Source organism: Dreissena polymorpha, chromosome 6 (assembly GCF_020536995.1).
Source record: "Dreissena polymorpha isolate Duluth1 chromosome 6, UMN_Dpol_1.0, whole genome shotgun sequence".
NCBI classification, from domain to species: domain Eukaryota; kingdom Metazoa; phylum Mollusca; class Bivalvia; order Myida; family Dreissenidae; genus Dreissena; species Dreissena polymorpha.
This window is the reverse complement of record NC_068360.1, coordinates 98,426,523-98,487,470: the sequence shown is the minus strand read 5'-3', so window position 1 is coordinate 98,487,470 and position 60,948 is coordinate 98,426,523. Positions and strand designations below refer to the sequence as shown.

General features: G+C 35.2%; 4 protein-coding genes, 1 long non-coding RNA gene and 1 other non-coding gene across 6 annotated transcripts; 1 reads left to right on the top strand and 5 right to left on the bottom strand.

Annotated features, from left to right (window-relative positions):
* Window positions 1-1,943: 1,943 nt before the first annotated feature.
* Window positions 1,944-2,805, top strand: LOC127835936 (uncharacterized). The gene is made up of 2 exons (XM_052362357.1): window positions 1,944-2,384; window positions 2,580-2,805. Exons 1-2 carry the CDS (start codon window positions 2,227-2,229, stop codon window positions 2,803-2,805), a joined length of 384 nt encoding a protein of 127 aa, XP_052218317.1. The 5' UTR covers window positions 1,944-2,226.
* Window positions 2,806-2,891: 86 nt separating this feature from the next.
* Window positions 2,892-8,771, bottom strand: LOC127834625 (uncharacterized). The gene is made up of 4 exons (XM_052360627.1): window positions 8,423-8,771; window positions 5,785-5,909; window positions 5,157-5,282; window positions 2,892-4,679 (listed from the first exon to the last, which is right to left on the bottom strand). Exons 1-4 carry the CDS (start codon window positions 8,466-8,468, stop codon window positions 4,662-4,664), a joined length of 315 nt encoding a protein of 104 aa, XP_052216587.1. The 5' UTR covers window positions 8,469-8,771; the 3' UTR covers window positions 2,892-4,661.
* Window positions 8,772-14,833: 6,062 nt separating this feature from the next.
* On the bottom strand, window positions 14,834-14,915 carry Trnas-aga (transfer RNA serine (anticodon AGA)). The gene has a single exon. It is a non-coding gene; the product is annotated as a tRNA-Ser (tRNA).
* Window positions 14,916-17,504: 2,589 nt separating this feature from the next.
* On the bottom strand, window positions 17,505-19,248 carry LOC127835935 (neuronal acetylcholine receptor subunit alpha-6-like). The gene has a single exon (XM_052362356.1). The coding sequence runs from the start codon at window positions 19,193-19,195 to the stop codon at window positions 17,849-17,851; it is 1,347 nt and encodes a 448-aa protein (XP_052218316.1). The 5' UTR covers window positions 19,196-19,248; the 3' UTR covers window positions 17,505-17,848.
* A 3,634-nt stretch (window positions 19,249-22,882) lies between these two features.
* On the bottom strand, window positions 22,883-29,581 carry LOC127834624 (TLC domain-containing protein 4-A-like). Its single transcript, XM_052360626.1, has 5 exons — window positions 29,387-29,581; window positions 27,477-27,664; window positions 26,767-27,016; window positions 26,362-26,435; window positions 22,883-23,560 (listed from the first exon to the last, which is right to left on the bottom strand). The coding sequence occupies exons 1-5, from the start codon at window positions 29,387-29,389 to the stop codon at window positions 23,248-23,250; spliced, it is 828 nt and encodes a 275-aa protein (XP_052216586.1). The 5' UTR covers window positions 29,390-29,581; the 3' UTR covers window positions 22,883-23,247.
* Window positions 29,582-41,822: 12,241 nt separating this feature from the next.
* LOC127834662 (uncharacterized) lies at window positions 41,823-45,697 on the bottom strand. Its single transcript, XR_008028041.1, has 6 exons — window positions 45,368-45,697; window positions 45,161-45,210; window positions 44,429-44,494; window positions 43,472-44,150; window positions 43,082-43,126; window positions 41,823-42,866 (listed from the first exon to the last, which is right to left on the bottom strand). It is a non-coding gene; the product is annotated as an uncharacterized LOC127834662 (long non-coding RNA).
* Between the last annotated feature and the right edge of the window lie 15,251 nt (window positions 45,698-60,948).

The following is a 60,948-nucleotide window of genomic DNA, read 5'->3' as shown; positions in this document are numbered from 1 at the left end:
TAGAAAATGGAGGTATCCAATTAACGGACATCGACTCATTCTTGAATGCAATCAAATGCAGCTGGGTTAAAAGATATCTAGATAAAACCAATACAAGTAAATGGAAATCATTCTACCAGAAAATCCTAAAAAAATATGGGGACTCCTTACTTTTTGAATGTAACATCAACAATACCATTTTGCATGAAATTGCAAACGAAAACATATTTCTATCGAGTGTTTTATCAGCATGGACTAATGTTACTCATAATCTAGAAACCCAAATCACCAGTAAAACTATTTTATGGAACAATAAAGACATAACTTCAAACAATAAGACTTTTTTCTATAAACATTGGTTTGAACAAAACATTAAATATGTCGACCAATTGTACGATTACAGAATAAATGACTTTTATTCTTTTGAGAACATATGTTATATATACGGAATACCTTCAAGCAATTTCCTAATGTATTACACATTAATTAAAAGCATACCCATACATATTAAATCTACAATTAATTCAAATAACACACCATGTACCCAAACATCATTCACGGAAAACATACTTGCAAAACAAAACAAAACAAACAAAATATTTTACAAACTACAAATTAAACACCCTGCAGAAAACTCCAAGATTCAAAATAAATGGCAAAACCTGCTTCGAGAACATGAATTTAATTGGAAACAAATATTTATCATGCCATATAAAACAACTATAGATAGCACACTGAGAAATTTTCAATATAAATATGTGCATAGAATCATAGCAACAAATAAATACCTTTTTAAGTGCAAACTATCCAACACAAATTTATGTGATATATGCAGCGAACACATTGAAACAATAGAACACCTGTTCTGGGAGTGCAAACATATTCAAATTCTATGGAACCAGTTAACAACATTTCTAGAGAAACAACAATTAAAATTTAAACTGTCTCTCTTAAATATCAGTTTCGGTGTGAATACTTTTAAAATACCAGAAATTAATAACACTGTGAACCACATTATCATACTCATGAAATATTTTATATTTAGCTTCAAATACAAAAAACAAATACCTACCTTCAACTGTTTTATAAACTATTTAAAATTAAAGATCCAAATTGAAAAAGAAATAGCCCTCAACAACGATAAACTTCATATTTTTGAACAAAAATGGAAACGCATAAACTTTCATAACCCAGTCCAGTTGTCTTCTACCTAACTCTCCGCAAATCATCTCTATGATTGATTATTACATTTAAAAATAACAGCATACACCACAGGCAACCAAAGAAAAAAAAAAACAGTATATCCTAGCATATCATGTATAATATGTGTTTGACATTATAACTGTTGTATTATACCACTTTTGCTCTTGCTTATGCACATATTTACATTGTATGTTTTATATTGAATAAAAAAAAAAAAAAAAAATTTCAATGCAAATTATAGTTAAATTAGGTGATAATGGACAGCCTTGTCGAACTCCTCTTTTAATTTGGAACAGTTCTGAGAAATAGCCAGTATTAGTAATGCGTGATTTTGCATTATTATAGAATAGTTTGACCCAATTAATAATGTAGTCACTGAAGCCAAAGTGACAAAGGCATTTAAATATAATGGCGTGGTCTAAGTTGTCGAAAGCTTTATTGAAATCCCAGAAGAAAATTAAACCAAGGTCATTTTTTTCATTTACTGTTTGCATCACCTTTTCTAGTAATCTAACGTTTTTACCGATATATCGATCTTTCAGGAAGCCAGTTTGCGCATTGCTAATACTGTTGTTTAAAAGGCTTTTAATTCGATTTGCTACGCTTTTTGATGCGATTTTGTTGTCAACATTAAGGAGTGTCACAGGTCTCCATTTATTTAAGGATAATGTATCGTTCCCTATTTTGGTAAAAGTGTAATAATGCTTTGTTGCTGTAGATCTGTTAGGCAATTATTATCAAGAGAGAAGTTTAGAGAATTAAAGTTCACCTGCCGCGGTTTTAAAAACCCGTAAAACACCTTTATTTATCGAATTTAGTGCATATCTAAACTATTTCGCTCCTCACTTCATTTCAAATACGGTGTTATTAGCGAGAACGAATAGAACAAAGTCGCGATTTTTCACACATTCCGATGTTCTCGCCATTTTCATTCAAACCGGAAGTGACGTAACAGGCACTCAATAACGACTCAATTACGAGCCGGCATAATAAATGGCTTCGGATGTATTATATCTTGCAACTTTAGATAAAAAATGTTGAAAAATGGAAGATGATAGCGATTACGATGAGTTTTCCGTTCAACCGTATATGTTTGAGCCAGAATTTAGTGACAGTCAATCAGATTTTTCTGATTCTGACTCGGACAGCGAGGAAAATTTTGCCGATGCCCAAGACGACCATCGTGTTGGGAATACGGATTGGTAAATATATAATTTTGTTACATGCAGGTGTCGGCAAAAATAAAAAAATTCTTTGATTGTTATTCTACAGTACAAGCTTGTTGAATATGACTAGGTTGTATGGTCTAATTATTATAATTAGAACGGATACTTGAACCTGTTCTGATTAGGAAGGAATGTCTGTATTGCAATTCGACGTATTTCTTTTATTTTCAGGTGTGCATGTTCATGTTGCACACCATATCGTGTGCAGATTGAGTGCAAATGCTGCACAGAATACCCAGAGCTGATGGAAAGGATGGACGAGGCAGGGGTAAAGTGCATAACTGAGCACACTGGCTTCAAAGCTAACTGTCTACATCAAGATGTCATTGATGTTTCGTTTTATGAGTTCCTTGATGTAAATGGTCCCATCGGTGATGAAGAACCAATACATGAGTAAGTTGTCATTAATTATTAAAAATGTTTATGAAACCAGGACAGATTGTTTGTAAAGAAAATACACTGTAGACATTAAATAACACAGTGTTTTGTGTGAACTTGTCATTTGTATTTCATACTGTAAATATGTTTTGATACAAATAATAAAACAAGCAAATTCGTTGAATTGATATCCCCCGCCTATATACTTCTGGACACAAAAGTGCTTTATTTGACACTAAAAAAGCATTTTTTTGAAGATACAAAGGGCCATAACTCTGTTATTATCAGATGGTGTACAATGCCATTTGGCGTGCATTAACCTATTATCAATATATGTACTCATACCAAGTTTCAATGAAATCCGCAAAAGCACTTCCAAGATATGGCTCCGGACACAAAAGTGACGGACAGACGGGCAGCCGGACGGACAGCCGGACAACGCCAAACAATATACCTCCGCCTCTGGCGGGGGATATATACTCGTACCAAGTTTCAAGGAAATCTGCCAAAGCACTTCCAAGATATGGCTCCGGACACAAAAGTGCATACAGTAAAAAGCATTTTTTCAAGATACAAAGAGCCATAACTCTGTTTTTAACAGATGGTATACAATGCCATTTGGCGTGCATCATCCTCTAATGCATATATATACTCATACCAAGTTTCAATGAAATCCACCAAAGCACTTCCAAGATATGGCTCCGGAAACAAAAGTGCCTAAAGTAAAAAGCATTTTTTCAAGATACAAAGGGCCATAACTCTGTTTTTAACAGATGGTGTACAATGCCATTTGGCGTGCATCATCCTCTTATGCATATATATACTCATACCAAGTTTCAATGAAATCCGCCAAAGCACTTCCAAGATATGGCTCCGGACACAAAAGTGCCGGCCGGACGGACAACGCCAAAACAATATCCCTCCGCCTCTGGCGGTGGATAAATAACATAAAAAAGACAACAATTTTAATCAACATTAAAATACGCGGGTATACAAGATGACTGGGTTATCTAATTGTAAAATGAAGTATCAATTTTCTATACAATGATTTTTGGTTACTTACAAATGCCAGTTCATTATTATTTTTCAACATTTGAAATAAAAATATAAATACAAGCTGTTTAATTTTTTAAAAAGTACACTATAATAACAACCTGCTACAACATGATGTGAAGTTGCTTACAAAATCTGATTTCTGACATATTTTCAGTAAAATATTATTATATAATATTATATTCAAGCTGAATAAGTTTGTTAAACTGTAAACTTAAGTAAGAATCTGCCACAGCATGGCTTGTGTAATTGTCAAGTTGAAAAGTACCTTTGTTTTACTAAACATACTAATATTTATCATAATGGTATCCTTATACATTTATAACTTCAGAGTATACAGATTCATTGCATATAGAAGACTGGCTCGTTGGATTTGGCACCGTCTGAGCAAGAAGGACCGACGACCTCTTCCGTCATGCACTGTGGCAGCCAGAGATTTCCGTCCGACTCATACATTGGATTTTGCTTCGCCAGGGATGGAAACTAACGTTTTACAGTTAGTTGCCCACATGGACAACCATCTATAGTTTTTTGGTTTCCCATCGTAAGCCTCAACGCGCCCAGTACTATGTACATGTAGTGTCATGTGTAACCAATACTTTCTTTAAAAGTAATAGATAACTATACAACAAAACGGGCAACCACTAATTTCCATCCCTGTTCGCTAATTAAATCGCGAACGATGGTTCTGCACAGCCTCTGACTTCAGGATTCTGTTTGCAGATGAAGACAGGGGTGGCGGTGAAAACAGAATGTTGCCAGAGGCAGCACTTGCATTGGCATCGCTCTTGTACTCCTCTTTCATCCTAAGCAGCTCTGCCATTAGTTCATCAACATAGTCTGAAAGTTATATTAAAATAAATTATAATTATTGATAAATTGTTCCTTCTTATAAGAGAATAATAAACAATGAATGTTTTTTGTATTGTTGTCTTCAACCATGTATTACAGAAATCTATTGCTTTAAGAAACCAAACATTTTGATAAAAGATTGCATGTAAACTCATGTATTTATTTTGATATTTTAGATAATTTCACTATCTGTTCAGAAAAAGAGACTTGTATCAAGATTATTCTAAAAACTCAACAAGTTCAACATGCAAATACATTTAATGTTGTTTTACATTGAGAATAATCACCAGATTTTAGAATTATAATTTCTAAATTTTGTTTCAACATATTGGACAAGTTCAGGTGATTTCTGTAAGCTGTAATGTATTTTTTTTATGTGCAAAAACAAAATTCTTCAACAAGATAATTCAATATTGCTATCTGTGGTTATTATTTATACAATAAAATTCATTATGAATACATTACCATAAGTGCAATTCTCTTTAACTGCTTTAACCACATGGTGTCCAGCCTTGTACTTAGGATAGGAGAGTCCTTTCCCTGTGGTTTGACAGTGAATCCCTTATGTTCTGTTCGCCGAAATACAACCATCTGAAATGATTAACATTTTGCATTTTTCAGAAAAACACAATGCTCCCTGCTGCGCCACTTTGAAGCATATATTTGACATTTGACCTTGAAGGATAGCCTTGACCTTGACCTTTCACCACTCAAATTGTGCAGCTCCGTAAGATACACATGCATGCCAATTATCAAGTTGCTATCTTCAATATTGCTAAAGTTATGACCAATTTTAAAGTTTTCGGACGGACTAACAGACTGACAGACGGACGAACTGATGGACAGTTCAAAAACTATATGCAACCCTTTGGGAGCATAAAAAAATAGAAAGTTTAGCCATGTATAGAAACAGAAAATAAAGAATAAAAACTATATCACAAGAATAGAGGATTTTTTTTCAAGCCAATGTAAATATGTAACTCCTATCACATAAAAAACAGGCTGTTTGGAAATAATTAAACAGACTTATTAATAATTGCCATTGTTTGGAGATTGTTAAACAAACTAATTATTAATTGACATTATTACGAACCTCAGATGTCTGTGATGACTGCGAATACACATTATCAAAATGTGATTCAGGATAACTGATCCGAACAGGCGACTGTTCACAAGACATTTCTTCACAGACTCTTCCACACATGATGAATATGGGTCCTACAAAAAAATTTCATGTTACTTTTTATAAATTCAAACAGAATAATGACAGAATGACACAAATGTTTATATCACTTAATATAAGCCAAACTATGCTATTGAACTTTGAAATAATATGAGTCGCACTCTGAGAAACTGGGCATAATGCAGGTGCGTAAAGTGTTGTCCCAGATTAGCCTGTGCAGTCCGCACAGACTAATCAGGGATGACACTTTCCGCTGGAATGGTATTTTTTGTTTAAAGGAAGTCCCTTCTTTCTGAAAATCTTGTTAAGACGGAAAGTGTTGTCCCTAATTAGCCTGTGCGGACTGCTAATATGGGACGACAGTCACACTTTACACACAGGCATTATGCCTAGTTTTCTCAGAACGCGACAGATATATTGCAATCATTAGCCTTTGAGTGGTAGTGGGGATAGTCTGATCAGTTTCCTTTTTGGATTTTGAAATTGAAGGGTGCTAATTCTTAAAAGAGCTCTTCAGTGCACAAAGCCATATTATCTCATTTGCATATTTTTAATATAAAAGCATGTGTTTCATTATAATTACTAAGTAAATATTTCTAATAACATGATTGTTAATTGAAAACACAATTTCTATTATAAATAAAACTAGTTTCAGTTTGAACATTTATATTAATTTATTGATAAAAACAACTTCCTTTATAATCATATGATAAAATCCAAACAAGAGCATGGTGTAGGGCATAGTGAGACCTTGGGTGGACTTGGAACTGCACCCCTTGGTTAGCTAAGCTAGGGCACTGGTCTGATAGTAATACATTTTATGATTGTTTGTTGATTTAATTGGGCTAGGAATAATCTTTTATCTTGAAACCATACTGTGTTCTACCATAATCTTGTGATATATCCAAAGATAAGGCGCTATTCAACAACCAAATAGCCATAAACTCCATGACACAGTTCTGTATGGATTAATATACAACACTGGTAACTGGTGTCAATTTGACTGGTAACCATGGACATTCGTGAAACTTAAGAAACTAAGAAAGCAATCATGTGCTTTGTTATATTTAATTGAATCTAGAGAATATTATTTCAGAGAAATGCCAAGCTGTTCATTGTTTAAGAAATAATAAATTGTACAAATAATTACAGTCCATGCACAAAACCCTTCTCAATTTACATTTTTATCTGAATAATTCAATACAGCATGCTGAATGGTGTTAGTAAATACTATTAATATTTTTATTAATACTATTCAAATTTACTTTTACAATGTCTTTTAATCATCTGTGTAATAGACAGTACTTTTTTTATTTTGTTCAATAAATCAGTATAAGAAAGTTTACATAATTATTGTTTTACCAGCACTTGGATTCTCTCATAATTTGTTTATCTTATGGAAATGTAATTGAAATAAGCCCAATATTATTTTTATACTTTGAATATTTTTGGTGAGTTAGCTAGTCTTATTTATTTATCAAATGGAATGTTTTTGTCAGTTTTAAAGCTGTTCCACTGATTAACCTATTTTTCCTTATTAATAAGAGAAGTGTTTTAATTAATTGTTTGTCACTAAGCCATTAATTCATACATGCATACAAATATAAGAAAATTTTGAAAAATATATATTAAAAGGTAAAATAATTAGGCATATCCATACTGGGCATAAGGCTGTACATGATCGAACCCATGTGTGCCCCAGCATTCCTTATAAACTGACTAGACTTTTAACTCTTTCAGTGCGGGAACCGAATTTTGAAGGCCTGCGCAAACAGTTTGGATCCAGATGAGACGCCACAGAACGTGGCGTCTCATCAGGATCCAAACTGTTTGCTGTTTTGATAGTATTCTTTGAAAAAAATCGAAGAAAATGCTAATTTTAGAAATTTAGCAGACAACATTTTAGCAGACGACAAATTTCCCAGCATGCAAAGGGTTAAAGTGTGGATGAAATTGGAATTATCATATAAGCAGCATTTTCCAGCTACTTGGTACAGAAAGATTTCCATTTTTTGCGGATGTGTTCTGAGTGGAAGGCTCATTATCCAGAAAAACCTAATCCATCCTGTATGTTGACCATCAACAGCTCTGACATTACTCAACAATATACAGGAAATGGCCTTGAGCTCAGGTCACCTAGCTGAGAAGGACACATATCAACCACTGCGCTTATAAGACCACCTTTATGTTATTGATTTAATATAATTTATTTAAATATAATGCATGGTTAATATTGTGAAGAAATACTTATAAGTTGTTTGCGGATTCAAATGTTTGACAAAACAATGTGTGAGAATACTATAGTCTAGAGGTCAAACAATATTTCTACAGTACAGCTTCCTCTCCTTTGTATTAGCCTGACCAGTATTTGAAATAAACATCAGAGACTATTGTGCATTATTTTCTAAACAGATGTCAACGCATTTTTTAATACAAATGTCTTGAAATCATTTGTAATAGATATATGCTGACTAATCGGACTAACATTATTTAGCACTGTGAATATCAAAATAAACAAGCATAGATTAGTCATTAGAAACATAATTACCGGTTCCTTTTAGAATAGGCTCCTGGAATTTACTGCCTTTATCCATTTCTTACAAGTAACATCATCCTTCGCAAAACGGAAAAAAACCTTCTTTCCCTTTTCCTCACGTTCTTTGCACCCGAAAGCAACACACTGAACCATATCGAATAACGATTGTCATGCAAAAAATACAGAGAAAGCACACGATTTCAATAAAACTTGTGTTAAAGAATTGTATTATGCTAACATGATAGATCTATTGAGTGTCAAATTTGACATTAAGCGCGATTTGTTCACGCTTCGATTCGTAATAACAATGGACGTGTATCCGAGTCATGCGCGTTGAGTGCCTGTGACGTCACAACCAAAGTAGGTGGCGGAAATACCCGGGCGGTTTACGGAAAACAAAAACATCGTTTTTTAGTATCGCAATATTGTTTGCCATAGCTATTGATGATTCCACTCGTTTTAGAATATACATATTTATAAAAATGCATTTTTCGTTATAAAATCGACAGTTCACCTTTAAGTAAAAAAGGTTTTATATCGTTCCAGAATATCTTATAAAATTCTACTGACAAACCATCAGACCCAGCACTTTTGTTATTATTCATTTCCTTTAATGCAATTGCACATTCGTATTCTGATATGTGTACGTTTAAGTTGTTTGGGTTATCATTATCAATTTTATTGCATTTATTGTTGAAAAAGAAAGGATGTCTGAAATATCGATTTTGTGATCTGCTTTCTACAAATTTTCGTAATAACCTGCAATATGTTTTAGAACTTCGTTTTGGTTGTTTAAAATTTTCCCTTGTTCGTTTTTTATTTGGTAAATAGTTTTTTCCTCAGCCCTCTTTTTCTCTAAATTAGCAAAATATTTTGTATTCTTTTCGGCCCCTCCAATCCATTCTGACTTTGACCTAAATAAGATTACTTTTATTTTATCTTCCATTAAGTAATCATACTGTTTTTTCGTTTAATGCATTGATTTTATCTTCGTTGAATGGATTTTTGGAAATATATTTTTCAAGTTCAGTGATTTTAGATTTTAGATTTGTTTCATCGTGTAATTTGTTTCTTTTTATTTTGCTTGCATATTTGATTGTGTCATCGCGTATTCGACCTTTAATCACTTCCCACAGTGTGTTAGGGTTAGCTTCTTCATTAATATTTGCTATTTCTTTAATAGACCCTTTGATTGTGTTTTGATATTCTCTCTGTTTTGAAACGTTTTGTAATTATGCAAGCAGTTTTGTTGACTCTTTGCCGGTTTTTAAAAATCGTATCCTGGACAGTCACACAAACAGGTAGATCTAGTGAACGTGTTCTCCAGGTAACCTGCAACGCCCGCAGTGCTCCTGATGATGTTGAAGCACTGGGATCTTTGCTTAAAACATGTAAAATTACTGACAACATGCCCCACATCTTTACTGTTACTGCAATCCATAATTCAGTTTGTTTAAGTCATGAAAAGCCTTAAAGGCAAAGAACATTAGATTGTTTGACGTGCTGTTGCATAGAGGAACTATAAAGCGACCAACAGCTGAAAACATTGCGGGATATGGACTGGCCTTGTGTCATTTGAAAGCCATATTTTCTAGTTCCGGAGAGGATGACTTTAGGGATACTTTCATTGCTAAAAACAATGAGGGACTACCAAAAGTCACAAACGCAAACAAATATATTATCTGAAGTGGTCCCTAAAATCGGTCAGTTTTTCAGTGACGAAAAATGACGGAACGAGATAATATGGCTTTCAAATGACATGCGACCAGTCAAAAACACGCAATGGCTTTATACTGATACTAAATTATGTACATCTAGTTGTCATTAATCTGGCTGTTTTTATTAAAATATAAGTTGCATATTATTGTGCTACATGTTTAAAGAAACATGATAACTTATACATCTTTATGCTACGTGATATTGGGACAACTTTGACATTTTGTGGTGAACTGCGCCTGTATTCATATGTTGCCTTTTGACTTTAGGTGACCTTAAGATTGTATTATTAGCTCGGCTAACTCCGAGGTATTGTCATAGCCTCTTCGTCGTCCGACGTCCGCCGTCGTGCTAAAACCTTTACATTTGCTCTAAAATTAAAGTGCTTTCACCTACAACTTTGAAACTTCATATGTACATGCATCTTGATGAGTTCTACACGACACACCCATTTTTTGGTCACTAGGTCAAAGGTCAAGGTCACTGTGACCTCTAATATAAAACTTTAACTTTGCCTCTAACATCATAGTGCTTCCACCTACAACTTTGAAACTTCATCACAGTACTTCCACCTACAACTTTGAAACTTCATATGTAGATGCACCTTGATGAGTTCTACACGCCACACCCATTTTGGGTCACAAGGTCAAAAGTCAAGGTCACTGTGACCTCTAAAAAAATTCTGACAAGCTTTTGCAGCCGAGCGTGGAACCCGTTATGTGGTGCTCTTGTTAATGTATTATTGTATCAATATTAATTCAAAGTTAGCTAAATTTCTTCACATGTCATGGTTTATAACTGTAGCTTTTAATAAGCAACCAGAAAACCCCCCAAAAGAAGTGATATACAATTTATACTTTAATTCATTGCGTGAACATGAATTGGGTTAGGCATACTCAAAGTAAAATTTCTTGAGATAGGAACGGTAAAACTTCCTGAAATTCATTAAGTGTGTAGAAAATATGTTGTGTTAAATAAATATATACAATATATGCATTTCATCACACTACAAGTGACATAAAACGTAATTAAAGTGTCTTGTCACTGAACCATTTGTTGTCGTTTTTTGCCATTTTATCCAGATAAGTGCATATATTATTGGACATCAAAGGCACAATTCTCTTTCAATGACATTTTTTTATTCTGTATGTACTAACAAAATCCAGTCGAGTACGTTTATTAAGTTAATTGCCAAAATATATGTATATCCCATTACAAAAAACTATATATTTTGGATATATGGTAAATCCATAGAAAACGACAAACCGAGTCAAGGGGTAGTTGTATTCAACCAAGTTTAAAAAGTTGACCGGCTGGTAAAAAGTTTTAAAATTTTGCAATTAGTTGTGATATACAATTTACTATGTGGAAACAATAACAAAGAGTGTTTCTGGAAAAGTACCCATTAGGCTCCGACTACCTTAATATCTTAGTAAGAAGGTGATTTTTCAAGCGGTTCCGTAGTTTAGTGGTTACACGCTCACTTCTAATGTGAGAGGTCCAAGGTTCGAGCCTAAGTAGAATCAAATTATTTTATTTGTGTTCTCTGTTAACTTTTTGTTTTGATGTAGACATTTTAGTCTAAATAAATATGCTGTTTTATTGTAACCATTTTTTTTGTTTTTATTATGCCTATGAAATATATGTATGAGAGGGTGTGGGGGGGGGTTCGTAAACACATTAAAACCTTCTTAGTTCCACTATCCTAGCAACCACCTAGTTACTAATAAAGGCGCTATAGAGCGCGAAGCGCGAGACGTATTATTAATTGTAATAATGAGTCTTGATAAAGGAAGCAGCCGCTTATCAATGAGGAGCACCATCACAGTACCCCAGTCTCATTACTATCAAGTCCTCCTACAGGGTGTTTTTTTAAGAACCACATATAGAAGGCCGCAGGTCTGACCCGTATCTTTCCAGTGGTATGGACCCTTTGGTATGGACCTTTAACCCCGCTCACTATCCAGCGTTTAAACTTCCGGGTTTACATTTAAACCGACTTTCAATAGCTTATTAATATATTAGTTAGATGGTGATTTTTCAAGCGGTTCTGTAGTGTAGTTGTTACACTCTCGCTTCACATGTGAGAGGCCCAAGGTTCGAGCCCCAAATTTTATTTGTGTTCTATGTTAACTTTTTGTTTTGATGTAGACAATTTAGTTTAAGGTTCATGGGAGGGATAAAATTCATTAAAATGTTTGATTTGGTTTGTCTTCATTCAATGTGGTACAATATGGTCAAACTATATATCATTTTAAAGGTAAAGACGAATAGAATAACAAAAACACATTTTTGCTTTATTTATATTTTTGTTTAAAACCAATACATTTTTACACTTATTTACAAAATCTCAATCCAAAGTTAGGAAGGATATGCACTACCGTAAGTTGAATAAATACAAAGCTATATACATATACCAGATCAAGTTAGCAACATTTCACAGAAAATTAATGTCAAAAAACAACAAATTAGTTATTATTCAACTTCATTTTTTTTTGATAATTTTCCTAAACAAAGTTCTGAAAATAACTAAACTGAACTACTTTTTAAAAATCTAAGTATGATGGATAATACGAATCGCCATTCTACTTCAAGGGCTTAATATTTTTGCTATAACCAAATGGAAAATTTTAAACCATCTCAAATTGAAAGAAATTGCAGACGACATATAAAATTGTAAATAAATATTGTATATAGTTTCGTATCGATCTTTTTGTCAGTCTGTAAGCGTACCATTTTGTGCGCAATATTACAAGTTCATGTGATTCGACAAAAATTGTAAACATTGGTGAAATGCTTCTTACAAAGTTATTTTTTGGAGTATTTATGAGGTCTGATCATGCAGTTTGCACACATCAATGGAAAGATTACAATCCAATGCATGTGTCATCGTCAACCGTTTGGAATGTCAATTAAGCGATGAGTGAGTTTTTAGCATGTTTCAATTTATTAATTTCAAAATGGCTGCCCCATCGTCATAAAATGACATGTGTTCGAGTTTTGATATTTCTAGATATGTATTTTTTTTTAAATATTAAAGCGTAACTTACCCTCAGCAATGTCGATATTATTAACTAGTTATATAATTTTCCGCCGAAATACGTTAAATAAACATCATTCAGATTTTTGAAAATAATGTCTATTTTGTGTTAAAATCGCTTTGTATTTTGATTGATTTTGTCGACGGTATGAGGCTTTGCTGCACAACATTGGTAGCAGTTTGAAGGAAAACTATCCTTTTAAGCAAATATGTAAACATGTTCAATATGGCACTCTTCGTTTTGTTAAATTTGATTTCAATGCTAGGGGTCCCACATTTTCAAACTGAAGCCTCTACATGAACCTTAAATAAATATGCTGTTTTATTGTTACCATTTTTTTGTTTGTATTATGCCCATGAAATATATGTGTGAGAGGGTGGGGGTGGGTGTTCGTAAACACATTAAAATTTTTACAGTGTTTTCATATCAATGAGTATTCAACCCCTATCGTAAATGAGCAACGTAAGAATAAGTTCAGAATCCTCTTCCATTAAAGTTGAGAAAAATTTGAAATTACGCTTTCAAGATAAAGCAGATTTTTTAAAACCTACAAAGTTCTGTTTTATTAATGAAAACTGCACATGGATGCCAGTAAAATAAGGAAACCAATGTAAATAAAATGAACTATGAAATATTTGGGGGTTACAACACAAAATCATAGATAATGGTTATTTGGGAGTTATAACACAACATCATACGACAGATAATGTATATTTGAGAGTTATAACACACAATCTTAGATAATGGTTATACCAGTATCTTTTTCCATTTTGTTTAAAATAATCGGCCAATATATTAATATTTACAGTAGAAAAACAATCGTTCCATGTAATTTCATTGAGTGCCTTTTACATTGAAATTCCCGACGCCCTTTGATGCTTTGCATCAATACTTATCTTGTTACATATTTTTCATCAACATATTGCAATTTAACACATATAACAATAGTATAATCTCCCTTTAAGACTATTAAATCGGCTTCGTTGATAAAGGAATAAAAAGAAAACGTAGATAGTTCAATTATCATGCGGAAACTCGAATCCTGTCGACTACGATAAATGTTTTGAAAAATCATCTACCCTACTCGCTTTAAAATGACATTATATGTATATGTGATTAATGCGGTCGAGATAATAAAGATGCACATTTTTTTTTACAATATATGTTTGAATTTTGCATTTAGAAATAATTTATAGATTTTTTTCATTGTATGCGATATCTCGCATGTCAATAAACAATTCAACAATAACTGTTTAATACACATAATGCATTAAAATGTTACATTTTACAATGTTATATGGCAATTTATAATATATTACTCTTTCACTTAATCATATTTAAATATCTAACGGTACAATAATGCCGCCTTTTACGGTCGATTTCGTACTTGCGCGGAAAGATGCCAACGGATTTCTCGTTCCTCGTCTTATCCACTCAGCCTCTAATACTTCTAACGACTGACTGCACACTATAAACAGTATTGCAAATCAAACTTTTGAATTAAAGATAATGATTAAATATAATATGTGCACTTTACCTAATAGTCGCTGATTTTGAAAAAAACTTTGATTTTTTATAATTCCCTACGTGACAGTTTGAATGTTCACTATTTATACTTGATTTACAATTAACTTCTGGTTATTATACTTCGTGTCAAAATAAGTCTCGTTGTCGGCAGGATTCGAACCTGCGCGGGAAGATCCCAATGGATTTCTAGTCTATCGCCTTAACCACTCGGCCACGACAACTATTATTCAATGACATTCGCTCAATATACATGTAAAGATACATCATAAATGCGGAAGAAAAGGACGTAATTCTGTTCAATCGATCTAATTTCACATTCAAAAACTTTGAAGTTAACATGCCCATATAAGTTAATTAATCAGTTGTCGTGTCCGAGGGGTCAATGCGATCGACTAGAAATCCACTGGGATCTTCCCGCGCAGGTGCGAATCCTGCTGACAACGATAAACGTTTTGACAGATCATGCATAGGCAACTAATTATAAAATTAACACACAGTTTTCTATTTATTCAAAAAAGGCGTGTGAAGAATGAACTTTCTCGCTTCGAAAAATACGGTTTTATGTTGTAATCTTGCATGTTGTTAAGCAGAGATAGCGCGTTAAAGGTTTAGCTTGGAAAATGCGAGAGTTTTTCGTGTTGGCATTTATGAACGTTGTAAATCTATCGATACGCCATTCGAGGTGTATATTAGACGGTGATAAAATATGGAGACAGAGAAAGAAATGATCGTTAACCCGCCCTACCGTGCCTAAATATGTTTGTTTTTTAAATAATCAGCCACCTGTACTTTAGCGTATTTTCATTTCAAGTTCTATTTCATGTCAGATGGGACCTTACAACGATCCGTTAAAATACTGATATAAAGGATGTCGCGACGTAAACGGACGCCTTGAATATTCTTTAACTGAGTGGGGGAATAAAGTTGATTACCGTTGCACATTAAAGACATAAGAGCGACAGAAGAAGTTTGTTTGTAATAATGTGTACAAAGTCCGGTCAAATACGAATGCCTTACTGCAAACGGCATTATCTTCTCCTCAGAACTACGATTTTGATGCTTAAAAACTGCAATTAATAGACGTCAGAATTGCAATAATAACTGATCAGAACTTCAATTTCGAAGCAATGAAAACTGTGATTCCTACACATCAAAACTGCAATTTCCATACTTGATACTGCTTTTTAAACTCATTAGAACTGAATAAACTCTTAAAAACTGCTATTGCAACTCATTAGAACTACAATTCCGTAAGACAGACATATCCGGATTAGTACCGTGGAGGTAAATAGGAAGTAACACTTTTGGAGCTCATGTCCGAGGTCCCTAGAAGGCCTAGTGCTTACTTGAACGCCAGTGCCAAGTCGACACATTTTATTTTTCGAAATTGAACAAAAAGTACATGTACAATATGAATGTTAACAATAATGATTTCCAATCGTAAACAAAAAACACATGTAGCGCAACCAACTGATATCTAAAGCTAAATATAGTAGTATTCAACAACAGACAAAGCAAAGTTCTGTGTTGACAAAGCACACAAATATGTACAAAGTACATAAAAAGGAAACAAACATCATCCAGTCTAAAAAGACAACACACAATGTGTACAATGTAATAACTGATGAAAAAGGCATAGAGAAGCAATAATAGGTGCTTATAGTTATAGTATATACTAAATAGGTCCTACAGAAACTTTTCACTTTGAATAGTATTTGAAAAAAGTGCTTAAAACTACAACAATCATCAAATTTGAATTCTAAGTTTGTGAGACAATAGCATTTAACGGTTCCCATTCTCTGTCAAAAGAATCTAACTTATTTTTTGAACTTGATATTTTGCTCAAGTTATCATATTCATACTTTATGAAAATCTTTGCATCTGTTATGCTTGAAATGCATTTTTTTCATTTTACACTTGTACAAGTATAATTTAATGAACAAAATAACATTAATTATGGCTCTTGCAGAGTTAATTGAATATCCAAGTAGAAAGATTGTCATGTTAATGAAAGGAAAAAATGTTCAGGTTACATGTCATCAATAATTGCTTTAGATATCTGACATTCCCATAATAAATGTTCTAAAATTTCCTCACTTTGATTGCAAAATGAACATAATGGGTCATCAGTATTTTAATTTTATTCAAAAGACTATTTGTTTACAATATCCTGTGAACTAACCTATATTGGAACCACTGAACCTTGACATCACTGTTTATTAAAAAGGATTGATCAAATAAGCAATGTTATTCTTTTTCATTAAGTATGGTATTAAATTGTGAACACTATTTAGCTGTTACTGATGGTTGTTCTTAATGTTTATTGAGAATGGGGTATAATCTTTTTGCACCGGATTCTTTTTTCAGGACAAGTTGAAATAATGATGGCAAAAGGGTTTTGACAATTTGCTGTGTAGGGCAAGATATACAATAACACCATAGTCGTGGACGTATTTAAATACGAAAGATATCACTTTATTGTTATAAATGTCGCTAAGCACGTATAATTTAGGATTCTGCGAACCCAGCAATGACAATGACTTAGTATTTTGCTGAGCCAATCATAATGACTTAGGATTTCAACAATCAATCAAATGCATTTATGAATCCCAATAGAACAATAGTTGTTCTCTAAATATTCAATAATAACATTATATTTTACCTAACAATAACATTGTAAGAGCATATGCAGATCAACAATCATTATGCATTTAACAATAAACTTTCATCTAACGTAAGTACATTTTAAGTTATGACAGAGGAATTAGTTCAGGAACAAAATATCCTAAATGATGCCACGAAGTTATTGTAAGAATGGCAACATTAACGCAATTTACAGCACATTTGAACATTGAATTTAACTGTTAGGTGCATTTGTATTTATTTGCAATGTTTAATAACTATTACCGTGATAATCAATGCAACATTACGTTGGTGATAGCATCCTTGCAGTTCAGACATGGACAGTCAGTATTCGAACCCACGTTCTTTTCATCATCACTAAACATTTCAATGATTATTTTCAGTTTATATAACACTGTAAACTTAAATTTTCAGTTTGTTTTCTTCGTGGCCTTACGGTACTACCTTACCATAACTAAGAAAGTTTTGAAACTCAATCAGGACGGAAATTCTTGGAATATTCAGCTGTTCTTTACTTGCTGCGTCCTGTAACAATAATCATAAAAACAGCGAAACTGCCAATTGCTGCAAGACTGAAAAGGCACAAAGCAACTCCGTCGATCATGTAGCTTATGTTCTTCCACGTGATTCGCTCTTCAACAGTTAAATCGGATGGTTGTTTCTCAAAATTATTGTCATTTTCAGCCGTAGAGATAGCCTTTACAGTTTGTATCCTGATCGCTTTTGAAGTTTTCCTAAGTAACTTTCTCATCTCCAAAGGTTCTATTTTTCGCTTGCGACAAAGGGTGCAGGTCAATATCCGGTATATTCCAATCAGCCATTTCAGAACGGGACTTTCCGGGTCCTTGTTGTAGATACGAAGGTTAAGAATGGCCACAACGGTAATAGCAGAACTTATAGCAATATCTATCATAAGTTTGAAGGAGATGATCGGAACAGGTTTCGAGGTTCTTGGTAGCATAGCGCTGACTATTGTCATGAAGACCGCGATGGAAAGGAGAACGGTAATACAGTACGCAATCCGCTCACCTGACTCCGGCACTAAAAGAAACACTACCAGATTCAGGATGCTAAGGAAAAGAATTGGTAGTAACACATTCACGATAACATATTCCGGCTTTCTCTTGAGTTTGAAACCAAAACTCACTTGCCAACTTGACCCGAATCGTTCGGAGGAGGCTGTGTTGTCAACAACGTCCCACATTGGGTGTTCTGTAAATAACGCCATATTAGCTTGGTCCGTCTCTGGCATGATGAAAACTTCATTAAACTCATACCCCATTGCGCTAAATGATAACGTGCACGTCTGTGTATCAAACGGGAAAATTTTGACGTCTACTGCGCACGTGGACTTAACCAACTTGACCGGAATCCAAACAGCGGTTCCATCCGGATAATACCGGATGCGATTCCAAGTCGCCCCTAGGCTCTCGACGTCATCTGACGGCGACGTAAGAATAAGTTCTGGAACCCACACGTCATCATAGGATGTCAGGATTTGATAAGCACCACCATAACCCGCAGGGTCCCTCATCATACTTATGTCCTTCCAGATTATCGAAAAACCAGCCACAACCGAGAACTTTTCGCTGACTTCATCGAACTCCTGAATCGACTTGACGTACATTTGAACGGTGACGTTTACAGTGTCATCCTGTTTGCGTACAGGTCGCACATTTTTGTTGTACTCGCTAAGCAGGTCTCGTAACAAAGTCTTTGTGTCATCCATCATCGCTCCAGAAACACAGCTAATGCATGTTACACAGAGAAACAAGGCGATACCTGAAACACTTAACATAGTTATATTGGGTATGCGTGTTTGTTTTGATGCTATATTGTCAGTGTACAAACACGTCATATAAGTAAGTTTCGTGTTCGATAGTTTCCAGGCTTTATGATCATAGCGGTAACAAGGACCTTTACCTTTAGTAGCGTTCTTGAATGTGTCAGTTTCTTTAATATCCAGTTATAACAATCGCATGCCAAGTTTGTTCTCGGCGCATGACACTAGCATTAGTATTTTGAAAAAAAAATACTCCAATAAAAATCACAAACGTCAACGACAGTGTCTGGACGTCAAATAATACTGATTTTAGTATCTCAGTGCAAAGCCTTTGTGATCTTTTAAAAAGATATTTACGCTTATTGACGTTTATCGCGAAAAACGATCTAGATTAATTATTTGAATAGTTTAGTATTTCATGATCCCTTTAATCATTGTCTATTCGATCCCTTTGCAAATTATTTAAGACCGGCTATTTACTCACGCCAATTAAAAAAACTCAATCAATAACACTTCACGTTGAACGGTTGATATACCCAGAGGTCGGACAGAGCGCTGGGGGGGGGGGGGGCAAAATAATGTGATTTGCCGACTTGTATTGAAACAGCAACTTCATCTATCAAGATTGTAGATTTATAACACCGACGTTATGCTTTGTGAGTTGAATCAAATCTCCGTTGTTCAATGCTACATTACTCTGCTATGCCGTGTGGTGAATGTGAAAACGTGTCTAAAACATTCCCTATAATGTATTACATAAATACTCTTAAATTTTCTATATCGGTGCTTGACTTTTGGGAGCATATCTGCCTGATACAATCTGCACTGTCCTGCTTATATGATACTTTAGACGGCGGAAATGAATTGAACATGCGATGCATCAATTATTCATGATATATGATATCATTAAATATTTACCTGTATTGTGCAAACTATTGACGTTGGAATTTCGACATAGATTTTTTCACTGTGCCTTCAGCTATATTTATATGGCTTCTAGATGACCGCCAGATATTACCGCAACTCAGTCAAAGGCAAACGTCAAATGCATTCTTGCGAGCTATATGCGCAAATCTAACAAATATTGTATATCCAGATGTCTGTGCCAATTGAGATCAATACATAGTCGAAAAAAAAGTTGATATAAATAATTATGTTATTGGTATCACATCAATAAACGAATGAACAATGGTCATATGAAATATCTTCCCGTGCAAGTTGGAATCTCAGGACGTTAAAGGACCCTCTGAAGATTCTTCAAGATATTAAAGACATAAGAGCGACAGAAGAATGTTGTTTTCATTTTTGTGTAGTAAGTCCGGTCAGATACAATCAAGAATGCCTATTTGCAAAATTTATTTCCTTCTTGTCAGAACTGCGTTTTTATGTATAAAAACGGCAATTCATATATTTCAGAATTGCAGTACCGACTGATCAAAATTTTAATTCCAAAGCAATCAAAACTGTGATTCCTACACGTTGAAATTCAACCTCACAAGAACTGCAATTCACACTAATCACAACTGCACTTCCTCAACTTTTAAACTGCCATTAAAACTCATCAGAATTGAAATAAAAACTCTTAAAACATGCGATCATAATTCATTAGAACTGAAATTGTAACACATTAGAACGAACTACATATTAGAGCTGCGATTCCGAATAGTAAGATCTGCAATTCCTACTCATCATAACTGCAATCCATACGTATATGTATATGTCTAATTAAAAGGAAGCGCAGTGCTAGAACCATAACTTATGCCGTCATATTTTGGAGATGTTACCCCTATTTGATTGTTATATCTAAAGTTTGGGCATATTTGTATACTAGAGAGTAACCTGCGAATTTCTCGTGACGCATCTTTGTCAGCACAAATTACTGTTATGTGGCTTGTCAAATGTCGACCGATATTAGGGTTGGTAACTAATAGCCTCATCTCTGCACGTGCATGTGTTGAATTTCAAAGTAAATTTAAAAGTCCTGCTGAAGATTTCGCAGCCAAATCAGATCTCCCTTCCACCCCAAGCTGTACTACCAGAAAAAGTCAAGCGCTATCAGCTTGGTTACGCAAGAGACGCATGATTGTGTATTGCAATCTCGACAGAAGTAGTTTTATTTTCCCAGATCTATTAATATCTCCTGATTTGGAATGGACTGGGCTGCGCAAAAAATACCACTTGAATGACGTAGCACCCTGTGGACTACTTTAATAATTCATACACAAACTCTTCCACGACACGCATAACTAAAAAAATGATTTTTGACTTATATACTTATTTTGATTCTTATAAACAGTGTGTAGAATCAATGGGTTTTCTCGGGTTTTACACACGGGAAGGACAGAATGTAAACACACCGTTAAGAACCTTATTTTTGCAAATATCTCAAGTTATTGAAAAGCATTTGCAAATTTCGTTTGTGCATTCAAAATAGTTTTTCTTGCGGTTTGTGCCGATATCTCAAGGCATAAGAATAAATCATTGAATACGTCTGAAATTGTTGACAACATTTCACGTTGCGTGAAGCATATCCGTGTACAATGAATGCAGTAGATACCGAATTTGTGAACAAGGGCAAAGGCTTTTTAAAGTTATTCCGATGTATTTCACATTGCCATAAGCAGCAAAAACATCTTTTATGCACTAGTTGAAATTCTTAAGAAACATAATTAAAAAAAAAGTTATTTGAAATAAAGCACCACTTACTGTCGTTTATACATCCATTAAAGTTAAAAGGGGAACCCCATAAAGTCACGTGATCCTGAACCATGTGAACGATCCTTTCAAAATTATTTAATTTAACACGATATGCTTATTATGTTTCATTTTATAACTTATTGTAGTTCAAGAACTGAAACAACACCGCAAATTATTTCTCGGCGCGTATGCAGGCAGTAATCGGGTTTCAGGTCATGATCAAATCTGTCATGCAAAACTTGCTCTTAACCTTAGTAAATGTTTAACAAGGTCAAGTTAAGGTTAAACATGCGATAAACGGAAGTCCTGCGAGCAGGATTACATGCACTCAGTTGTTTAATAAAAACCCATTATGAATACTGCAAAAAGTGTGCATTTACTTCGATTTGGAGGTGGATGTGTAAGCAGGTACAAAACAACGATGTTCTTTGCATTTCACACAAACAACATTATTTAAGATTCTGTTCCTGTTATTTTACTGAATATATCTAAATGCGTTTATTCTAAGTTATTGCTTAACGAAAACTTATTGAAAATTGCATAAATGCTAGAGATCTGTGAACAAGATCCTTAACAGATTAATCCCAATCACTTTTAATGGAAAAATTGAAAGATTCAATTGTTGATGATATTTAAATAACTTTATCAAAACGTTGTCTTTAAAAAAATCAGTTTAAATACATCATATATAATTTCTTGGTATACTCTACTATTGTGGAAAGACGTTCCCGAATATTCGGCGTAGTATGATGTAAACGTATGGCGAGCTTTTGAATATTGTCGTTTAGTACTTTATTTTTGAACGAAAAATTATATGTAGTTAACATTTGGCGCGTGTTGCACAGGTTTACATACATGATTTAATGATTAAATACATCGCATGTGATATATATATATATATATATATATATATATATATATATATATATATCTATATATATATATATATATATATATATATATATATATATATATATATATATATATATATATATATATATATATATATATATATAGTATATATATATATATATATATAGTACATAGAGTATATAAAAGTCAAGCTTATTTAAATTTATGACTATAATTAAACTGTATAATATTATATTTCATTATGTACCAATTGTAAACGTATATACAGAGTATTTTATCACAGCTGCAAATAACAGTATTATGCCCTGAACATAACAGAAATTATACATTGCAGTTAGGAATATGACGCAATGATGTTTTGCTAGTAGCTTAACTAGAACAACGGAAATATGTATCATATATATGTCTATGCAACCAAACACATACATGTGTAATGTTACCCGATACATAGAGTTTGAATGCACCAATGTAACACAGTATATTTGTAAATAATTTCATGCGTCATGTGAGAAATTATTAAATTATTGCTAATACTCTTTAATTTACTTCAAACGCAGCTACACTGTTTTGAATTTCGCGCTATTGTTTGCAACAGGCTTTTTCAAGCCTTTTATCGCTTTGATGAATCCTCGACACATCTTGTAAAACCAGTACAGATTCAGCGCGTCCAGAACGAAGCATGGTATGTACATGATCAGCTGGATGTGTCCAAGCTTTAAGACAGCATCTGTGCCGGTAACAAGCCAGATCTGGTACCAGTATATCGGCATGGTGACCATCCGGAAGAAGAAAAAGGTCGCCACCATCAGCATTCCGTTGAGCAGTACGCAGCAGTTAGAACGCGGGACGTCTAGAATGTCGAAGAACCACCTGGAGCGTTAGCGAACAAGCGTTGTAAAATGACGATTTTTTATTTATAGTGGCCTGCACGATTTTTATATGTTTTAAATTGTAATATAATGATAAAAAATTTGTTACAGTGACACAACATAGGCAAGAAAAATTATACATTGAAGACGAATTTCATTAAAGGAAGCAAAGACAAATTAGCGCCCCGAGCCGATTGTGACGAAGATTTTTACATATTTTCCTACAATAATCGAAGCATTCGTCTTTTTATTATGATCGGCGTAAGTGTTCGTGTGTCGTATGAAAAGATATCGTTGCAGGAAATTAAAATGATCCGTAAAACTAGATTCACATCGTACATGCATGATATACATGCTGGCGAATTCGACTGTACAGACATTTACGATTTCATAATTAAATATCTGGCTTATTTCGCATTTTTCGCCATTGTTCTTCTTTACTTTTATTTTAATTTATTTTAAAATATATGTATGATAAAAAAAAATTCACATATCATATAAATTCATAAATATTTGACAAAATCGTGCAGTCCCGCTTTAAAGGGATTTTTTCAAGTTTTGGTAAAATGACAATATTAAAAAAGTTGTTTCAGATTCGCCAATTTTCGTTTTATCTATGATATTTGTGAGGTAACAGTAATACTGAACATTTACCATGGTCTAATATAGCCTTTATATGTATCTTTTGACGATTTAAAAACCTGAAAATTATAAAGCGTTGCAACGCGAAACGATTGAATAATATGGAGAGTTCTGTTGTTGTCGTTTCATTTTGTGAAACTACGAAGATTTCTTATATAAAGTATAAAAAACGTCTTTCATATATAATTGGCAGGATGGCCGAGCGGTCTAATTGGTTTTTACTCCAGGATTCCGGGGGTCACTGGTTCGAGCCCTGCTGCGGGCTACTTTTGTTCCTTTATTAAATTTTATTCTTGATTTTTTATTGGAGCTTTTTAGATCCAATGTTTACATTTATCAATATAAAGCATTTAATGACAAACTTCAAAACATGCCAAAATCTGTGAAAAGGCCCCTTTAAGGTGTTGTTGTTGCAGCGAATTCGAACTTCAGGCGTTCCGCGCCGACGCAATACAGCTTGAAGTCAAGCCGCCGGAGTTATCTTAGAGGGCAACATATTGTAAAAAGAAGAATTGACCCTTACCTAAACACATTTCCACTTCCGCGCTTTTGAAATCATGCAATGTAAAGTGAATAACAACATTCATGTATAAGTATCACCTTCCATCGTATCATAATAACTAAGAATAATGATATGGTAACTTCTTTACAATAAACACAATTAGCTGTTGGGAATAAAACAAATAAAAAGTTGAGCTTTGTAACAGACTTGACGAATACCCCCACATGCCGCATTGACACAATATTTTACAGGTTGTCTTCACATAAAACAGCGGACACTATGCTTAATGTTTAAAACGCACTAAGTGACCCCGTGACCTAGTTTTTACCCGGCATGACCTATGTTCGTACTTTACCTACACATCATCTAGATACAAGTTCTGACCAAGTGTGGTGAAGCTCGCATGAAAACTACTTGAATACGAGAGCGGACACCATGCTGAATGTTTCAAACGCACTAAAAGACCCCGTGACCTAGTTATTGACCTGACATGACCCATATTCAAACTTGACCTAGACATCATCTAGATATAACATCTGACCAATTTTTGTGAAAATCGGATGAAAAACACTTGATTTAAAGAGCGGACACTTAATACGGACCGACCGACAGACCGACCGAGAGACCGACCGACAGACCGACCAAGCTCACTCCTATTTACCCCCCTAAATTTCGTTTGTGGGAGTATAAGATAAGACAATGGTGCTATTTAAAGGGATCTTTTCACGCTTTGGTAAATTGACAAAATTGAAAAAAGTTGTTTCAGATTCGCAAATTTTCGTTTTAGCTATGATATTTGTGAGGAAACAGTAATACTGAACATTTACCATGGTCTAATATAGCCATTATATGCATCTTTTGACGATTTTAAAACCTAAAAATTATAAAGCGTTGCAACGCGAAACGATTGAATAATTTGGAGAGTTCTGTTTTTGTCGTTAAATTTTGTGAAACTACGAAGATTGCTTATATAAGCTATAAAATACTTCAAGTATATGTACTCGGCGGAATAGCTCAGTAGGCTAAAGCGTTTTTACTTCAGGACTCTGGCAGGACTCCAGGGGTCACTGGTTCGAAACCTGGTCCGGGCAATGTTCTTTTCCTTTTTTTTAATTTTATTCTTGATTTTTTACTGGAGCTTTTACGATCCAATGTTTACATTTATCGAAATAAAGCATTTAATGAATAAGTTAAAAAATGCCAAAATCTGTGAAAAGGCCCCTTTAAGTACAATGCCGTCTCATATACCATCGAAAGAAGCGATAATAATGTTTTTATTTAAGTTAAATTGCTAAACACATGCATCTATGATAAGTTAACTTCAGTTATGACATTTTCTTGATAATGCTAATTCGAAAAAATCGTTATTGCAAAAAAAAATAAAAAATATGTTAATTTATATGGACTTGAACCCCCACTTTTCAGTTTGATTTAGGAGGGCCTTGGTCTAGAAGACGTACATTTGGTTAACAGGCGAGGTAGAGACTTCCGCTACTAGAAGACGTACCTTTGGTTAACAGGCATTGTAGAGACTTCCGCTACGAGTCTAGACGACGTACCTTTGGTTAACAAGCGGGGTAGAGACTTCCGCTACTAGACGACGTACCTTTGGTTAACAGGCGAGGTAGAGACTTCCGCTATGAGTCTAGAAGACGTACCTTTGGTTAACAGGCGGGGTAGAGACCTCCGCTATGAGTCGCAGCATCCCGAAGTAACACAGCACGCCGTAAGCCTGTTATAAAGTTAAACACGATAACTGACAAAATAATGATTCACATGTACCGTTTATGATTACCTACGACTACAAAAATATAGAAATTTACATTTATGTAAAAAATCTTTAAACATATACACGATAAATATAACATATATTTATATATTTTTTTATCGTGTATATGTTCGGTTGCGAGTTTTTTTTTCTTAAAGATTCTTCTTCTGTTGTTATACTCCAAAACAACAAACAAACGAAGAAAACAACACATTATTTCGTGGTTGTAACATTATTTTGCTTTAAAACTATCTGAATCAACCCGAACGATTTAAAGTAGTGCGCGTCAACCTACCGATATAAAATAATACGCATAAACGGTGGCTGCGTGGTGGAACATAAAGCCGAGGAGCTCCCCGGCGCCCACGTGACACCACTTGAGCATGCAGATGACATCCGCCAGCATGTAGCCGGCGATGATACCGCAAGCGAGACGTGCGACGTAGCTGTCGTGCCAGACCTTGTCCGCGGAGAGGGCGTCTTCGTAGAACAGTGTGTAAGCGGACATGGTTATCGCTAGGGCGGCGTTGATGTTGGATATAAACCTGCACATAAAATAAGTATAATAGCGATATATATTCCTGTTTTCCGGATACATTAACGTTGTATATGAAAATGCTAATTTACGATTATCCTTGAGAATCCTGGACAAAAGCTCGCGTACAGTACGTCCCTTTCAGGAACGCGATAGCGTTCGTATTAGATGTTTAAACAATTCTATGTATTACAATTATTTTAGTTTATTTCAAATTTTAAAATTAGTCAGTATGCATACATGTATACGAAAAATAATTTTTATACGAGAATATTGTGAACAAATCGTTGTTAAGACAAATATTTTTTGTTATATAAAATGATATTATTTGTTTCTTTTTTAATAAGGTTATTTATGATTCGCAGCTATAAATGGACCAAGCCCATCCCTTGTGAAGTCTTAAGAACTGAATTTATTAACGCGGACCAAGACTCCGGAAATACAGGATTTCTCAAAACGACGTTATAAACCTGTCGTTCCAATCCATGCGGTCGCGTATGGACAACGTTCGGTACGCAGGCACGAGGCAACCGGAAACGACCGGACTGACCAACCGGAACAGGATTATATTAAGCAGGAAGCTGGCTCCGCCTCCGTACAGTACATACGACGGATCATATTTGAGTTCATGTGGCCGCGCGCCAGTTCCTCCCGCTTCCTGTTTCGTAAGAAAGAACGAATGCTTTGTTTGAAAACATGTTTAATGCTTATTTTCAGTTTTACACCAGCAAACTGTTGTCATATTGGATAAACAAAAGTGACAGCTTAATAAATGAATGTGCTTTTTAAAACTGTTCACTTAAAAATAATGTCGTAATATAAAACGGAAACACAAGCAGAAACATTATATTTTATTCGAAATAAAATGTATGATTGTATTTTTACATTATAACAATAAAACGTTTGGTTATTGATTAGTTTTAAGTTGTTTCCTCAATCTCATACAATATGTTACGCACGTGTATCTAGTTAACATACACCAGTGACATAATTTGTATAGAATCGACCAGCTGGTATGAAGAATCGTGCTTTTAACAAGTTAAACTTGATATCATGCTTCAGCCAAAGAGCGTCAATAACGAGTGTCATACGGAGGGCGGAAAACTACAACGGGCGAGGCATGGTATGGTATTGCGCAAGGGGGGGTTAGAGGGTTAGGGTAAGGGTCTGGGTTAGTGTTAGGGGTCGGGTTAGGGTTTGGGTTAGCCTAAACCCAACCCTAACCCTAACCCGACCCCTAACCCTAACCCTTACCCTAACCCTTTTTTGGGGTTATCAACCCTGACCATGCCTCGCCCGTTGTAGTTTTCCGCCTCCCGTGTCATACTGGTGTTCAAGCAATTTACAATTCAATATAATCAATGCAATAAAATATAGTAAAAAAAACACACACAAAATATTTCATTATTATCAAGTTCAGAAAAGTATGCATTACATACATATTAAATACCATTTATCACACATCTAAATAAGATTACGAAATGATGTATACAGGGGATAACCGTAAAGCCTAGACATGTTCACATGAATAAGCTTATTTCCAACGGGGTCCCAGGAACTTCTATAGTATCCGTATTAATATAAATTGTGGTTAACTGACGGTCTAATGTTCGTGCTTTTGATATTATTTTAAACTGTTATTTTAAGCGATTCAATAGTTGATGTAATCATGTAAACATGAGAACATCATACAACAATATATCTAATAATTGTTCTGGTTAACATGTTCGGTGCGACACTTATAGTAATTCCTCTCCATGTAGATGGAGATACGTCGTATGATTTATGTACAGTGGTCAGAGTTTCATATGTACATATCAAATGTTCGATACATGAATACGTGTGTACGTAATTATGTTAGACAAAAAAAAATTGGTATATCAGTCACCTGAATGTTTATAGGTATGTCCATGCAAGCGCGAGGCAGGTAATTTACAGCAAGATTAAAAATGTATCCGTCAACAAATTATCAATGTATTTAATAGTCACCTTTGAAGTGTTTTCTCTAAGAATCCATTAATAATCTCAATCACAACATACACAAACATTTCTCTTTAAATTCCCGAAAAAATATTGTGTAAATTCAATTTTCATTTGTCTAATTTATATAGTTGTTCATTATCGAAGTGATAATTTGATCTGTATACTCAGTTAGCATTCAACGATCTATTTCGTGAACAGATTCGATCCCTCTACTCAAGAGTCGTTTTCTCCAGCAATCCAAGCGATTAATCGACCCACTAAACACATCTAACTACACTTACATGCTCTTTTTACGGTATATCAACTGTAAAGAATTTACTAAATCCATATAGCATGTATATAAACAACGTATGTAAAAAGTTCTTTAAAATGCTAGTATCAAAAACATAAAACATACCATCACTTCAATCTTTTATTATAAGTCTCTTCCGTACTTAAATGCGATGTAAACCTCAGATCCCGGAATTAACATCCTATGTATTCCCTTTTCTTTTGTTCGTAATAGTATGAGTTGTGATACTACATGTATCAAGTGAAAGTTATACATTTACAAATGTATGTCATTTTTGATAACAGATTGTACTTATGGTCCAGATCTAGTCGTTAGTCGTTTAAGTACACCTAACCGACTCTTTATCTGACCAAATTGACAACAAATAGATAACGACTATGCGCCATTCACACGTAACGTGCTAACGTGAAGACAAAATGCGGTAATTCAAAAAGATATAGAAGTTCGATCATCGTGCGGACGCCCTCCGGAATCAAACGGTCGCCGGCCGATGTATATGCCCCTGGGAAAAACCTTGACTTTTGCCGATACACGTTCAATGAATCCAATTTCGGGCGATCGTGTTTTGTTGCAGGTACAGTATTTGTTTGGAGTGAGGATTTTTTTGTCTCATGTCAATGCATGAGTGTTGATGGAACTAACGAAAATTACTAAACACTTAACTTTAATTTCATTAATAAAATCATATTATGGCATTACTCTTCGGTACTTTTATTCAAATTTGTTTCTCAGCCCTCAACGTTTGATATATTGCCTGTTAAAGAAACTACTCATTTTGAGAGTTGTGTTGATAAAATTAATAATAAAGGGAATGTGTGCAGCGTTGATTCAATGAATTATATTTGTTAATAAGAAAATGATTGTTTAAATAAATCACTTTAGTTGAGTTCTCGTTCTGTTATTATACTTTGTAAAAGTTTTAAAGAATTTATCAAAGGAATGTTGTCGCATCAATAACAACCCGATGTTCACCGATTTAAAAGTCAGGCGTTATTAAATAAATCGTATCTCGATAGTATAGCTAAATCAGAATTGATTAATACTCATGGACGAGTACAACTTACATTCACTTTGATCATATATACCAACGAAACCTTGTTTATGTGATGTTTCGCATGAATGCTGAAGAGGTATGCTACGTGTCAAAATTGTGTTTATCTACTCCATAACAGAAAACGTTACGTTAATAACACATTCATCGACTATATTTCTGTCGTGAAAAAATCTCCGTCAATGAAATTTAAGAATAATGTTTATCATCAATCTTTAATAACGACAAAAATGTTCAAAGTAAATAATGATATATAATCTATCGTTGGATATAATAATGTTAACGTTCAACTTTTTTTGGAAAGCGTTGAATTTTGTTGATATGTTATGTTGGTTTAATTCATGTTTTGTCTGCTGCTGGTCAATCTGAAGATTCCCTTTATATTACAAGATATTAATTATAACCATGAACAATATGGACGAATTTGACTCTTTAAAAAAACACACACGATTCATCGGGTGTTGAATGCGTTTCTTAATCGGTTTATTTGTCCCTTATAAACCTTAACTATCCGTATAGAAATTAGCTGATGTTAAACGTACGACGCTGCGAGTAGTATGATTTTACCCGACCTTGCATGTAAAACCCTAAATACTTACCGACCTAGCATGTATAACCCTAGATACTTACCGACCTAGCATGTAAAACCCTAAATACTTACCGACCTAGCATGTATAACCCTAGATACTTACCGACCTAGCATGTATAACCCTAGATACTTACCGACCTAGCATGTATAACCCTAGATACTTACCGACCTAGCATGTAAAACCCTAAATACTTACCGACCTAGCATGTATAACCCTAGATACTTACCGACCTAGCATGTATAACCCTAGATACTTACCGACCTAGCATGTATAACCCTAGATACTTACCGACCTAGCATGTATAACCCTAGATACTTACCGACCTAGCATGTAAAACCCTAAATACTTACCGACCTAGCATGTATAACCCTAATACTTACCGACCTAGCATGTATAACCCTAGATACTTACCGACCTAGCATGTATAACCCTAGATACTTACCGACCTAGCATGTATAACCCTAGATACTTACCGACCTAGCATGTAAAACCCTAAATACTTACCGACCTAGCATGTATAACCCTAGATACTTACCGACCTAGCATGTATAACCCTAGATACTTACCGACCTAGCATGTATAACCCTAGATACTTACCGACCTGGCATGTATAACCCTAGATACTTACCGACCTAGCATGTATAACCCTAGATACTTACCGACCTGGCATGTATAACCCTAGATACTTACCGACCTAGCATGTATAACCCTAGATACTTACCGACCTAGCATGTATAACCCTAGATACTTACCGACCTAGCATGTAAAACCCTAGATACTTACCGACCTAGCATGTATAACCCTACATACTTACCGACCTAGCATGTAAAACCCTAGATACTTACCGACCTAGCATGTATAACCCTAGATACTTACCGACCTAGCATGTATAACCCTAGATACTTACCGACCTAGCATGTATAACCCTAGATACTCCTAGCATGTATAACCCTAGTACTACCGACCTAGCATGTATAACCCTACATACTTACCGACCTAGCATGTATAACCCTACATACTTACCGACCTAGCATGTAAAACCCTAGATACTTACCGACCTAGCATGTATAACCCTAGATACTTACCGACCTAGCATGTATAACCCTAGATACTTACCGACCTAGCATGTATAACCCTAGATACTTACCGACCTAGCATGTATAACCCTAGATACTTACCGACCTAGCATGTATAACCCTAGATACTTACCGACCTAGCATGTATAACCCTAGATACTTACCGACCTAGCATGTATAACCCTAGATACTTACCGACCTAGCATGTATAACCCTAGATACTTACCGACCTAGCATGTATAACCCTAGATACTTACCGACCTAGCATGTATAACCCTAGATACTTACCGACCTAGCATGTATAACCCTAGATACTTACCGACCTAGCATGTATAACCCTAGATACTTACCGACCTAGGCATGTATAACCCTAGATACTTACCGACCTAGGCATGTATAACCCTAGATACTTACCGACCTAGCATGTATAACCCTAGATACTTACCGACCTAGGCATGTATAACCCTAGATACTTACCGACCTAGCATGTATAACCCTAGATACTTACCGACCCTAGCATGTATAACCCTAGATACTTACCGACCTAGCATGTATAACCCTAGATACTTACCGACCTAGCATGTATAACCCTAGATACTTACCGACCTAGCATGTATAACCCTAGATACTTACCGACCTAGCATGTATAACCCTAGATACTTACCGACCTAGCATGTATAACCCTAGATACTTACCGACCTAGCATGTATAACCCTAGATACTTACCGACCTAGCATGTATAACCCTAGATACTTACCGACCTAGCATGTATAACCCTAGATACTTACCGACCTAGCATGTATAACCCTAGATACTTACCGACCTAGCATGTATAACCCTAGATACTTACCGACCTAGCATGTATAACCCTAGATACTTACCGACCTAGCATGTATAACCCTAGATACTTACCGACCTAGCATGTATAACCCTAGATACTTACCGACCTAGCATGTATAACCCTAGATACTTACCGACCTAGCATGTATAACCCTAGATACTTACCGACCTAGCATGTATAACCCTAGATACTTACCGACCTAGCATGTATAACCCTAGATACTTACCGACCTAGCATGTATAACCCTAGATACTTACCGACCTAGCATGTATAACCCTAGATACTTACCGACCTAGCATGTATAACCCTAGATACTTACCGACCTAGCATGTATAACCCTAGATACTTACCGACCTAGCATGTATAACCCTAGATACTTACCGACCTAGCATGTATAACCCTAGATACTTACCGACCTAGCATGTATAACCCTAGATACTTACCGACCTAGCATGTATAACCCTAGATACTTACCGACCTAGCATGTATAACCCTAGATACTTACCGACCTAGCATGTATAACCCTAGATACTTACCGACCTAGCATGTATAACCCTAGATACTTACCGACCTAGCATGTATAACCCTAGATACTTACCGACCTAGCATGTATAAACCCTAGATACTTACCGACCTAACATGTATAACCCTAGATACTTACCGACCTAGCATGTATAACCCTAGATACTTACCGACCTAGCATGTATAACCCTAGATACTTACCGACCTAGCATGTATAACCCTAGATGCTTACCGACCTAGCATGTATAACCCTAGATACTTACCGACCTAGCATGTATAACCCAATATACTTACCGACCTAGCATGTATAACCCTAGATACTTACCGACCTAGCATGTATAACCCTAGATACTTACCGACCTAGCATGTATAACCCTAGATACTTACCGACCTAGCATGTATAACCCTACATACTTACCGACCTAGCATGTATAACCCTACATACTTACCGACCTAGCATGTATAACCCTAGATACTTACCGACCTAGCATGTATAACCCTAGATACTTACCGACCTAGCATGTACAACCCTAGATACCGACCTAGCATGTATAACTCTAGACACTTACCGACCTAGCATGTACAACCCTAGATACCTACCGACCTAGCATGTATAACTCTAGATACTTACTAACTACATGAGCTGCGTAAATTGGGTAGTCGTTTAATATCACTCAAGATAAACAATTTTGAAACTGAAAAAAACTTAAATAAATGCATAAAATTCAAAAAGCATCCATAATCAAGCACGATTATTAGAGTGTATAAAATTCTACTAGGCCCTCGTCAATAAATAAAACCTTAACGTTCTGGAAAAGCATGTCAGACGGTACATGATGCAGGTGTTGTGAACGTAGTGTAGTTGTCTCTGATTGGCTGACCCACGCCTGTATGGAGTCTCTTGTAGAACTCCATGAGCTGAGAATGGGTCTTTCTCTATGGTTCTGGCATGGAAGGGCTCCACGAGTAGCACACGCAGGCAGGTAAACACAACGAGTGCTTTCATGGGGTAGGGAAGCTCTATCACTTCTCTTACGAGGCAGGCCAGGCGGTTGTTAATGTAGGGATTCTTTCTAAGTTACTTTGTTAGCTGGTCAAAGCGGTATATTAGGAGTGCTGCTGTCTTGAGGGACGCCCAAACCCGCTTTATTTGTATGAAAATAGCATACTTGAAACCTGCCTTTACTCACTGAAGAGGAGAAATTTCCTGTAGTGGTTCCACGCTTTGAGGTCGCACTCGGCAGCCCTCAACTTGAGGAACATGTCCAGCGCCTGTCCAGACACAATTGCATTCTTGCTGTCTAAATCGAGATCCACCATGAAAATATGTAGCACTTGCTCCATCTTCATATCTACCTTCACCAACCAGTTTACTTGATTCATAGCACTTTTGAAGCCCAGTATAGTATTGGTGCCAAATAAGATCTGCCCTGTTGACGTTGAACATTTCTGCCAACAGCTTTGAAACCTTTTTTGTGCTCCGTGCATGTCAGTTATATGTGAGTCTACATAGAGAATAATATGTTATTGTTATTTATGCACTTGAATATTTCCGACGAGTTGAAGAAAGGTTTACACGGAGAGGCTTATCGAGCCCTGTAAGCCTTTCTTAGTCGGATAATTTCAAGATCACAATAGCACTAATATAGTATTCTATTTATCCTACAATATTTATAATAACACATCTTTGTTGATTAAAATATTTGCGTTTAATTGTTAAAAGTAATAGGTTATAAGGCAAACTATCGCTATACGTCTCGATTCGAATTGATTCAACGTTTTAAATCGTACGCACTCAAGTAGATAACCGAAGGCTTTGTTCAAAATTAAATTCTGTATCACCTGAGAAAAGGACAACAAAACAAAGATGGCTGTCATTTTCAACTGAGCGATCAGTTGTTTACATAAAGTACCTTGCACGAAATCGTGAGACCAAGACGATGAAGTAGATATGAACAACTTGGTTTAAAGTGGGGGTTAACGGTGTTCTATAATCTCTATAGGATTTAAATGCCGATGTTGATTATGAATCTTTGGATTTGCAACGAATAGTGAAACTTGGCACAGGAATTGCTTACAACAGGGAAAAACAATAACTATGTGCAGGCATTGTTATATATTATAATATGACATATATTAACCAAATCCGTCATAAATGTGGACAATGATTTGCGCCCAAATTCGCTGGATAGTTTACCTTGTTAAGGCTACATTATTGCAATAATTGAAGTGCCATTCTGGTTACTGAGTGTGTTAATTGCAAAAGAATAAGTGACGATTAGTGGTTAGAGTATTTTTTGCGATCGTCGGTCGTCGGTTTGCCGTTATTGTAATCAGGTCAACATGATATTTTATTGATGGAAGTTAGTCAACATTTTGCCTGGCGGCGTATGATAAATCCGATACTTGCAAAAATTAGTGCGAATTAAAGTACATTTTCGATGTTTTTAGTCTGTTCGATTTATAAATGAATGGCGAAATTGGGGTATACATGTTCTTTTATGGATCAGGAATTTCATTGTTATTTGGTCTTTGAAATGACATCCGAGACCTCAAAAATAGTTTTTGTCGGGGTCAGCTCTGTTGTTCGGCTGGCTAAGTAGCGCGGGATTCCCAATGTGTGAATGTTGGAAGAGTTTTTTACGATAAAGTTCTCAGTTTTAATTGTCGCGGTTGTCTTGAAAACACGATAAGTTTTGTTTTGTGGTCCCCGCTTCATATGTTGTTAACTATTATCTAATTGTGGGTGCCTGGATGTTAATACTTTTTTGAGAAGGGATAGATGCGGTGGGTCGTTTCAAGAAAGACTAAATAGAAGATATATACCGGTCATATCGGCTGTTTGTTGTATTCTTTTGGGGCGTAGGGAGAGTCGCTATATCTACAGCGGAGAGACTAATGAAGATCGGATTGAATATAGGAAACGTGTGAAAGAAAGATTCGAGGATGATTTTAACTCTCGATCTTGAGGCGATTAATATGAATATATCTTACGGAGCATTCCGGAGATAGTCGATGGATCACGATTGGGTGTCTTGTTGCACTCTGGATCAGCAGACGATTTATTTCATAAATCAATCTCTGGGTTAATGGTCGCCATCTTTCGAACTACTTTCAAAAGTACAACAACAATAACGGGAACGTCTCTTTTCCATTGTCTGAAATGTCTCTTTTCCATTGTCTGCAAAAAGGCAGTGAAACACCAAATTACGCAACATTTTTTTTTATTCAGCAAAACAGTTCAACGCTAAATAGTTTGTGCATGATGTTCAAAAGATTTAAGTTACATTTAAAAGCGAATACGTTTGTTCGTAATATGTACGGTACCGATGGACTAATACATTTAAAACAAAAAGTCTATTTTTTTAGTTCTTTCCTTCTAGAAGTCTAGCCACGGCGTGAGAAAATAATATTTCAAATTGCATTCGTTAGCACACCTCATCCTTTACCACTAAAGATTATTTTAAAATCGAATTATTGTTCTTGACTATAAATAGTCTATAGTCTTTACTAAAAGTCGAATATGGCCACAGTAAATAACACTGAAAATCACACCATCTTTCATTTCTGAAAGTCGACTATGGCCACAGTAAATGGCTCTTAAAATGAGACCATCGTTCATTACTGCAAGTCGAATATGGCCACAGTAAATGACTCTTAAAATAACACCATCGTTCATTACTCAAAGTCGACTATGGCCACAGTAAATGACTCTTAAAATGACACCATCGTTCATTACTGCAAGTCGACTATGGCCACAGTAAATGACTCTTAAAATGACACCCATCGTTAATTACTACAAATCGACTATGGCCACAGTAAATGACTCTTAAAATGACACCCATCGTTCATTACTACAAGTCGACTATGGCCACAGTAAATGACTCTTAAAATGACACCATCGTTCATTACTGCAAGTCGACTATGGCCACAGTAAATGACTCTTAAAATGACACCATCGTTTATTTCTAAAGGTTGACTATGGCCACAGTAAACGACTCTTAAAATGACACCATCGTTCATTACTAAAAATCGACTATGGCCACGGTAAATGACTCTTATAATAACACCATCGTTCATTACTGAAAGTCGACTATGGTCACAGTAAATGACTCTTAAAATAAGACTATCGTTCATTACTGCAAGTCGACTATGGCCAAAGTAAATGACTCTTAAAATGACACCATCGTTCATTACTTCAATTCGACTATGGCCACAGTAAATGACTCATAAAATCATAAAATGACACCACCGTTCATTACTGGCAGTCGACTATGGCCACAGTAAATGATTATTAAAATGTCACCACTGCTCATTACTGCAAGTCGACTATGGCCACAGCAAATGACTCTTAAAATGAAACCATCGTTCATTACTGCAAGTCGACTATGGCCACAGTAAATGAATCTTAAAATGACACCATCGTTCATTACTTCAATTCGACTATGGCCACAGTAAATGACTCTTAAAATGACACCACCGTTCATTACTGGCAGTCGACTGTGGCCACAGTAAATGACTCTTAAAATGTCACTACTGCTCATTACTGCAAGTCGACTATGGCCACAGTAAATGACTCTTAAAATGACGCCATCGTTCATTACTGCAAGTCGACTATGGCCACAGTAAATGTCTCTTAAAATGACACCATCGTTCATTACTGAAAGTTGACTATGGCCACAGTATATGACACTAAAAATGAAACCATTGTTCATTACTGGAAGTCGACTATGGCCACAGTATATGACTTTTAAAATAAGACCATCGTTCATTACTGCAAGTCGACTATGGCCCCAGTAAATGACTCTTAAAATGACACCATCGTCCATTACTGCAAGTCGACTATGGCCACAGTAAATGACTCTTAAAATAAGACCATCATTCATTACTGCAAGTCGACTATAGCCACAGTAAATGACTCTTAAAATGACACCATCGTTCATTACTAAAGGTCGACTATGGCCACAGTAAATGACTCTTAAAATGACACCATCGTTCAGTACTAAAAGTCGACTATGGCCACAGTAAATGACTCTTAAAATAACACCATCGTTCATTACTGAAAGTCGACTATGGCCACAGTAAATGACTCTTAAAATGAGACCATCGTTCATTACTGCAAATCGACTATGGCCACAGTAAATGACTCTTCAAATGACACCCATCGTTCATTACTTCAATTCGACTATGGTCACAGTAAATGAATCTTAAAATGAAACCACCGTTCATAACTGGCAGTCGACTATGGCCACAGTAAATGACTCTTAAAATGTCACTACTGTTCATTACTGCAAGTCGACTATTGCCACAGTAAATGACTCTTAAAATGACACCATCGTTCATAACTGCAAGTCGACTATGGCGACAGTAAATGACTCTTAAAATGAAACCACCGTTCATAACTGGAAGTCGACTATTGCCACAGTAAATGACTCTTAAAATGACACCACTGTTCATTACTGCAAGTCGACTATGGCCACAGTAAATGACTCTTAAAATAAAACCATCGTTCATTGCTGCAAGTCGACTATGGTCACACTAAATGACTCTTAAAATAACACCATCGTTCATTACTAAAGGTCGACTATGGCCACAGTAAATGACTCTAAAAAATGACACCATTGTTCATTACTAAAAGTCGACTATGGCCACAGTAAATGACTTAAAATGACACCCATCGTTCATTATTACAAGTCGACTATGGCCACAGTAAATGACTCTTAAAATGACGCCATCGTTCATTACTGAAAGTCGACTATGGCCACATTAAATGACTCTTAAAATGACACCATCCTTCATTACTAAATGTCGACTATGGCCACAGTAAATGACTCTTAAAATGACATCATCGTTCATTACTGAAAGTCGACTATGGCCACAGTAAATGACACTTAAAATGACACCATCGTTCATTACTGCAAGTCGACTATGGCCACAGTATATGACTCTTAAAATAAGACCATCGTTCATTACTGCAAGTCGACTATGGCCACAGTAAATTACTCTTAAAATGAAACCATCGTTCATTACTAAAAGTCGACTATTGCCACAGTAAATGACTCTTAAAATGACATCCATCGTTTATTATTACAAGTCGACTATGGCCACAGTAAATGACTCTTAAAATGACGCCATCGTTCATTACTGAAAGTCGAATATGGCCGCAGTAAATGACTCTTAAAATGACACCATTGTTTAATACTATAAGTCGACTATGACCACAGTAAATGACTCTTAAAATAACACCATCGTTCATTACTAAATGTCGACTATGGCCACAGTAAATGACACTTAAAATGACAACATCGTTCATTACTGCAAGTCGACTATGACCACAGTAAATGACTTTTAAAATAACACCATCGTTCATTGCTAAAGGTCGACTATGGCCACAGTAAATACCTCTTAAAATGACACCATCGTTCAATACTAAATGTCGACTATGGCCATAGTAAATGACTCTTAAAATGACACCCTTTTTCCAGACTAAATGTCGACTATGGCCACAGTAAATGACTCTTAAAATGACACCATCGTTCATTACTGAAAGTCGACTATGGCCACATTAAATGACTCTTAAAATGACACCATCATTTTTTACTGAAAGTTGACTATGGCCACAGTAAATGACTCTTAAAATGACACCATCGTTCATTACTGCAAGTCGACAATGACCGCAGTAAATGACTCTTAAAATAACACCATCGTTCATTACTAAAGGTCACTATGGCCACAGTTAATGACTCTTAAAATGACACCATCGTTCAATACTAAAAGTCGACTATGGCCACAGTATATGACTCTTAAAATAAGACCATTGTTCATTACTGCAAGTCGACTATTACCACAGTAAATGACTCTTAAAATAAGACCATCGTTCATTACTGCAAGTCGACTATGGCCACAGTAAATAACTCTTAAAATGAAACCACCGTTCATTACTAAAGGTCGACTATGGCCACAGTAAATGTATCTTAAAATAAGACCATCATTCATTACTGCAAGTCGACTATGGCCACAGTAAATAACTCTTAAAATGAAACCACCGTTCATTACTAAAGGTCGACTATGGCCACAGTAAATGACTCTTAAAATGACACCATCGTTCAATACTAAAAGTCGACTATGGCCACAGTAAATGACTCTTAAAATAAGACCATCGTTCATTACTGCAAGTCGACTATGGCCACAGTAAATGACTCTTAAAATGACACCATCGTTCATTACTAAAAGTCGACTATTGCCACAGTAAATGACTCTTAAAATGGAACCATCGTTCATTACTGCAAGTCAACAATGGCCACAGAAAATGACTCTTAAAATAACACCATCGTTCTTTTCTCAAAGTCGACTATGGCCACAGTAAATCACTATTAAAATGACACCATCGTTCATTACTAAAAGTCGACTATGGCCACAGTAAATGACTCTTGAAATGACACCCATCGTTTATTATTACAAGTCGACTATGGCCACAGTAAATGCCTCCTAAAATGACGCCATCGTTCATTACTGAAAGTCGACAATGGCCACAGTAAAAGACTCTTAAAATAACACCATCGTTCATAACTAAAGGTCGACTATGGCCACAGTAAATGACTCTAAAAAATGACACCATCGTTCATTACTAAAAGTCGACTATGGCCACAGTCAATGACTTAAAATGACACCCATCGTTCATTATTACAAGTCGACTATGGCCACAGTAAATGACTCTTAAAATGACGCCATCGTTCATTACTGAAAGTCGACTATGGCCACAGTAAATGACTCTTAAAATGACACCATCGTTCATTACTGGAAGTCGACTATGGCCACAGTAAATGAATCTTAAAATTACACCATCGTTCATTACTGCAAGTCGACTATGGCCACAGTAAATGGCTCTTAAAATGACACCATCGTTCATTACTGAAAGTCGACTATGGCCACAGTAAATAACCCCAATTATCTATGTTTAAGCATTAATACGAAAATGTGAATGAGATTTTGTATAAAGACAAAGGCGCTCTTATGCCATTATAAGCATTAATACAAAATTGTGAACGAGTTTTAGGCAAACCACATAGGCGCTCTTATCCGCCATATAGCCATTAATACGGAAATATGAACGAGATTTAGTCAATATACATAGGCGCTCTTTTCTCTTGATAAGCATTAATACGGAAATATGAACGACATTTTGTTAAAACAAATAGTCTCTTTTATCATCCATATAGGCAATAAATACGGAAATTAGAACGAGATTTAATGAAAAGACAAACGCGCTCTTATCCCATTATAAGCATTTATTCAAAAGACATAGTCGCTCTTATTCGCCATATAGCCATAAATACTGAAATATGAACGAGATTTAGTCAAAAGACATAGGCGCTCTTATCAACCATATAGCCATAAATATAATACAATGTAAGAGTACTATATTTTACACTTGTATGTATAATGAATATTTCTGATTCACGTATGAGTTTGAGCGCTCATTAACCTGTTTAACCTGCCCAGTAGTTAACATTGACCGTTCCAAAGCGGTGACACCGGCTTTATTGTACTCTTTTTGTATTTTGTTTCGTTTTGTGCCGTTCTGTTTTGGCAATTCATCACCTGCCATGAATAAAGGACCACGTACGTATGTATAATACAGGGTAAGATCTTTGATCCCAAAAGGTACATGGTGCTGCTAGAAAGAAGCACGGGGGCGATTCGGAACAGAAACTGACATATTCATATAATATCCAGGTATTTTATTAATCAAATATAAACATATTGTCATTAAGAAACAAATTACCTATGGAAAAACGTATGATTGCGTCACTATACACACGCACATACGTTTGCAAATGTTTTGCTAAGATTTGCAGTAGATTTACGCTTGTTGCAAGAAAGATATTTATTTTTGCATGCATTTATTATTGCATGTAGAATACGCATTTAATCCGAATGCGCCAACTCTTGTAAGTTGACAAAATGACACCTCCATTATGATGGCTTTTTACCCTTCTAAGACAGTGAAGGAATATTATTTTGGCGATGTGCGGAGGTGTTTATCAATAATTATTTATTAAATTTCATTAAACTTAATATGAATGTGTTCAATCATACTGCGGTGCACGCGTTATTAATTTATTGCCCCTTAATAGATTGAAATTCAGGAAGGTTGTACGTCCGGAGCTATTTCACAGTACCTATTTCACGAAACTTAAAACAAATATACATCATCATTCGCCGATATTGTTTCTGTGTGGTTCTCCGTCCTTCCACTTTCAATGTCCGGAGCTGTGTGACAGTAACTATTGCATGAAAGTCTATAAAACTTAAATGTCATCATACTGCAGTGGTGCACACTTAAGTTCTGTCCGGATCGATAACTCAACAGTTAACAGTAAACCGGTGTCTGTAATGCAACGATCCCACTTTTGTCCTTACACATCTTCCGACCGTACGGTGTTGTCAGCCATGTTGAACTTTTCTGCAGGATGTTAGCGTCTTTGTGTTCACCAGGCTTTACCTTTGAAATAGATTGCAACAAAATCCAATCTGGTACGACATATTGACTAGGATTCTCACACAGTTTTTGAGTACCATGAAAGTTGTGATATTCGCTACAAGAAAACTTGCTTTTTAACATGAATATACATCTACTATCCAGAAAAATTTCTTACATGAAATTTCATGAGCACCTACAATTTCATCTGTAAAATTTATGTTCCGTGTTTTACTTACGTCTATCTGCTAGGGCGCTTGATCAATATTCTTTTATGCTCGAGCCTGCATTAAAAACCCCAAAATATTTGTGAAAATGAACTAAAAACACATCAAGTTACATAACAAGTCAAACTTTTAAAGTGTCAAAGGCTACGAAGACACTTATAAGTAATTGTTTTATTTCGATGATACGATAAACTTTTACTAATCATAAATTGCCTGTGACTAGTAATTGTATTAATGGCTTGGTTATGCTAAAACACGTTACAGATATCTCTTTAAACCATTTTGTAAAACGTAAATCCGACATTTTCTATGACATTTATACGAAAAGAAAAACCTAATATGACTGCTATATTTTTTTACAAAACTGATCATTGTAGTATTAATGATATGGACAATACATACGGTGAGTTGTTGCCAGGCTATATGCTGTGAAAATACTTTTGGCCACCGTTCGTTGCAGAGCCTCTGTGGCCTCTTTATAACTACATCCAGTCGCGTGCAGTTTTATGATATGAAACAAACGATTATGAGAATATTTAACAAATTTTACATACATGTACTGTGAAATATTTTCTGTACGAATATGTAGTTTACTTTGACACCAAAGAAGAAAATAATTATTGTATGACATTCGAAACCGATATACTTTTTTCAATTAATTATATAACTTTAAATTTTTGCCTTTATTATTTATATTGTTCGGACTCGCCTTTAAAAAAAACGCGTAAAAAATAAAACGGGATTCTATGTCTATTGACAGTCTAACAGGCATGTTATATGGAGATATTGTACATTTTAAGAATTTGTTCTTCCCATTAACATTTAAAATATTTACATTTGACGAATTAAATTTACACAAACACAGCGCAAGTTTATACTTTCGTGAATAAAATGTGGTTGTGCACAAAATGAACAAAATGTTACGCACTCTTATAAATAAAATCATGTTTTGAAAACGTATATATTATTGTAAGATAATACTTGTTACAAAAAATAATCAAAGACCATACTCTTTACCTCTTGCATGATCACTGAACACGCTTCCTTGACGAGGACGGATTCTGTATACGATGAAACTAGTCTGTAATTTAATATAGAAATGGTATTGGTTTTAATTTTTATAAGTTTAAGTTTAGTTTTTAACAAATGTTGATGACAGTCTCGATCGAGCACGACCTTAGATGTATATCTTTCCACATACTTATTTTTAACCTTTACAAAATCGGTCATATGCAATATTATGTTTATTTTTCACTTTTCTAAATCCATTGTAAACGGCCCAATGATTATGTTATGGCTGACTGGAATAGTTCATGAAAAAAATCAATACTCAATAAAAAAAAATATAATACGAAATACCTTTTGTTCTTCTTGTAAGCTGATTTCAGCTTTTCGTTAGCTACGAGCTTTACCAAAGGGTGGTTCCTGTAAATGTCGTCATTATTGACAGTTTAAGTAAGCAATCAATTTCCCATGTTTTGTGAAATTTGTATGAAATCAAAGAAAGGGAAAGTTTTACATTGTGTATGGTACCGTTTGTCAGGAGAAATTGTGAATAAGCGAATAACACATATTTTTTCTTTACAATCGAACCTCGACTTTTATCGTTGATTGATTCAAAATATTTCGGCTCTTATCCTAAATATAAAGTGGTTATATAAATAAGGGAACACAGATAGCTTTCAATATAATTGGTATTTTGAATGCCAAGCGCTTATGCAATATACAGTTGCCATTGCTAGGCATTGTACTGTACGAAGTGCCTGTTCGTAATGCAACCGGATCATTGCGATACTTTGGTCTTTACGAATTTCTCATATAGAGTTTATCTATTTCGTTCGGAGCTCATAGAATTCGAAGTAGCTATTGACTTTGGGCAAGTAACAGACGCATCAAGACCAATTCCACAACACCGTCACACATAGGTTTCGGTGGCAAGAGCGAGTTCGAATACTACGCCGTTTACAAAGCTTTTCTGCTGTTAAAGTCAGTTTTTGTAAGCATTAACGCACATTTTGAATAAGCTTAGTATATCAGTGCATTGAATTTAATTGCAGAAAAGCTACCTTATTTATGACAATTACAACTTACCCGTTTTCTGAAAAGGTATCTTGGATGTTTTTCTCCACGACAGTCAGTGCCTGAATTACATGAGGAAAAAACTGATAAAAAAGAACCAAATGATTATAGCATGTACACTGTTTCAAGAGTATGACAATATGTTAATGAAATTGTGCATTAATATTTGAATATGATAATCAATAGGCATGCAACGGAGAGTAATGTATGAATTAATACCTCTAACGTGAAAACGCAAAATCCATATCCATGGAACTTTTTGGTGCCGCGTCTACGTTTGTAATAAATTTGCAATGGTTAAGCAACCACAAAACGTCACTGAAATATATATAAAAAAAGATCGGAATGAAATGGCGATAGAACTTCGACCAAATTCCTATGAACTTATGTGATCCAATGAAGAGTAAAATATATATGACTTTCTTTTACATTATTGTAACCACTAGAACATGTAGAAATCCTATGAAACCATTGCTCACCTGTCTTCCACCGTCGATGTGACAATGGAAAATCACGTTTTGTATGCCACAGGGACCTAGATAGCATTTAATGTTGCCATAGTCGACTTGCAGTAATGAACAGTGATGACATTTTAAGAGTCATTTACTGTGGCCATAGTCGACTTGCAGTAATGAACAGTGGTGACATTTTAAGAGTCATTTACTGTGGCCATAGTCGACTTCCAGTAATAAAAAAGGGTGTCATTTTAAGTCATTTACTGTGGCCATAGTCGACTTGCAGTAATGAACGATGGTGTCATTTTAAGAGTCATTTACTGTGGCCATAGTCGACTTGCAGTAATGAACAGAGGTGACATTTTAAGAGTCATTTACTGTGGCCATAGTCGACTTGCAGTAATGTACGATGGTGTCATTTTAAGAGTCATTTACTGTGGCCATAGTCGACTTGCAGTAATGAACAGTGGTGACATTTTAAAAGGCATTTACTGTGGCCATAGTCGACTTTCAGAAATGAACAATGGTGTCTTTTTAAGAGTCATTTACAGTAGCCATAGTCGACTTTTAGTAATGACCGACGGTGTTATTTTAAGAGTCATTTACTGTGGCCATAGTCGACTTTCAGTAATGAACGATGGTGTTATTTTAAGAGTCATTTACTGTGGCCATAGTTGACTTTTATTAATGAACGATGGTGTTATTTTAAGAGTCATTTACTGTGGCCATAGTCGACTTTTAGTAATGAACAATGGTGTCATTTTAAGAGTCATTTACTGTGGCCATTGTCGACTTGTAGTAATGAACGATGGTGTCATTTTAAGGGTCATTTACTGTCGCCATAGTCGACTTGTAGCAATGAACGATGGTGTCATTTTAAGAGTCATTTACTGTAGCCATAGTCGAATTGCAGTAATGAACGATGGTGTCATTTTAAGAGTCATTTACTGTGGCCATAGTCGACTTTTAGTAATGAACGATGGTGTCATTTTAAGAGTCTTTTACTGCGGCCATAGTTGACTAGCAGTAATGAACGATGGTGTCATTTGAAGAATCATTTACTGTGGCCATAGTCGACTTGCAGTAATGAACAGTGGTAACATTTTAAGAGTCATTTACTGTGGCCATAGTCGACTTGCAGTAATGTACAATGGTGTCATTTTAAGAGTCATTTACTGTGGCCATAGTCGACTTGCAGTAATGTACAATGGTGTCATTTTAAGAGTCATTTACTGTGGCCATAGTCGAATTGCAGTAATGAACGATGGTGTTATTTAATGAGTCATTTACTGTGGCCATAGTCGACTTTTAGTAATGAACGATGGTGTCATTTTAAGAGTCTTTTACTGTGGCCATAGTCGACTTGCAGTAATGAACAGTGGTGACATTTTAAGAATCATTTACTGTGGCCATAGTCGACTTGCAGTAATAAACAGTGGTGACATTTTAAGAGTCATTTACTGTGGCCATCGTCGACGTTTAGTAATGAACGATGGTGTTATTTTAAGAGTCATTTACTGTGGCCATAGTCGAATTGCAGTAATGAACAGTGGTGACATTTTAAGAGTCATGTACTGTGGCCATAGTCGACTTCCAGTAATGAACGGTGGTGTCATTTTAAGAGTCATTAACTGTGGCCATAGTCGAATTGCAGTAATGAACGATGGTGTAGTTTTAAGAGTAATTTACTGTGGCCTTAGTCGACTTTCAGTAATGAACGATTGTGTCATTTTAAGAGTTATTTACTGTGGCCATAGTCGACTTTTAGTAATGAACGATGGTGTCATTTTAAAAGGCATTTACTGTGGCCATAGTCGACTTGCAGTGATGAACAGTGGTGACATTTTGAGAGTCATCTACTGTAGCCATAGTCGACTTTCAGAAATGAACGATAGTGTTATTTTAAGAGTCATTTACTGTGGCCATAGTCGACTTTCAGTAATGTACGATGGTGTCATTTTAAGAGGCATTTACTGTGGCCATAGTCAAATAGCAGTAATGAACGATGGTGTCATTTAAAGAGTCATTTACTGTGGCCATAGTCGACTTGCAGTAATGAACAGTGGTGACATTTTAAGAGTCATTTACTGTGGCCATAGTCGACTTGCAGTAAATTACGATGGTGTCATTTTAAGAGTCATTTACTGTAGCCATAGTCGAAATGCAGTAATGAACGATGGTGTCATTTTAAGAGTCATTTACTGTGGTCATAGTCGACTTTCAGTAACAAACGATGGTGTCATTTTAAGAGTCATTTACTGTGGCAATAGTCGAATTGCAGTAATGAACAGTGGTGACATTTTAAGAGTCATTTACTGTGGCCATAGTCGACTTCCAGTAATGAACGGTGGTGTCATTTTAAGAGTCATTTACTGTGGCCATAGTCGACTTGCCGTTATGAACGATGGTCCCATTTTGAGAGTCATTTACTGTGGCCATAGTCGAATTTCAGTAACGAACGATGGTGTTATTTTAAGAGTCATTTACTGTGGCCATAGTTGACTGGAAGTAATGAACGATGGTGTCATTTTAAGAGTCATTTACTGTGGCCATAGTCGACTTTTAGTAATGAACGATGGTGTCATTTTAAGAGTCCTTTACTGTGGCCATAGTCGACTTGCAGTAATGAACGATGGTGTCATTTAAAGAGTCATTTACTGTGGCCATAGTCGACTTGCAGTAATGTACGATGGTGTCATTTTAAGAGGCATTTACTGTGGCCATAGTCGACTAGCAGTAATGAACGATGGTGTCATTTAAAGAGTCATTTCCTGTGGCCATAGTAGACTTTTATTAATGAACGATGGTGTTATTTTAAGAGTCATTTACTGTGGCCATAGTCGAATTGCAGTAATGAACGATGGTGTCATTTTAAGAGTCATTTACTGTGGCCATAGTCGACTTTAAGTAATGAACGATGGTGTCATTTTAAGAGTCTTTTACTGCGGCCATAGTTGACTAGTAGTAATGAACGATGGTGTCATTTTAAGAGACATTTACTGTGGCCATAGTCGACTTGCAGTAATGAACAGTGGTGACATTTTAAGAGTCATTTACTGTGGCCATATTCGACTTGCAGTAATGTACGATGGTGTCATTTTAAGAGTCATTTACTTTGGCCATATTCGACATGCAGTAATGAACAGTGCTGACATTTTAAGAGTAATTTACTGTGGCCATAGTCGACTTTCAGTGATGAACGATGGTTTCGTTTTAAGAGTCATTTACTGTGGCCATAGTCGACTTTTAGAAATGAACGATGGTGTTATTTTAAGAGTCATTTACTGTGGCCATAGTCGACTTGCAGTAATGAACAATGGTGTCATTTAAAGAGTCATTTACTGTGGCCATAGTCGACTTGCAGTAATGTACGATGGTGTCATTTTAAGAGGCATTTACTGTGGCCATAGTCGACTAGCAGTAATGAACGATGGTGTCATTTTAAGAGTCATTTACTGTGGCCATAGTCGACTTGAAGTTATGAAAACTGGTGTCTTTTTAAGAGTCATTTACCGTGGCCTTAGTCGACTTGCAGTAATGAACGATGGGGACATTTTAAGAGCCATTAGCTGTGGCTATAGTCGACTTTCAGTAATGAACGATGGTGTCATTTTAAGAGTGATTAACTGTGGCCATAGTCTACTTGCAGTAATGAACAATTGTGTCATTTTAAGAGTCATTTGCTGTGGTCATAGTCGACTTTCATTAATGAACAGTGGTGACATTTTTAGAGTAATTTACTGTAGCTATATTTGACTTGCAGTAACGAAAAATTGTTTCATTTTCAGAGTCATTCACTGTGGCCATAGTCGACTTGAAGAAATGAGCAATGTTGTCATTTAAATAGTTATTTACTGTGGCCTTAGTCGACTTGCAGTAGCGCTCATCACATGCACGCGCACTATCATGTTGCCTGATTATATATTTATTATCGATGTACATTAAACTTATAAACCATACGTGTAGTTTATTTATTTATTAAGTACACCATACACATCCATATTTGACCATTGCAGATAGAAGACTAGTACCAGTACATATAATTTCATTCGTATTTAAGAATGAAATTTATGTTATTACTATTTACTTTTTATCTTTTAGTCCTCGGACGTCTTTCTAAAACTAAATGTTTTATAACCGGTCTTTCTCTTCCATAATCGGTATTTCTCGTGTATGGCCATACATCTATTTTCCATAGCCGAAACAGCCAATCGAAACAGGGGACGAAACAGCCAATGGAATCAGGAAAATGGAAAAGAGTGTTTCCCAACAATAACAGTAGAAGACAATTTTAGTTGCGAAACGTTGAAAAATTGAGTACATGTGTCACGGTTGTTGAGTGAAATAGTGTTATTTTCAACTGTGTATGAAGCATGTGAACTGGTAGTTGAATAACCGAATTGTTGGTGGAAATGGAATTTAGAAATATATCTAATAATTCATCATCGTGTAGAATAATCATCACATTAATTCTACGCTAAACTAGCACTTTCTATGATATGTCTGTCTTTGTGTAAGTGTAGTAATGTACAGCCGTGAAAACAGGTTCCACATAATTTTGGTATGACTCTGGTATCATGGCTGACTGTTGCACTCGGAATAGTTGGAATTAAATGAAAATAAAACATTCCATATCTCATAAAAAAGGGCATATTAGCCAAAAGTTTCTTTGTCCTAGCACGACATACTTGTTTATGAAGCCAAACTAAGAAAGGTGTTTAAACAGAACATGCCTATTTTTGGCTCTTCTCAGAAGTAAGGAATATTGTTTATCAGAATAACACATTTTTTCTCTTGATTTGAGGAAACACAAATTCAAAACATGCAATATGAAGATGTCCTCGTTATAAAAGTAAGATACGTTAAACAAAAATAGATCGTTGTAAAGTATGTTAAATACATAGATAAGAACTAAATATTACACTAAATGAGGGCTATACATGTTATATCGTTTAAGAAAACAATCACATTTCTTACCATCAACACGTTTTTTTTTTAAGTTTTGCCTAAAATCCGATTTTTTAAAAATATACACAGAACTCGTCAGATACGTTAACTTGTTTGTATGTTTCTTGTAACTTAGACTTGATATGCAAGGCACAAATACACGAAATTCATATCATGGTATCATCCTTTTCGAAGGAAAACATTAAAACTACACAAAAAGTGTTTACTACTTCTCTCTGGGTAGCTTTTTAGCAAATGTACATCAAATACGTTAATGTCAAATACGTTAAATCGATTAATTACAATACATTTTCCAACCCGTTTGGTGCCTCTGAAATTAAGATTTCGTCACACTATGACGTAATTGTGTTTCGTCACTGTTCTACAAAGCATCTAACGTTAGAGCCACGTCGTCGCTCGAATCGTATGTTTACTGCGCGTGCATACGGCGGAAAATATTAAGTGTGGATGGTGTTTGATATAAGCAGAGGTAAGTTGTGATTTATGCTTCGATTTACTTTGATAACCACCTTTTGGTAGAAAAGTATGCAACGCAAAAGCAATTTACATGCGGCAATAGAAATATAAACCCAAATATAAACGATTCGATGTATTTAACGTATCTGATGAACAACTTTAACGTATCTGATTTTAATAAATATGTTTTAATCGAGTTTTCACAATTTCCTCAATGGTTTTTACCAAATGGGTTACATATTGCTAGCATTAACCACCATTATATGAAGCATTGTCAAATATATACGAAACAATAACCTTCTCGCTTTTCAATATAACGTATCTGATGTCATTTTCGTTCTTTCAGAAAGATGGTCAAAACAGCAGCAGAATACCAGAAAGCGTACAGAGAACGCAAAAAGGCAAGAGATGAAACCTTTTTAGAGAAGGAAAGAGCCAGAGCAAAAGGATATAGAAAGCCGATACTCGCCAAAACAAAGAAAGACCAAGCCTTGATAAGAGAAAGAAATAAACAGTATAGCCAGAAGTACCGTGATAGACAAAGACCTTAAAGCAAACCCAAGATAGAAGTACCACAATAACGACTGAGGCTGAAGAGAAATCCGAAGAGGACGAGCACTCCAATGTTGTTTCAAGTACATCCAGTGAACCTGTTGCAAGAGCAAAGCGAGGCCAATCAACACTTTTGGTTAAACTATCATTTCCTCAGAAACGAAGAAACACACGGAAATCAGATGCACTCAAAAGAGCTCACAGCAAAATCCAAAGGCTCAATGGACAGATATCTTCGCTTACAAGAAACAAAAACAAGTGGGCGAAACGATGCCAGAGGATTTCTAAAAAGATTATACTCTCGGCTGAAGCTGACGGCATCACCACAGCTGCCAACAATGAACAATCATTGACACCAAAAAGCAAGACAATAGTAGAATTGAGACGAGATGGAGTAAGTCCGAGAAAGCTACCGAAATCTGTTGTAAAGAAGCTAGTGCTGTCCAATGCAATATTCAATTGGGCAAAGGGAAGTTCTGTTAACATCAAGTACCGTTTCTACACCACCGATGACGTTGACACAACTGCTGCTGAAATCCAGAAAACGAATCCTCTTCCAATGCAAGGTACAATGAAAGCACACGCTGTGTTTCCTAAAGACGGTGGCTTGTTCTCAAGAGAGGTATCCTGCTATTAAAAATCTTGTATCATTGGTGACACTCTATGCAATGGCTGGATATGGCATGGTATGGCAAGGAAGGTAGCCGAATTTATAGATGATGTTAATCATGAAATGGAACCCACCCCTGCAGCTATACCAATGGCTGTACCTGCAGAACTAGACGTGGTCCCCAAGAAAGGTGACTTTGTGGCTGCCGTCTATGAAGGGGTCTGGTACGTTGGAAAAGTTCTTAAGGTTGACGAATCGGATGGCGATGCTAAAATTTCCTTTATGAAAAAAGCTCGTGTAAGCACATCCGTTGAAAAATTCAAATGGCCGCAGCCTCCAGATAAGATATGGGTCAAATTCAACCAGATTCTTTGTAACGTCAATGAACCAGAGCCTGTTGGAAAGTCCGGAAGAGAATTCAAATTAGGAGAAGACGATCACGAACTAATTTGCCAGATATTTCAGATGAAATAACTTAACGGCATCAGATACGTTAAAAGTGTCGCGTTGTTAAAATCCATGTTCCACGTTTATATATCCGTTCAAAGTTAATTAAGTGTATACTTTATCGAAAGTATACCGTTTCTTTAGGCAAATGTTGCATTTATAAACGATTACCATTTTCAATAAAAATTTCAGTTTCATACATCAGATACGTTAAATGATAAACACTGTCTCGTATAATAATACCTTTGTTCAAGCATGCACAAACACTTATTTGCGAAAACGTGAAAACACTGAACTATTCTACAAAAGTTTTCACAAACAAATGTATGAACCAATAACAGTGTTAACCTTAAAAACAAAGTGTGTTTAGTTGACAAAAAAAATACGGCATGTATATTGTTATGTAAGAATGGCGCATTTGTTATTGTTCACCCTTAATTTGTTTTACACTTTGTTTATTTCTTTGGGGAAGGTTCACGTGTAGGAAATACGTCCATCGCAAGGTTCTTATACCACGAAAACGACTGCTTACTGCTTTTCACAACAGGCAGTCGTATTTAACGTTTCTGACGTATACATTTTAAGTGATACTACAGCATGTCGGTTTTTGGAAAAATCGAGATGGGTTTGGGTCCCCTGGTGTTTGAATCTTGACACCAATACTTCATGCTATTCAAAAATGACAAACACATGCATAAAATCATTTTTTGATTTTTCATCATTTGTGACCACCTAATTAGTGCATTTATCGTAGAATCAATGGGCAGCATCATTTCTGTGGAACATTGCACTATTAAAAAAAAGTGTTTCATAGATATGGTGCTTTTGACATAGTTCACTAACCATCAAGACTGAAATGATTCATGCACACAGGTAAAGTAAATAATTGAATTTGTGCAGAATGTTTTTTTTTTACAAATTATTATTTAATTTGACTAGTTCTGGCTACCATAACTTTAAATGTCGCTTTTTATGATTTTTGACTGGCGCGACTTTACAGGTCTGTCAATACTATATAAACTGTACGCTGAAGTTTCTTTAGCTATAATTTGACCAATTTATTTTAGATTGATTGCACTGAAACTCAAAGTCTAAAGCTTAGTAAGACACTTAAGCCAGTTTTCTGAGAAGAAACAATACTTGTTCAGAGTATAGCAGGCTCATGCGGCCTCTGCCCTGGTTTATTTATTTGGCCTCGGCCTTTAACCTGGGTCGCTTTGATTTCAGGTGTTTAGCCCCCATATCAACAAGGCTCTCGACCCTATATGTAGTTATTTATATTGTTTAAAGATTTTGAGAACCCTCACTCGGTGCCAGTGGGGATAAAACAGGGACCTTGTTATAGCTAGATGAATGCATCAAATATGCCAGCAACACTTTATAATCAATAACTTTATAATTGATGATTCTGTTCTTTTAACTGCATTACTAATTTACAAAAACAATGTGAAACACATTTTTATGCCCCCAAAGGAGGGCATATAGTGATCGCACTGTCCGTCTGTCTATCCGTCACACTTTGCATTTAGGTTTCAAAAAAATGCTCATAACTTCTATGTAGCTTCAGATGTAACATTCATATTTGGTATGCATGTGTATATGGACAAGGCCTTCCCATACACACACAAATTTTGACCCCTTTGACCTTGAACTTAGGGTCGGCTTTTAGGTTTTGAAAAATGCTCATAACTTCTATTAAAGCGTTTATCGGGGGCGTATGTCATCCTACGGAGACAGCTCTTGTTTTTGCTACTGTCCTCTGCACAAACCATGATATATCTGCATATATGCATCCAACCAAATCAGTAAAACTATTTGTCACTTAATTACAGTAAACTTATTGCATGTTAACTTTTCAACAATATATATATACATGTATATATAATTATATATAACAGATCTTGAAAAACACTCGCATCAAACTTCAAATTGTTTTAGTAAATTATAGGCTTTAATTGGTATTGTGACATTGACACCACTCATGCATGCGACTATACAACTATGGAGCACATTATTTATGAGAAATTCCAATACATCAACATATCGTCTTAGATTTAAGGCAGATAATCTAGTGCTTTTTTGCTGCCATTTTTACTATTACACATTTTTTCATTTTATGATATGATGCATTGATCTTGTTTCTAAATTAACCAAGCAATCATGTTAAACTTTTGAAGAAAGATGTTGTCTGATAAATATAGGAAATATAATCACTACAAAGTGAACAAAATTCAGTTGCATACTGTGACCAACAAAGATTCGCCAAAGAGCAATTCAGATCATTATTTAAATTAAATACAAGTAATATGAAAGTCTGCCTATTAGATCCCAGTTAAGACTTATTTGTCAAATCTGCACATTAATTTTCTCTTAGCCATGTAGAATTGGGGACTAAATACCATCAAGTCATGTAAAAAGGAGCAGGGTATAGCACGCTGCTATTGATCTCTTGAGCGTTCACATGAATTTTACGGGTAATTTTCATACAACAAATGATATTTTGTAGTGTAATGATAAAGCATTATGAGCACAAATTATATCTCTTACTAGTGGTGCAAAAATCATTTAAGTGTCACATTTCAAAAGAAAATTTATATAAGAAGGTATTATCAATTGTTAAAACGTTATAAAAGGTTATTTCAATTCACTAAAGCATTTAATTACAAGAACAAGTGCATTTTATGTCCATTACAATACATGTAACAGTATTGGCATTGTATTTATCTGCATTTGATGTGCATTTAATACACTTAAAAATGCAGACAAGACACACTTCTAACAGAAACAAATGTATTTTTTTCTGCATTTTTCCAGCATTAATACTCTTCAAGTGTATTTTTTATCATCCCAAATACACTTTACCAGGAAAAAGGTATGTTAAAATGCATTTTTAGTTTGTTTTAAGTATATTTTCAAATGCATTAAGACACTCTTTTATTTTGCAAAAAATGTTGAACAAAAACTTGAAAATATTTAATATACTAAAGTGTAGTAATAATTAAAGTTTTGTATGAGTATCAAAAACAGTGTCAAATTCATACCAGTGCCTATTTAGTAGCAGTAAGCCTTATATGGTCTACTTGTGGTAGAAATAATGCATTTTGTATAATACAACATACATAAATTAAAAAATATAGCTGCCCATACAGTTCAATACAATGTTCAATTAACTACACTATGCAAAGTTGAAATATGACATCAAGCTTGGAATAATCTTTTCAATAATGAATAATATGCTGTTTTAATTTATAAGTGAAATAGACACTTGCATATAAAAACTGATTTTAAATCAAAACTAAATGTTTAATTTGATTTTTAGCTCCACTGGCCAAAGGTCCTGTGTCCATCGTGCATCCATGCATACACTTTTCCTTTAAACATCTTCTCCTAAACTACTGGTCCAATTCTGATGAAATTTCTTAGGAATGTTCCTGGGGTGTACCTCTTTCAAATTTGTTCAAATTATGCCCCTGGGGTCAAATTTGACTCTGCCCTGGGGGTCACAAAATTGAAAATTTGCTTAAATACAATGTAAGGCCTATTTTGTGAAAACTTTCAAAATCTCCCGTCCATAACCATTGGGCCTAGGGCTATCAAATTTGGTATGTAAAGACATCTAATAGTCCTCTACCAAATTTGTTCAAATTATACCCCTGGGGTCAAATTTGACCCTGCCCAGGGGGTCACAAAATTGAACATATGCATATATAGGGTATATTTTGTGAAAACTTTACAAATCTTCTCATCCATTACCATTGGCCTAGGGCTACCAAATTTGGTATGTAGTGGCATCTTATAGTCCTCTACCAAGTTTGTTCAAATTATGCCCCTGGGGTCAAGTTTGACCCTGCCCCGAGGGTCACAAAATTGAACATATGCTTATATAAGGCCTATTTTGTGAAAACTTCAAAAAATTTCTTGTCAATAACAATCCGGCCCAGGGCTATCAAATTTGGTATATAGTGACATCTAATAGTCCTCTACCAAATTTGTTCAAATTTAATCCCTAGGGTCAAATTTGACCCATTCCCCGGGGGTCACAAAATTGAACATATGCTTATATAATGCCTATTTTGTGATAACTTAAAAAAAAATCTTGTCCATAACCATTAAGCCTAGGGCTACACAATTTGGTATGTAGTGACATTGTATAGTCCTCTACTTAGTTTGTTCAAATTATGCCCCAGGGGTCAAATTTGACCCTGCCCCGGTGGCCACAAAATCAATTTTATGCTTATATAGTGCCTTTTTTGTGAAAATTTTAAAACTCTTCTTGTCCTTAACCATAAGGCATAGGGCTACCAAATTTGGTATGTAGTGACATGTTATAGTTCTCTACCAAGTTTGTTCAAATTATGCCCCTTGGGTCAAATTTGACCCTGCCCGGGGTCACAAAACTGAACATACGCTTATATGGGGCCTATTTTGTGAAAACTTTAAAAATCTTGTTGTCCATAACCATTGGGCCTAGGGCTACCAAATTTGGTATGTAGTGACATCTAATAAACCTCTACCAAATTTGTTCAAATAATGCCTCTGGGGTCAACTTTGACCCTGCCCCGGGGGGTCACAAAATTGAATAAACGCTTTTAAAGCGCCTATTTTGTGAAATCTTTAAAAATCTTCTTGTCGAAAACCATTTGGACTATGGCTACCAAATTTGGTATACAGTAACATCTTATAGTCCTCTACCAAGTTTGTTCAAATTATGCCCTTTGGGTCAAATTTGATCCTGACCCGCATGTCACAAAATTGAACATTATATACGCTTATATCTTGCTTATTTTGTGAAAACTTTTAAAATATTCTTGTCCTTAACTCTAGGACCTAGGGCTACCACATTTTGTATGTAGTGAGATATAGTAGTCCTCTACAAAGTTTTCTCAAATTATGCCCCTGGGGTTAAATTTGACCCAGCCCAGAAGGTCACAAAAGTGTACATGTGCTTAAATAGGGCCTATACATGTATTTAAGTATTTGCACATGCAGAGAAATTTGTTTCAGCCTTTTTTTCAGCAGTGGAGTGATACAGGGCCATCATGGCCCTCTTGTTTAAATACTCAAAAAATGAAACCGTGTTCATGCTTGCATGAACACAGTTTATAAATGCTGTCAGAATTATAAAATATGCAATTACTATAAATACAAATGCCAGGGAAAAGTGCTTTTTGTACTAAAAAATTCGAATGAATATTACAATAATACATTCTGAATACTTTAGTATGTAATTAACAGTTTTTGTCTGAGAAAATCACTAAATTTTATATATTTATTCAAATTCACATAAATCATATTTCAAAAACACATCATTACTTCAAATCCTTTCACACAATACTGTAAAAAATGCACAGTTTCTGATTGTTATTGATTCTTTATTAATTTATACATGTACCATTTTTTAATCTTGATGCATCCTCAATTGTATAATGCACATCTTAATATGTTTTAACAATTATAATATAAAGATTAAGGCTGACTCAGTAAAATAATAATCCATGATTTCTGCAGTACTTGCAGACAAAATAGGAATACTGCTGTGATATTATCTATCTATCTAATGGGATATGAATTTGGCTTCAATAGAAAAAAATCAAAGCATACACATGTATAAAATGTGTATGTGTATATTAGTTAAACTTAAATTGATTGACCATCGATAAAAAGATATTATAATATATGTATGTATATATATATCCTTGTAAAACTAAAAATTAAATATGTATGTTTCTATTACATCATTTAGGACTTTTATTTTCAGACAAAGTAGAGTGAAGCTTAAACACAGTATCCAATTGTAACAGTCAATTTTGGGAAAATCAACCTTATAATTATTTTCTGTGTTGGCCAATGTCATAATTGGTATAAAATGTATATTGAACTGGAAGTTTTCTTTATTTTAAATGATAACATTTGCTTGGTCAGCCATAATTGTCACAATCAAGTGGTCTTTTTACACTGTAGTTTTCTCACTGACTATGGGTTTGTTCTGAGAATGAGCCACACAAAGTATTGTTGGGGAGATGAGTTGTCAATTTTATGTTTATCAGTCTTTCATAATCCAGTATACCTGTAAAAAGGGAATTTGTAACTAATAATCACACAATATACACAATTAAAATTGTATGCATTTAGATTTATTTAGTACAGCACATTAATCATTTTCCAAAAATATGTAGCAACATTACATTATATAATGCTGCAATACTAAAGTAATTTACTAATTAAAGGTCGCTGATGTGTAATGGATGTGGTGTCCACCTAATGATCTGGAGGTCACTGGTTTGATCCCCAGTGTGGGAGCATTCTTAAGAAATCTCCAAGAGACACCCAAGTACTGGTTCTAGGCCCAGGAAACGAACTCAAGAGCATTTCACATACATGTACGTAGTTAGTACTTTAAATTTAATCAAACTAAAAATGGGTTAAAACTAACAACTGAAACCCTTATTAATACATTTTATTTTGAATCAAGCAAATGTGCAAATTCATTAAAAATAATGAGTTAACTATAAAAATTCTACTTTAAAGTAATCATGGTAATTTAGATCATTTTCAGAATATTTAATGATGATACAATTATATATTCCCTAAATGATAAAAATAAAACATGTAATGTTAATTTATGAAAAAAACGTTGTAATTTTATCAATATCATGGTAATTACAACTAGATACAGGCAATTAGATCAGAAACGTGCATTAATTATATTAACCCAGGACATTGCAAACAGCGTAAACCCAGATGAGACGCCGCATGATGCGGCGTCTCATCTGGGTCTGCGCTGTTTGCTTAAAGAAATTTCTGTAAGAAATATTCTAAATATAGAAATAAATATACCAGACACCCCTACTTTTGGAAATAAATTGATCCAATTTAAAAGGATGGGAGAGTCCACTGGGCATAAATGGGACAACCCAGACATTAACGTTCTATACATGACCTGTCATAAAAGGTATTTTTTAGCCAGTACTACATTCGGCAATGATAGTCTGTATTGCATACATATTCCAACGTCTATTATCGATTCGCTTCCTCAAACTGAACAAATATTTAATGTTTACATCGCGAAACGTAATGCATTCAGTTTCACTTTCGGTTTGGTTGGTTTTGTAAACACCGTAATTTCATCTTAAAAATTGGATGATAGGGTGATTAAATAATACTGGAAAAGTAAATCACTTGGATAATAGGTCAAAATGCAACACAAATGAACGTTAATAGTGCTCTTAATATCAAAGTTTCGGTAAAAAGTTTGGCGCTAGTTCAACGCGCATGTATACAGCCTCATAACAATAGACTGACAACCTTTTGGGTAGTAAAGTAGTAATACAAGGCAATATGGCGACCGTTAGCCACGAGGCCTATCTTACGGAGGAATCCGAGATAGCCGATGTATCACGATTGTGTCTTGTTGGTAACTATATACTTTATTGTGTGACGCAAAGGCTATTAATAGAAAGTACGTTAAGCATTTTACATTACTTCAGCTCGAAGTTTATCGAGTAGCTTCACTGCCGGTAAGTTAATTGCTTTTAAGAAAACTTTTGCAATCTTGTTAATGTTTACTTAAACAGTTTGTTATGAAGTTTGTTTCTATGACAAAATAATGTAAATGTATATCATGAAAATATTTGCTCTTACACAAACATATTTGTTTTGTTTTTGTTTAAAAGAGAGTTTGAAAACAAAACTGCAAAACCAATTCAGAAGTACGTGCTTTGAAAGGGGACTTTTCACGTTTTGGTAAATTGACAAAATTACAAAAAAATCAAATTCGCAAATTTTTAATGTAGTTATAATATTTTTGAGCAAACAGTGATACTTAACATTTACCAGTTGGACGCAAGGGAGAGGGGCTGACCAGCTTTTACGAAAGCGGCCATGACTTTTTATTCGAGTTAAGCGAATACCTCTGTGTATAAGATGGGATAAATCTGCTCACAATAGCAGACGACATTGAAGTGTACAGGATGAATACATGTGCACATCCAGGACACTGTATACTATTTCTAGAAAGACCAGCGCACAGAAGATTGACAATCATCCACAATGCTCTATGTGGTAATGGCAGGGGAGACATTATATTAAGTAGTGGTTTATTTGTAGACGAATGGAAAGCACTTGACCGTAGATATCCACAATATACTTGCAGTGAAAAGATAGTGCACTATGAACGCGCGGGACCGTCGCTTCCGATGTCAGTTGGAGGTGTAAGTTATGCGGACAGGATATTGTCACTACCTTGTCACTGTCCCAGCATCCTTCAGAGATGGGCTGCCAGACATCGTCATTGGCCGTCACCAGACATTGTC

Excerpts from the sequence above, each read along its gene's own strand:
- LOC127835936 (XM_052362357.1), top strand. The coding sequence starts at position 2,227 with ATGGAAGATGATAGCGATTACGATGAGTTTTCCGTTCAACCGTATATG. Across the intron at positions 2,385-2,579 it reads CGTGTTGGGAATACGGATTG|GTGTGCATGTTCATGTTGCA; the intron begins GTAAATATATAA and ends TTTTATTTTCAG.
- LOC127834625 (XM_052360627.1), bottom strand. The coding sequence starts at position 8,468 with ATGGATAAAGGCAGTAAATTCCAGGAGCCTATTCTAAAAGGAACCG. Across the intron at positions 5,910-8,422 it reads GCCTATTCTAAAAGGAACCG|GACCCATATTCATCATGTGT; the intron begins GTAATTATGTTT and ends ATTTTTTTGTAG. Across the intron at positions 5,283-5,784 it reads AGTCATCACAGACATCTGAG|ATGGTTGTATTTCGGCGAAC; the intron begins GTTCGTAATAAT and ends TAATCATTTCAG.
- LOC127835935 (XM_052362356.1), bottom strand. The coding sequence starts at position 19,195 with ATGACGTGTTTGTACACTGACAATATAGCATCAAAACAAACACGCATA.
- LOC127834624 (XM_052360626.1), bottom strand. Across the intron at positions 26,436-26,766 it reads ATGCGTATTATTTTATATCG|GCTTACGGCGTGCTGTGTTA; the intron begins GTAGGTTGACGC and ends ACTTTATAACAG. Across the intron at positions 23,561-26,361 it reads ACCCCGCCTGTTAACCAAAG|GTGGTTCTTCGACATTCTAG; the intron begins GTACGTCTTCTA and ends CTAACGCTCCAG.